Below are 72,089 nucleotides of genomic sequence, written 5' to 3'. Positions count from 1 at the left end.
AGCGTTATACACCTTTTGAGAAACAGTTACTTGCATGTTATTGGGCTCTGGTGGATACCGAGCAATTGACTTTGGGACATGATATAGTTTTGCGACCTGAAATTCCTATCATGCAGTGGGTTATGAGTTCGCCGAAAACTCACCGAATTGGACACGCTCAAGAGGCGAGTGTGATTAAATGGAAATGGTATATACAAGACAGGGCACGTGTGGGACAAAAAGGAGTTGCATCTTTGCATGAGCAGGTGGCGCGGGCGCCATCGACTGAGACTGAGAGTGAATGTTCCGTACCTTTAGTACAGGAGTCTCCTGTTAAGTGGGGTAGACCTTTTGATGATTTGTCGGCGGAGGACAGAAACCATGTCTGGTTTACGGATGGTTCAGCAAGGTTCATAGGGACGAAACGGCATTGGAAGGCGGTGTCCTATAATCCGATCACACAAAAATTGCTGAGCACAACTGGTGAGGGTAAGAGCAGTCAATTTGCTGAACTCTATGCTGTTTATCAAGTTCTGAAACAAGAGTTACCTGGCACATGTCATATTTTCACCGATTCTTGGTCTACTGCCAATGGACTGGCAGTTTGGTTACCGACTTGGCATTCCCATAGTTGGAAAATCCATTCAAAAGAACTGTGGGGAAAAGAATTATGGCAGGAGATTTGGGAAATGCTCCCACAGAGTACTGTTACAATCTTCCATGTGGATGCTCATACCCCGATAGACTCTCTTGACAAATTCTTTCATAACATTGCAGATGAGAAATCTAAAATTGCTGAGGCAGTGGTGGACAGGCAAGATTCTGATATTGCGGGATTGGCGAAATGGGCCCACCAGAAAGCGGGACACTTTGGAGAGAAAGCCACTAGCAGGTGGGCTGCTGATCGAGGAATTTATATTCCCCTAGATTTAATCAAAAATGTTATTCTACATTGTCCCATTTGTCAGCATATCAGGCAGCGCAAAGTGCCCCAAACTGTTAAAGGTCATTTACATCGCGGGAAATTGCCCGCTCAAATTTGGCAGATTGATTACATCGGTCCACTTCCTATGAGTAGGAATTGTCAATATGTTTGCACTATTGTTGATACATACAGTGGCCTGTTGGTGGCCCTTCCCTGTAAGCAAGCTACCCAATTGAATACTATTAAAACATTGGAATTGATTATGATGTATTATGGTGTGCCATTCCAAATTCAATCTGATAATGCATCCCATTTTCGTGGAAGATTGGTACAGGAATTCTGTGTGGAAAACAATATTGAATGGGTGTTTCATATACCATATTATCCACAGGCCTCGGGTCTTGTGGAGAGGTTGAATGGACTGCTGAAAGATCAGTTACGTAAATTAACAGATGACAAGTATAAGAATTGGCGAGACTTTTTGCCTCAAGCGCTATTGATTTTGAATAACCGTCCTTTTCTAAATGCTGAATCCCCACTTATGCGTTTGTTTCCTCCGAATGTTGATGCTAAGCCCAATGAAATCAGAGAGACTGTGATGTACTGGGAGATTACTCCCGGAGCTTTGGCTCCATGTAGAGCGACCCCAGGGTCGGCAGGTTTAGACTTGCATGCCATGGATAACACCGTTATAAAAAGTAAGGATCGAGTCATCATTGAAACTGATGTTGGTTTTCATATACCAACTGGGAATTTCGGATTAATCGCCCCTAGATCGGGGCTGGCTGTAAAAGGCATTCAGGTGCTTGGAGGAATCATTGATAGTGATTATCAGGGAGAGATTAAGGTGCTCCTGCTGAATAGCAGTGAGGTTGACTTACTGATACATCGAACTGACCGAGTGGCTCAATTGCTAATAATGCCTGTTTTCAGTGGTGAGATCACAAAAGGCACTGCCCCAACGTTGCTAACTGTACGAGGCCAGAAAGGTTTTGGCTCCACAGATAATCCTGGGGCCAGAGTTTGGGTGCAGTCGCCTAAGAATCCCCCTGAACAAGCAGAAGTCATTGCAACCGGTCAAGACAACACCATTTTAGTTATGAGACCAGGGAAAGATAGCTGGGAAGCAGTCCCGGCTGACAAATGTTACTTACGAGAATGAATAATGCCTGTATTTGATTCTCTTTCAGATCATTCTTTGGACTGTTGCTGCAGGATGTGTCGGCGTTGGACTCCTTTTGGGCTGGTACGACGAGAGAGGAGGGATCCCATCAACCCGGGCTGAGTTGAGAACCCGAGTGTCGCGTTCCTTCGCTGCGTGGGATTCGTCGTCGAACTTTTGGACTACGTTAGCCAAACGAGTGACTAAAGCCCCTCATTTCTGCTTGACACCGATGAGATCGGTGACTGACATTCTAGCGACTTGTTTAGTTGCTGTCCCTGCTTCATTGGAGACTTTGACTCATATTTTTAATATATCGAATGCTCGCCCCAATGTTCTTCTGGGCGATTTTGCTACCCATGAGTATTGCCCCTTGTGTACTGTACTGTCAGACCCGATACCCCCCATCCAGTCCCAAATAGTTACCTATAATATCACACAGGGTGATTTGTGTTTTTTCCTTACTTGTGATCCTAGTGCGATTTCTGAATGTATGCGTTTAAGATTGAAAGGTGCCACTTCATTCACCGCTCATGAACGAACTTTGTGCCTTCAAAGGACACCGAAAACATGTACTTCTGTTCAGAATGACATGACTTGCAAGAGTATGGTAGTTACTCCCAGTCATTATCGCACGATGTTACTACCTGCCGGATGGCTTTTCTCATGTGGTAATACTTCCTGGCCATATATCCCCGCAAATATTTCTGGAGGCCCTTGTGCCATTACTAGACTGAGCTTGTTAATGTTTTCATCACATCCGAATGCCAACTCTCGTGTGATTCGAGATACAGTGAGGTTACAGGAGGATTGTGACTCATCTTTGCATTTATATTCCAAGTCTGAATACCTTAGCCTGGCTGTTTCAATTGTTGGTGTTCCTGCTTTGGCAGTTTATAATGCCAAATCTATTGGGAAAATGGCCTGCTGGATGGTAAAATCCATTAATCATACTTCTACAGTCCTGTCTGACATGCTATTAGACGCCCAGGGTGAACGTAGAGCTATCTTGCAAAATCGAGCGGCCATTGATTATCTTTTGCTTAAACATGGACACGATTGTTCTGATTTTGAGGGTCTTTGTTGTTTTAACTTGTCTTATCATACAAAATCCATTCAAGCTCACATTGATAAACTACATGACTTGACAGAAGAAGTTAGAAAACACATTGACCAGGGCTGGTTTGACTGGCTCTTTAATTGGTTACCTGATTTGCATATGTTACGTCAGATATTAGGAGGTATTCTGGTTACTATCGGCATTTTGATTTCTATCTGTTGCTTTATTCAGTGTATTCCTTCACTACTTCAATTCTGCACACCTGGTACTAGACATAGATCAGTTAGTCTTGTTTCATATTATTCTTCCACAGATATTAGTTCTGTTTAATGAATGTATAATAGACTGAAGTCAAGGGTGAAATGTTCTGCTCGATTTTCCCGGCCTTCTTGTGTTGAAAAGTGATTGAATGTGACTTCAGTCTCTTACCATTCAAGTCTAAGGGTTAGAGTAGTAAATGGAGCCTATTTACTAGGCACTTCGACATGATCCTGTGCTCTTCCCCATAGATCAGGGCTTGCACACATAGCCTAGGGGATAGATTCGTTAGTATTAGGGATAACCTGTCCTGTAGTGAGGGTATTTCATGGAGCCGTGCTGAATTCAGGCCTGGTAGGCCTCAAACGGGAGAGACTCCATCTTTCTTTCTGCTCCGGCAGCTTGGGATGCTTCTAGGTCAAATGTAATGTTTTAGTTATGAGGTGTTATTCGCTTGGAGAGAACCGGTTCAGGCCGGCCCTTATCGAAGGATTGTATTTTTCTTCATGCCGAAGACACTACATCAGGCCGGCCGGCTGGGAACGTGTCCTTGGTACGGGGAGGTACAAGAATTTGGTGGGCGGCAGGTTACGGGCCGGAATTTTCCATGAGGAAACGCACCTCTATATTAGTGAAAGTCTGAGACAGTTACATGTTCAGTCCGTAGGCGGCATCTAGCCGTTAGCAGTAAAGCTACTACTTATTCCAGGGAAGACAGACGCCATCTTGAAGGCGGAGAAGAACCGAGAGACAGATACTCTCCTAGCAGAATATCCAGAGAGGAGAGAGTAGCCGATAAGGAAGAGGTCCCAGTGACTCGGAGAAGGGTGAAGAGAACAGCGCAGTGGTGCAGACATGTATCCGTGACTGCGGAGGTGTGACTTCCAGGCGAGCCGAGGCACAGACGAGAAGGGAACCTAGATGACCACTGAGTGCAGGCTACACACTACTAAGGTGATGTCGACCCTTTCTTATTAGAGTACACAACTTAATCTTTCACTTCTCTTTGCAGGTTATGTGTTATATTGTAATGTTATGTGATTGCGTATGTAATGAGTAATAAAGTATCCAGTTTGTAGTGAACCAACATGTGCTGCGTGTTCTTGTATGAGAGGGTAGCCTATTCTTCTAGTCAGCTGCGGCTACATGAACAGATGTTAACCCTGATCAGGTAAGTGGTAACTGAATAAGGGAAAGAGGAGCCCCTCGAACCGGAGAACAGGCTATGCTCGAACTGGCAGTCCTTGTGTGATCTGCTGAATAGTGAGACTGATTCCCTTTTTGTATGTTATGGTGATCATAGGATGAACTGTCGTATGAGACTGCCGTCTGGGTAGAGAGGTCTGGATTCGTATGGGATCGCGAGGCCGCCATTTGTGATACTGTCGTATGGGCAGAGAGGTCTGGATTCGTATGGGATCGCGAGGCCGCCGATTGTGCTGAGACTGCCGTCTGGGTAGAGAGGTCTGGATTCGTATGGGATCGCGAGGCCGCCACTTGTGATACTGTCGTATGGGCAGAGAGGTCTGGATTCGTATGGGATCGCGAGGCCGCCGATTGTGCTGAGACTGCCGTCTGGGTAGAGAGGTCTGGATTCGTATGGGATCGCGAGGCCGCCATTTGTGATACTGTCGTATGGGCAGAGAGGTCTGGATTCGTATGGGATCGCGAGGCCGCCGATTGTGCTGAGACTGCCGTCTGGGTAGAGAGGTCTGGATTCGTATGGGATCGCGAGGCCGCCATTTGTGATACTGTCGTATGGGTAGAGAGGTCTGGATTCGTATGGGATCGCGAGGCCGCCGATTGTGCTGAGACTGCCGTCTGGGTAGAGAGGTCTGGATTCGTATGGGATCGCGAGGCCGCCACTTGTGATACTGTCGTATGGGCAGAGAGGTCTGGATTCGTATGGGATCGCGAGGCCGCCACTTGTGCTGAGACTGCCGTCTGGGTAGAGAGGTCTGGATTCGTATGGGATCGCGAGGCCGCCACTTGTTATACTGTTGTATGGGCAGAGAGGTCTGGATTCGTATGGGATCGCGAGGCCGCCACTTGTGATACTGTCGTATGGGCAGAGAGGTCTGGATTCGTATGGGATCGCGAGGCCGCCACTTGTGATACTGTCGTATGGGCAGAGAGGTCTGGATTCGTATGGGATCGCGAGGCCGCCGATTGTGCTGAGACTGCCGTCTGGGTAGAGAGGTCTGGATTCGTATGGGATCGCGAGGCCGCCACTTGTGATACTGTCGTATGGGCAGAGAGGTCTGGATTCGTATGGGATCGCGAGGCCGCCACTTGTGATACTGTCGTATGGGCAGAGAGGTCTGGATCCGTATGGGATCGCGAGGCCGCCGATTATAAGAGGTCTTGGTATGTATAGTAGGAATTCCCTGTCCTTAGGTGGTAAGATATATGTGGTTACCTATTGTAGATAGGCCCTAGGGAGAGGGAGGGGGTAACGTTCTGGCTGGGTTAGTGAGGCTCTGATGAGCGGGTTCTATCTGATCCGAAAACCCAAGCAGAACACTCATCTAATCTTTTGATATTAGAAGTAAGTTGCCCAAACAATCCTAAGTTACTACTTATTCATTTTTATAACTCAGGGGATAGTGACTTCATAAACCAACATTAGAACCTATTGAATTCTTTCTTAGCAAAGAATAGGATGAATCAATCCACATTTTATCATATAGTACTTATTGGCGATTTTAATATACATTTATGTGACCGACATTGTTATATTTCTGACCATTTGGCCCATACAAATTCAGACACCCCTCACTTTGAGCATTCCTCTCAGGGCGAAGGCCTAGAGGCTCATTTGTCTGAAGCTGATCTTTCTGAACCTGTTTTTAGTAATCGAGCTGATCGTTGTCCCACATTTAAGGCCAGTGAGACTATCATTGACTATATTTTTTTGTCTCCAAAATTGCTAGATAAGGTAGTATTCTATAATGCTATATTATCGCCTTTTAGCGACCATAATCCTGTTATATTGGAAGTAGCTAACAGTTGTGGGTTCTTAGGAAATGGTGGGGAAGAATCAGGTGCTACTAGTATGGTAACTTGCGATCAAGGAAAGAGGCTTAAGTGGTCTAAAGTGTTGCCTGCTACTTTTTTTACTGACTTATGCTTAAAAACCAGTGAGCACATTGAAACATGCATTGATCCCTCAAACCCCAAGGATATCGTACTTGGGGCTTTTGATGGTATCTGCAGACAGATCGCAGCAGATCTGATTATTAATAATAAAATGAAAGCTCAGCGGAAAGAAAAATGGTTTGATGAAAAGTGTTCACAAGCCCATCGCGCTTTAATTTTAGCCCTGAAAAATACCCCTCGAGATAGGATATTGATAGCGAGGCTACAAAAACAATACAAATTAGCAGTCCACAGGCGGAAATTGGCAGAAGCCTGGAATGCTCTCCTATCTGTTGATATTTTAAAGGATAGCTCCAGGTTTTGGTCTATCGTTAACACTCCACTATTTTCAGGCCTGGAAAATGATAATCAGGATAGTAACATCACAGAAGCACAGTGGCTGTCCCACTTTGAAAGAATCTATGGTTCTGATGAAGTAACTGATATTTACTCCAAAATCCCACCTCAGCAAGGTATAGTACCTCTTATTTTTGACATTGAGAACATTGAAAAGGCAATAAAAAATACCTCTAGTAATAAAGCACCCGGTCCAGATCATGTCCCAGCAGATATTTATAAGTATAATCCCAAATTTTGGGCAAAGATACTGGTCAATGTTTTTAATGCTGTAGGATTGATTGGGTTCCCCGCATCTTGGTCTCACTCGATTATAATTCCAGTTTTTAAAAATGGTCTGAGGAGTGAACCAAGGTGTTATAGACCAATATCTTTGATTGACTCGGTGGTTAAAATATTAGGTAAAGTGATACTAGAGAAGATTACAGAATGGGCTGATGAAAATAAAATAATATCTAACTTACAGTATGGCTTTCGACAAGGACAAAGCACTATGGACCAATGTCTGAATCTTTACCTATTAGTCAGCAAATATGCCATGGCGAAAGAGGGTTCGCTGAAGATGGCTTTTATGGACTTGACCTCAGCTTTTGACCTGGTCAACAGGTCAAAGCTGTGGAGTATTCTCTTGGAAATGGGCTTGGATCCGGGCCTTGTTTATTTTTTGGCTGACATTCACCGTGATCTCACTGCATCAATTAGACTCTCACAGGATGGCAAATGCTCTAAATCTTTTAAATCTAGGAGAGGTGTACGTCGGGGGTGCATAATGGCGCTACTGCTTTTCACATTATATATTAATGCCCTGGACAAAACCTTGGTTAAGGCAAGCCCGGATATTCCGCGTGTAGGAGACTGTTTAATTCCAGTCCTCCTATACGCGGATGACGCTGTACTACTGGCCCGGACTGCGGTAGGTTTACAGCGACTTTTGGATGCTTTTGGAGCTTTCATGTTGTCTCTGGATCTGATAGTAAACATAGAAAAATCACATATCCTGTCTACTGGTCGCAGAGTCACTAAAGCTAAAAGTTTCTACTGCAATGGGGGATTAGTGTCTTCGGTACCCTCATTTACATATTTAGGGGTAGTATTTGACGAAAGAAGTTCTTGGGTACCCCAGCAAAAAACTAAAAAAAATGCAGTAACTAGATCGACTTGTGCTTTACTAGGTTTCGCTCAGCGCTTGGGGGCAAGACCTATGGAGGCTATTATTAAGATATATAGATCTAAGTGTGTGGCTATAGCGACCTATGGCTCATCCATATGGGGATTTAATCATCAGGCAGAGTTACAGATACTTGAAAATAGATTCCTGCGTAATTTACTCTTGGTACCGCAATCTACCCCTTTTTTTTCCATACATCAGGAATTGGGTTTGGGTTTCCTTTCTGATACTTTGAGCGCAGCACCGTTACTTTGCTGGCTCAAAGTATGGCTTAACCCAGAATTAACCCTGAATCAATGGATATTGCGGGACTGTGTAAAATTGAACAAAGCATGTAACATCAAGTGGCTAGTTTATGTCAAATCTATGTTTTCAAAAATAGGGCGGAAGGAATTATTTGATTTTCCTGAGAGGATTAAGAAGGAAGATTTGATATGTGTAAAAAATAATGTTATTAACATGTTGATGTTGGAACGGGAAGAACATGAGCTTCAGAAACCTTTAGTCAGGGCCCACTTTTTGGTTAAAACGACGTTTCTGAAAGAGCCGTACCTGATAAATGTTACTAAGCCGTTCCATCGCTGGCTTTTGACTAGGTTTCGTTTTAATTTGATTCATTTCATTCTGGGGGATTATGCGGGGTGGGGTAAACCAGAAGATGCAGGACCGTGCTCTTGTGATAATCATTCTACCCAAGACACTATACATTTTTTATTGTTCTGCAAACTCTATAACGATATTCGGAAGAAGTTTTTGGCCCCTTTATTAAAAAGAAAGGGTTTCCTACAGGCCAAACCTGCATTACTTTACTTGCAAATGTTAAGTAACACGTGGGATATTTTTAACATTGCTTCCTTTTTAGTTGCTGCTGCTAGGATTAGGTGGAAAATTACAAGACATAATAAATAAAACAAACAATACATAAAATTAATGTTATACTATAGCTTATGTACTCTTATGAATTGAACAACTTTATTTGTAAAACTGATCCCCTTGAGAAGTACTTTTAATATTGTTAGTCTCATTGCTGCTATTATATGGAATGTGGAATTATTATAATAATTTTATATTTTTATGAATTCTTGTCTTATTGTTATGTAATAAGTCTTTGTAAGAAATTTGGTTATGTGATTGATTATGATATTGCTATTTTATTGCTGTATTTATTTATGAGTGTAGTTGAAGTTTTGTACTTTTATGATTTTAATTAATCGAATAAAGTGGATTGATTGATTGATTGATAGTCAGCAGGCTACTTCTGCTTATACTGCCCATTGCCGCTGTCAATTACAGTAACAGCAAACTGATAAGTCACACTCCAACAAGTGTTACAATTCTGACAATTTCAGGACCCCAAAGTTAAAAGAATGACTTTGGCAGCAGTTGTTAGTCACTTTTAATGTATATTGAATTAATAAACAACAGTTCTTGTACTCATCTCTGAATTTAAAAAACTCTGCTCCACCATATGGCAGACTGTCATAGGTACCGGTGCTGCCAATTAAGTGCCGGTGCTGAGCACCAGAAACCACGGGCTCAAATTAAGCACCGGTTTGGCCGGACTACCGTCATGCAGACTGATAGCAGTGCCTACCACTCCCTTCATGCCTATCATCCCCCTAACCCCACCCCCAAGACTCGGCCTGGAAACAAAATTAAATGATAAACCGGAGTTTCTTATCATTTTATTTTTATTTTTTTAACGCTGATGGCGGGGGAGGAAACACTCCTTCGCCAAAGCGGAGGAGCTGCCGCTGCTCAAGGGACAGACCCTATGATGACACCATCCACCGAACCACACTAAGCAGAGATTATATACACCACAGACTGTGAACGTGTGGTTGAGGGCCTCCGAGACACTATCCCTTTGACTCTGGTAGTGAGCCCTTAGTGGTTCATTCTCCCCCTTCTTTTGATTGACAACAAATATCGCTTGGAAGCTGAATGCACCCCTGCTTCTATCTCCCTCCATTTGTTTGGTTTGAACGGACAAAGCAAGTAACCATAAACAGCAGGTACAACAGGACCCACGTGAGCAGGGTTCCCTCGAAAACGTAAATTAGGCCATGCTGCCAAAATACAACCACATGCCCGTCTCCAGTTGTCTGAATATGAGCGTTATTTCCTTTTGTGTTCATGTTTTACTTTTCAAAGTCATGCTCATGGTTAATAGATCTGTGTTAAACCTGGACTAATTACATGTTAGCATTTATACTGCCTTAAAAAGCAGGTGACTTGTATATCGACATGTGAGAATGAAAGGGTTAAGCAACAAAATCCAACTCACAGAACGTCACCCTTGAGCAAAATAAATTATGAATATGATTTTGTCTGACATTTTATCTGGTAGTTAATTAATTCTAAATCCCATTATATCTCAGTCCGCCCTCTACTTAACCTCAGGGCAGGATGGCGCAGGACAGGAACGATCACTCATCATAATCAATACAAATAAAGAGAGGAGTGCAGCATAGGGAAGTAGATATCTGCACATGTGCAGAAGATGAATGGTCATTTTATTGGCAGCAGAAATTCATACCCCCCCCCCCCCTTCCTTCTGCTGTGCATAGAATGCTCACAAACACTTCTTCAGTGATGGACTGGGAGCTGGCAGCAGCCCTGGGAATGTGCTCATACTAGCCCCATATTGTACAGAGCGAGTATAGAGACTAGACTGATTTCAACTGCCTTTAGAAGTCGCTGGAGGGTGGGGGGGGGGTCAAATTAAGCACTGGTGTCCCCAGGACAATTGTGCCTGTTCCCTCGTGTCTGTTTGCCATGCTCCATAGCTGATGATCCCTCAGTCCATTTACTCCTAAAAGCAGATCCCTGGACCTCAGCCTACCAGGGGTGTTCCCTGTTTCTAATATGGCCAGCACTGGACTCCTTGTTGTGAACATACTTTAGCTTCCCATCACAACAATTCCAACCCATCTTCACAGCGTGTTTTATAATAGGTGGGAACTTCACTGGTCCTGTCTTGAAGAGCTGCGAGGGCGCAGGGCAGTTTGACGTGTTGAAACATATAACTGAGAATTTATGCAAATTAATACAAAAAAATGGACACTGGACAAGTCGGAAACTGCGAGCAGGGACCTCTGCCTCTCTTTGTTCCCCAGCTTTTGAGAACCATAGTTCACGTATGAAGTCAGACAGTTTTTGAGTTATATTTATGAACTTGACACAGCTAAATGCAAAAAAAAAAAAACACAGGCACGCGACTCTTCATGATACAGACACAGGTTAATCTTGAGCGCCATGTGATTACTGAAAAGTCTAGGGGTCTGATTTAGAGTTTGCCAGATGGGTTGCCCCCTCATACAGAGATTCTCGCCTGCCTTATTACAAGTGTATTATATTCATTGTATATATTACAAGTGCATTATATTCGATGGCACTTGTAATAAGGCGGATACCTTTTTACAAGTACCATTGAATATCTTGTAATAAGGCAGGCGAGAATCCCACCCAGTGGTTAAGTTGTAAAAAACATAAGTGCCGGGCTCGTCAGGAGGCGGCTTGCACCAGCCCATTTCTCCTGTTAGTGCCGTCTAAAACAGGACCAAATACTAACCATGAAAGTAGGGAGAGGATGTGGTGTAATGGCCAGAGCTGCCGACTACAGAGCGGGGGAGCCAGGTTCGAGTCTCAGCATCAGCTCAAAATCCTGTGATTCTGGGCAAATCCCATCGGGCCAGATGTATCAACCTTTTTTCTCATTCACAACTGTTTGCGTACGTGAAAGAACCTTTTGGGACGTATCATCCCAAAAGGCATTCGCAAAATAGGGAATCGCAAAAATTGTGATTCCCTATTTTGCGGATGCATTTACGCAAATTGAAATGCACAAAGCCCCAAAAATGTGCGACCTGCCCTTAAGGAATCGCAAATTACCACCAACTTCAAGTTGGTGGTAATATGCGAATTCCATGAAATATTCACTTTTTTTGCATTTTTCAAGGTGCCATGTGGTGTACAGGCATGTATGTGCGCTACATGTGCACACATGCATATTCCAGCGGTGCAACAGGGTGAGCATTTGGGTAGTCGCAAATTGTGCATGCAATTCCCATTCATTCCAATGGGCCTCTAGGCCTATAGGAAAGAATGGGAAGCCATTCCTTATTTGCAACTCGCAATTTGCGAATCGCAAATAAGGAATATGTAGGAATCACAATTATTATTGCGCAACATAAATACATTGTATTTTGCGATTCCATAATAGCGAATCGGTAAAATTCGCTATTATGGAATCGCAAAATCCAATATTGGTACATCTAGTCCTTAATCTCTCCCTGCCTACCATAAATGAATGTGTCATTAGCTGGTGCTGTTGAAAAGCGCCAGTGTTGATGAAAAAGTGCTGGTGCTGAGCATCGGAAACCACCGGCTCAAATTGAGCACTGTACCCACCATGTTGTGCCAGAATAACCCATCCACCAAACTCTACATTAGGCGCTTAGATGTGGAGAGTGAAGGGGAAATGTGGAGAAACGGCTGGGCATGGAAAGAGAAGATGTGATCAGTTGGAGGGAAAGATGAAGACATATTTGCAAGCGCCATCCAGGTCTGCTGCATTTCCAAAGGAGACTGAAGAGCTGGCCTTTTGACCAACACCTGTCAGTGGCTGCTTGTATGGCCGCCTTATTTACCTGCCTGGAGTGTCAGTGAACCTTAGGGGTGAAGGATGCTCTTACATAAATCAAAGAAGAAGGCTGTAGGTGGAGAATGATAAATGAGAGATGGTGTATAAGAAGTAACAGGAATAACAACATGAATAAGGGTATCTCACTTATTTTTATTGGTAGTAGTAGTAGCAGCATAGTGCTATAATTGTTATTAGCATTGGTAGTAAAAGTAGTAAAACGGTAGTATTGTTATTAATTACTGCTATTAGTAGTATTATTATTTGTATTATTATTATTATTATTATGTGTTATTATTTGAACCCTGGTGGAAGATCCATGTTGAGTACAACAGATGATACCGATGAGGTCAATCGCCTTTAAGAACCTAACTGATATAAATTCTTTTTTTAGGTAATTAAAACCCTTGCAGTGACCATTAATAAAACATGGCACACACTGGTCAGGCAGGGAGTTGCCCTATATGGTGATTTCCCTATACACAGAGCCTTCTGAAGCCGGATGCCCCCCCACCCTCGGACCAGTCAGTGGTGTCCAGAGTAAAGAAGCAGAACATGGACAGGGTTAATGCAGCTTCGCGTTAGTGCTTAACTTGTTAAAAAATGAGTGCCAGGGCCCTTGTTAGGAGGCCACTGCAGCCTGCACCACCCATTGCCCTCCAGCGATGCTAATGACGGAACCGGCACGACACAACTACTAACCATCACACTCCTTTAAGTGTGACAATTCAGACTCTTGAAGGCCTCCAAAGCTGGGTGGCAGATATTAGTTGTTTTTATGTATATTAGAATAATAAATAGCTGCTATTGTGCTCATCTCCAAATTACAAAAGCAGCGCTGCCATGTGGCAGACTCATATAAGTGGTACTGTTGACAATTAAGTGCCAGTGCTGAGCCCCAGAAACCACCGGCACAAATTAAGCACTGCTTTACTTTTAAGAGGCACCACGGTACAACATTCCACTATATATTGTTACAATTCTTCACTTTTTCCTCATTATGTTTGTCCCACAGTGCCCAGGGTGCTGTTTACAGTGGAGTGATTTCGATTGTGTAAACGCACAAGCATCAGTAATGGTTTAGGCCTTATATAATCCACTTTGTTGCTAATAATCTCAATGTGTTTTTGCCTGCACTAATTAAAGACACATCAGGTTCTGCAGGCACGAATACAGGTACAGGGCAGGGTGACAAGGTTCACTTGTATCACCTGACTTAAACACACTGCCTAATTCACGAAACCAATTTTAGTCGTAAAGGTACTTTTATGATTGAAAATAGCTGGATTCACAGCTGCTAACAAATTCACAAACGTAGCCTAGCAGTCTGTTGTAACTTACTTTGCCAGAGAATCATGACTCACGGGGATTGTACGTGATGTCATGATTCTCTCATGGTGATAGTAGAACACGAAGTAGGAAAGAAGAGGAAAGGCAGTTGAAGGGAATAGAGCTGTGCTTACTGTGCTACATGTGGGTGGATTAAAGAAGATGTTAACTTCAATTGACTCCAGACGTTCTTCTTAACACTGGCGACGAGGATTGGATACGAACCTATGCATGCAAATCTCTTAACACAATCTAAATTAATTTGCTCCCAATCCAGTATCACTCTACACTGGCATAATCTTATGCAGGAGAAAATATCTCGCCACAGCGGGAAGTGAGTGTTAAAAGGCATAGTTTGTGATCATTCACATAATCCTTTCAAACCCTTCTCACCCTGGAAATTACAAAATTACTAGGGATGGGCATAATTTGCATAAATCCGTGGAGCATAATCACGCAAAATTACCCCACATTTCCACAAGATTACTCGAAATTATGCAAAAAGCATAATTTTGCATTTAGCAGTATTTTGTTTGTTCAAAAATGCCCCAGTGTCCAAAAGGGGTGCAAGGATGCATTTTGCACTGAAAAGTAGCCGCTCCCATTCACTAAATGGGAGCGTGCCAGAGGCAAGCCCGTCTGCGCCCGTCCGCGTCCGGATTGCGGCCAGTGCCAGCCATGCTACCTGTGGCTTTTCTCCAGCCAGAACTGTTTGGTCCAGGGAGCAGCTACTTGCTATTTCCAAATTAGGTTGTACTAGGCCTATATGTTTGGATCTCGCTCTGGTGGGGGATAAGAGGCTTGGCCATCATGAGCTACACTGTAAAACTTGCACATTCAAATTGGATATGACGCATCTGCAAGGAAGTGGGCATATCGATAATCCTGCGGTGGTGTTGACTACAGTACACAAATCTAATTCCAGGCTCACTATCAGGGCATGTCTCATCAACTGCAGATCACTCCCTAAACATGCGAATGATATTTGGCTCACTCTAAAGACTAACGCCTGGGATGTCATGTTTCTCACTGAAACATGGCTGAGAGAGCGCTCGAACCCTGACTTATCACTGGCCATTCCTGCGGGATACAGAATAACCAAGGCTGACAGGGTGGGTAATAGATTAGGCGGCGGCCTTGCCGTGATTATGAGAGAAGAGTATGAAAAATAGGGGATTGATTCAATAAGGGTATCAGAGGCCAGAATCGATAGACTATTATGAACATATATTTACCTCTGAACCCATCAATTACAAGAAATATTTGATCATCAGTCCTTTTTATTTGGCTGAGAGAACCAATATCATTTTGCTTATTTTCACAATTTTCTATATACAGGGTAAACTCTACAACAATAGGCTCCTATATTTTTTCGCTATTCACACAAGTATCCTGTACATAATATTTACATTTATTTACACAGACATATACAAAAAACAAATAATAAGACGTTATGTAGCTAAGTTGTACACCGTTAGTTTTTCATAAGAGAAAAGTCCAATATTCTATAACCTTGGGACCTTAAGCTGATTATTCCTCAAGATAGGCTATATATAAAAACCAGCCTAGCAGAGATCCTGAAAAACAGGAACAGTGGAAACAACTCCCTTTTTGTTTTCCCTCCCCTAAATAAAAGGAACCTAATTAAGATAAGGTTACCCCTTGCCTGAACATCGCAAACTTTGTTACTGACTCTGCTCAGGACCAACAAAATCAAAATATCTTGAGGAATAATCAGCTTAAGGTCCCAAGGTTATAGAATATTGGACTTTTCTCTTATGAAAAACTAACGGTGTACAACTTAGCTACATAACGTCTTATTATTTGTTTTTTGTATATGTCTGTGTAAATAAATGTAAATATTATGTACAGGATACTTGTGTGAATAGCGAAAAAATATAGGAGCCTATTGTTGTAGAGTTTACCCTGTATATAGAAAATTGTGAAAATAAGCAAAATGATATTGGTTCTCTCAGCCAAATAAAAAGGACTGATGATCAAATATTTCTTGTAATTGATGGGTTCAGAGGTAAATATATGTTCATAATAGTGATTATGAGAGAAGGCTGGGAGATCTCGCACAAGAGAGTTGAAAATACCGGGCTGATTGAGGCCATGTCCTTCTGTATTAAATTCTCTACGTTCTCCTGTATGGCCGGACTTCTGGCTTAAGACCCCCGAATGCGCTGACTGCCCATTGGCAGAAGCTGTATGACACTATTGCTGATCTCTCACTGAGACATACTAACCTCACAGTCCTCTGTGATTTTAACGTCCATATGGACAACAAGAACTTCCCCTTAGCAGTTCAACTGGCTGACACCCTTAAAGGGTTAAACCTGTTTCAAAAGGTATTACTACCCACTCATGTGTCTGGCCGCACGCTTGATCTACTCTTCACTAATGACCACACACTACAGGTAGAGGATCGCTCACCTGTGACTTGGTCGGATCACTGGCTAGTCCCTTTTAAACTAACTTGGACTGCCTGTAATAACCAGGTCAGATCAACATTTGAGGACAGGAGAAATTGGAGGAAGATCTCACCTGAAACTATGGGTTGCGAGTTACAAAATACTCCCCCTAAGCTTACAGGTGATTTGAGCCATGATGCTTCAGTCTTCAATGGTTGGGTCAATTCAGCCCTTAACAAAATAGCCCCAATCAGGACCATGAAATTGGCCAGGAGTAAACCTTCGGCCCCTTGGTTTACTACTGAGCTCTGCATGGAGAAAAGCCTATGTAAGAGGCTGGAGCGTGCCTGGCGAAAAAACTATGAGCCAATGGCCAAGTGTGCATACAAAGCAGCACAGAGGAAATTTCACAGCCGAAAACGTAAGCTCATCAGGGACTACGTCGCAAAGCTGATTACGTCCTCTGATAACTCCGCAAAAGAGGTTTTTAAGATAGACCAGGGTTTTATTAAACCACAAGTCCTGAACACTACTATCCCCCACTCAATGGCTCTCTGTGAAGATTTGGCCACTTTTTTCCAGAACAAAATTTTAGCTATCTATTCCTCCTTTCCATCTTTGGGACTATCTGATTTGTCAACACATACGCCACATTACCTGGGCTTGGGGTCTGCTTTCCATCCTTTCTGCCCGGAAGCGTCCCTGGTGGAATTGAATAAAACAAAACCAGGCTCACCGTTGGACCCCTGCCCGGCCAGATTTTTTAAGTTATTATCCCCCTGGTTTAACCCTATATTGAACTCTATTTGGAACTCCTCGTTAGAGACTGGGGTCTACCCAACCAGCTGGAAAAAAGCATATGTCCAGCCAATCCTCAAGAAAGAGGACGCTGACCCAGCAGAGCTAAAAAAAATGTAGGCCGATTTCTCTTCTCCCAGTGCCGGCCAAAATTCTTGAAAAGGAAGTTCGGAGACAACTTTCGGACTTCCAGGAGTCGAATAACCATCTGCACGACTCCCAGTCAGGATTTAGATTGGGCTATAGCACGGAGACAGCGCTGTTTGAAGTTGCAGAGTTGATTCGTGAAACTTTAGATCAGGGCAGCTGCGCAATGCTGGTGCTGTTGGACTTGTCCGCAGCCTTTGATACGGTGTCACACAGGATTCTCCTAAATAGGATCGAACATCTAGGAGTGACGGGAAGTGTCTTGGCATGATTCCACTAATTTCCTTTGGATCGCTCACAACAAGTGATTCTTCACCCCCATGTTTTCAGTTCCAGCCCGCTCATGTGTGGGGTCCCTCAGGGCTCGGCTTTGAGCCCAACGCTTTTTAATGTTTATCTTACTCCCCTTGCGGCAATTGTTGAGCAATGTGGGATGAAAGTTGTCTCGTATGCCGACGATACGCAACTGGTGTTCTCTTTTAGGGAACACAACGAGACAGCGTTCGCCAATTTTAAGCAGTGTCTTCTAAATATCTCGTCGTGGATGATGGATAGCTGCTTAAAATTAAATACTGACAAAACAAAGGTCCTGTTCTTTAATCAATCCACTCCCCCTCGGTCGGTACTCTGGTGGCCGACTGAGCTAAACCCGCCTCTGTTGCCAGTTGCCTCTGTCAGGAATCTAGGGTTTAAGTTTGACTCTCAACTTACTGGCAAGGCGTAGATTGCTCATGTCACCTCACTGTGTTTCTGGAAGCTGAAGGCTCTGCGGAGATTCCTTCACTTCCTGCCTATGGACTGTAGGAAGACAGTGGAGCATGCATTAGTCACCTCTCAACTCGACTATACTAACAGCCTTTACCTTGGTCTCCCTGTGTATTTGCTCAGGAGGTTACAGATTATTCAGAACGCGGCAGCCAGGCTTATCAGGAATGTGCCACTGCAACATCACATTATTCCCCATTTGCGCAGTTTACAGTGGCTGCCTGTAAAAAGAAGAATAGAGTACAAGGCACTGACCTTGGCCATAGGATAGAGCAGTTAGAGATACTGGTCCCCAATATCTGAAGCTGAGACTTCAGAAATACAGCCAGACCAGAGTACTCATTTCAAATGATCAGAATCTATTGGGGACCCCCCGTTTTGCAAAGGCCAGGATCAGTGGTCGTGCTTTCTCGGTGAAAACCGCCACATTATGGAATTCTATGCCTGAGCATCTGAGGAAGACCAACTCAGAAACTATGTTTAGGAAAGCTTTAAAAACATAGCTTTTCGGCCTGCCCTAGAGTTCATTTTCTGCTTATTCGCCAGAGGTTGGACGCACTGCTAGCGGCGGGACACTTCCGTTGAGGTAGCCGCGCGCTCTACAAGCTTCAATAAAAATAAATATGCACTTGGAGTAGGATTTTTCTCCATCTTAATTGCAGCACTTAGAACTATTTTCTTAGCACAAAATGAGCCCTCGCATTCAAAATGAAATTGTAGATACATTTTGCACCAAGAAAATAGAGCTGAATGCAACAGAACATAAACAGCAGCATGAGCAGTCACTCGCACACATTAAATGTGCTCTCGCAGCAGGGCCCGACTGGGAACCAAAACCGGCCCTGGCAAAGTCCGCAGCCGCCCCACCCCCTCCCCTGGGGGGTTGGAGGTGCGCCAAGCTGTTTGACTCGGCCGGTTGCGGACAATTTTGTTACAGGGCCGATATTGCAGCTATGCTGCAAAAACAGCTCTGAAACAAAAACGGCCCCCGGGGGCCCAAAATCGGCCCCCACCCTAGCGGCCCACGAGGAAACGCCCAGTGCCCGCTACGGCCAGTCTGGCCCTGTTTCGCAGTAGGATTTAGTTCCCAAAATGACTCTTAATTATGTAAGCAGGCGTCACTGCATTAATAGCAGTAATTCCACATAACACAGAGTTATGGAAATTACTCCGATTACGCCGACATACAATTCCAATTTAGGGAAGCACCTAAAAAAATATGATGTTCACAAGACAGCCCGAGGAGTACGCGTGGTGTAGTTTTACAGGAATACCCTTGGAAAGTTTTGTGAATAGCCAAAAGTATTACATTTGCATCACTGTAGGCCTTTTTTGTATTTATTTTATTATCTAGTTGACAATCCATCGATAATACAAGGCTAAAATCACAATTTTATTATGCTAAAAATATTATGAATCGATAGTACATCACAATAACTAAAACATTTATAAATTCATTATCAATCTACACTTCGCTAATAAATTTGTACAACTTTAAAAACAATCTAATAGTTTTAGTCTCAAGCACCACGCAGCATGCGTGTATCTGGAACTACCGAACATCTCGCACGGACTAGTGTCAAATTTACAAACTCTTAGAGCGTTCTGGTACTTCCTTACACTCAATAGTGGTTTAATTCTATTTTTTTTTTAAAGCATTACAAGAAAAGAGAACACGGGATTCAGTTTCGTATGGCTGCCTGCAAACTGGCCATGGCTTCCTCGTTGGGTTCTCTAACGTAAGTGATTCTAGCAGAAGAACGCCCAACCGGAGCATAGGATAAAGAGCTCCGGCAAACGATGGGCGTGGGTGCATGTTATCCATGAATTCATCATAGTTCTAATCCCATTCCTCGGTTAAAAACCCATTTGTCAGTCTGCTCATAGTGGATGTGTAATGCAATTTCTCTAAACAGCTAGGCCACAACCAACCAGCCTTTTGTCATTTCACAGAGTGAATTTGGCCTAGACCAATATTCGGCCAGGCCAAGCTCCATAAGTGAGGTATTTCAGCCTGAGAATCTTAGATAACTGAATTCTAGCTATGACATCCTGGAGGCCCACCCAATGGACAGGTAATTCCTCTATGGTCCAAATCCTTAACCGGCATGGAATTGGCCTCAGCCGAGCATAATTGCGAATGGGCTTCAGGGCCAAGTCGAATGGTAACGGCATCAACGGTAGACTCTGTGGGAGCTTCAATGAAGATCTTATAAAAATAGTTCCAGCACTCCTGAGTCGGTCCAGGTTGCAATGCCCCACAGTTCAGAACCTTAGAGGGCCGCACTTACTGCCTGGGCTCTATATATTTCCAGGGCTGATAAGATTGGGCTAAGTGAGGTATGGTTTGCGAACCTAGATAATGATGCAGATCTGTTCTTTAATAAAGCTGTGCTTTTCAGTGTTTGACCAGTCCAGAAGTGTGAATCGGCCATCCAGACACCAAAAGAATTACATTCCTTTACCTTCTCCCGAGTGGTTTTATCCAGAATAATTTTTGCCCTGAGATTCTTTTATGTGGGTTGCATGCCATGAGTTTGGGTTTTGGTGTGTTTATCTCCAGCCCTTTACCACTACAAAATAGGGCAAACTTCTGAATTAGTGTTTGGAGCCCCTGCTCTGTTTTGGACATCAGAAGGGAGTCATCAGCTGAGAGCAGAGCTGGCACCTTTCTCCCAGCCAATATCAGAGAGTTGTTTTCACACTTCAGTAAAAAGTCAGCACAGCCATTTATAAAAAGCAAGAAGGGGAAAGAAGAGCAAGGACACACCCCCTTGCTCACTTTAATTCTCTCATTTATCTCCCCCTTTTGTACCCACCAAATCTAAGCAGAGTCATCGGTAGGCAACTGCCTACCGATGGTAGCCCAGGCTCTTTGAGACCTTGCCACATTCTCCCCTTCTGTGTAGTGTCAAATATTGCCCTAAAGTTGACAAATGCCATGTGGAGATCCCCCCTATAAATATCAACCATCCTCCATTTAAGTAACAAAAATGGAAGACCTGGTCGACTGTACCAGTACTAGACGGAAACCCGGCCTGGAGATTGCTTAAGATGTTAGTCTCAGCTATCGCACTAGGCATATGGACTTACATTCACATCTTTACTTAAGTAATTGGGCCAGTACTCTTTTGAGACATCAAAGGATCCGAGAGAGCGATAAGTACATATCTTAGGGGCATCGAACTGAGGACGCGGTAGGGCAGATTAACAAAGCTGCTTGGGCTCCTAAATCTATGCCCAGATGTGAGTCGGTTTGTGTTACTTTTTTAACAGAACCCCCATATTGTGTCTGTTATTGTCATTCACATTTTTCTTTTGCCCACTACAGCATATGGCATTGCGCAATTGGTCAACCCTCGTCAGCAATTTGCCACTATAAGTGATGCCATTCTTCCCTTTCACAAGGAGCACATGTACACACAAAATAGTTCCCTTCAGTGCTGTGGACTACTATGGCAAAGTGCACCCAATGATCTGTGTGTCTGGGGATATGCAGGGCCGTCTTAACAGCATTGTAGTCCCCTGGGCAAAGTAGCAGCCCTGCCTACACAACCACCTACAATGGCCCGGCCCGGCCCCTCCCTGAACACGCTGGCTCAGAACCAGCAGCTGAAAAATAAAACGGTATTTAAATATTATTTTATCTTTCAGCTGCTGGCTCTGAGCAAGTACTCTGTGTATAGATTAGCATTGGGCTGCTATGCTGGTGGGGCCCCCGGTCAACTGCCCAGCGTACCTATGCGTTAAGACGGCACTGGGGATATGGTGTGGCAGCATAGCCCATTGTGCTAACACAGGGCCCAACTCTTAACAAAAGGTGAAGGCACTATTTATTGGCCATTAAATTATTCAATTGTTGAACTTGTTGTCTGGCTGATCTTGATTTTCTTTCACTAATACATTTTCTGTTTTGTGTTGAAAAGGTTGTCGAAGTCCCTCTGGACAGAATTGAAACTGGGCAAGAGAGCTGAACCTTACCCCCCACCCCCCCCCCCACCCACCTCATACACACATAGAGTTAGCATTTTCTACCATGTGCATAGTAATTGGTAGTATAACTACACACTTGTGCCAACATGATTTAAATGCATATGGAGTTTACATGCTCATATCTCAGTTTATCTCTTGGTCAAAGCATGCAGTGATGGAGCAGAGTATACATTTGTTTCCTCTGGTGGGCTGCTGAGTTTGGAGATGAAATTGGTCTTCTCCAGTTGGGCTCCATTTTATTTCAGGCACCTGCTCCCAGCCAGGACACAATTGAGACAAAAGAAAGTACTGAACAAATTGTAAGTGAGACAGTGTTTAATTTGAGCCGGTGGTTTCAGGCGGGGCCCAAGTGCACTCATTTGTATGACTGGAACTTGCTTTTCCTCATCAGACTTTGACCCAGAGCAAGCAAAAGGTGTTAAAACAAAAGGAAGAATGCAGGAGGAAGAGAAAGATAGAAACACAGTGACAAAGGAAGGATGAGAAAGAACCTATAAAAGGCCAGGCAGTGTATGGGGTGCAAGAAAAAGGTATTTGTTGGAATCAAGACTACGCATCCTTGGCATTCTAAACCCTGACATGGGATTCTGAGTAAACCTTGGGGCACCGACACTTACTGCTTTACTGAATAAGCCCTGATGTAAGATATTTGCAATTGGGTGACTGTAAGTCTAGGGGTGGCCAAAGAGCCTCCAATACCCCAGCAGCACCCTGGCAGGCTGCGGCTTCATACGGCTTAGCTGAACATGGATGGTGGAGCACACACTGAATTTGTGTTGGTACGCTGCACCAGACAGTTCAAAGGGGACAGCCAGGAACCCAGTTCCATCATAAGAACTCCTTCTGCAACTGGACTCCAACGCATTCCCACTCTGTGCCAGCAATGGACCATGCATTCCCCTTCCGCGCAGTCACCTCTATACTTAATCTTGGGATCTGCGCTTTAAGTTAGAAAGGACATGGAAGGATCCATAGTCCCCATATAAGAGTCCCAGGGATGGGTAGGGGGTCAACCAACAATATGCATTCTATGCAAAACTCAACCAAGAATATGGGCTCCTTCCTTTGCCCCACGTTCCTATCATTGCCATTTTACCCGCACTTATATACAATGCAGAGAAATCTGAAACATACATGAATGAAAACTGGTTTTCAACAAAAAGTTTTAGCGAGAGAAATTATAGTCAGTGGGCTTGCTGCTCATAAAACAGAAAAAGTGCCTCAACAACAGCTACCTGAGCATGAGGTCAGAGGTTCACCGAGAATGAATACTTATCACCATGACAACAAAAATAGCCTTATGTACGACATGATGTAGGAGCTGAAACCTCCTGGAATGATGCAGGAGATGAGAGATGTGATCAAAGTGGGCATCTGTGTGTGAGTGTGTGTGTGTCTGTGTGTGTGTGTGTCTGTGGGTGTGTGTCTGTGTGTGTGTGTCTGTGTTTGTGCATGTGTCCTCTCGTGTGTGTGTGTACATCAATATTGACAAAGTGAAAAAAGCTTAGCAGACTATTTCAGCTTGACACGTTACCGGAGTTTCACAATTTTCCAGGGATAACATCCATATTTCAACTGTGACAGACTAGTGCTTACAACATTTACTTTTGTACAAAGAAAATTGACACTTTGGTCAGAATCTTGGCATAAACAGCACTGAAAAAAGAGGTAATGACATGTCATCTCAGGAAGTTTCTTGCTTCCTCTATGTTTGCCCAAAGTAGAGAGTGCTGGAGACACAGAAGCAGGAACCATAACAAAGAGGCAGGAAGTTCAAACCACCATGATATTCATGCTCTCTTTTAAGTAACATCTCAAGCCTTAAATGCATGGGGGCGTTTGGTTACTATTGTTATAAGGGGAGTGTTCGCACAGTCTGGACTCCAGCCAGGGATGTGAGTTCTGTTCAACAGGTCGGACGAGTGCCCCAGTGCACAAATCCAGAGTTAAGGACAGGCCCAGAAAAGCCAAATAAACAATGCTGTATGAAGCAGAAACTTGGAGCACACCACCGAGTGCAGAAAGCACGTCAAGCACGCCTAATGCTCTACTAAGCCAAACCTAGCAGGCCGCAGGAGAGTGGCGTTGGCCAAACTTCAGAGGCTAGCGGCGGAGTTGGGATTGTCCTTCCTCAATTTTTAGATCTACTATCTAGCAGCACAGCTTCAATGGCTGATGCAGTGGGTAGTGCGCAGACTCGCCCCACGAGAAGAATTGGGCCCCTATGTCCGCGATCTTAGTGCGCGAGTTAGAGTCCTGCTGAGACTTCGCAGTCCCAGTGCTGGAAACACCACATAATTTTGAGTGCGGCGCAGATGCTGGAACAGAAGCCTGCAGAGGACACGAACAAAGCAGCCGTACTCCCTGGACATCCCACTGAGATTCCTAGAGGAGCTACCGCACGGGGGGATTGGCGTGAATTGGAGGACCGGGTGGACGTGGGTGCGTCGACGGTTGGGAGCCTTTTTGAGGATAAACTACTGCTTGAGGAGTTTCTTGAGAGGTTTTAACTCTCTCAGGGTCACTTCCTCCTACAAGGAGCTGTCACCACAATTATTCGTAGGCACTGGGGGATGGGCATGACCGAACCGCCTCCTGCCGGAAGCTGTCAAAACGTGATCACATCATGAGGGACTTTTAAAGCAGTTTTCGGCCTATATAGGTGACTGCAAATGAATATTCTGCTACCTCTAGACACCCTTAGAGCCCGATGGGAGGAAGTCTTGGGAGTTTCCATCACCGAGAAGGACTAGGAGACCATTGGATAGAGTACCCAAGGTGTCCAGAAACGCTCATTTCAAGTTAATCAATTGTATGTACTACACAGAGCGTATCTCACACCGGGGAGGATTAACAGACACTTTGCAGTAGACAGTACAAAATGTCCTAGATGTGGTGCGGGGGCTGAGTTTTCTCACATGTTTTGGAGCTGTCCGGGGTTAGTAGATTATTGGAGCTTATTCCAAGACTGCTGGCCGAGATCACTGAGGGGGAGGTCCCGTGCACTCCTAGCCACTGTCTTCTGTATTGGTTCCGAGACCTGGCTTTTATCCTGGCCAACAGAGCAATAACCAGGAACTGGAAGGCTCCAGGAGGGCCTGGGGTGGAGGTTTGTAAAAAGGAACTGATAAGATGGGCGGGCTATGAGAGTGCCGTGAGGATCCGAGAGGCCAAGCGAGGACATTGCTCCCTGGAAGTAGCTAGGGCTTGGGAGACATTAGTAGATACCTTGCAGCACCCTGAACCCTCATCACCAGAGGAGATGCCAAGTACCCCCTAACCATGACTCCATCATTGGCAGCTAGACTTCCCCAGATAAGCTGTACATAGGAGGTGGATGAAGAGAGACCTCTTGGGGGTCTGGTATAGCGAACGGGCACATGCAGACACACTTACACAAGGAGATTGTCATAAGTACCATTACTGGTACCTGGAGTAAACTGGGGAATGACCCGGGGATGCAGGAGGGAAGTTAAAAGAGGTGGGAACGTTTTTCCATTGATGTTGTGCTCAGGTGAGAAGTTTGGAATAGGGGGAAGCGCCACTGATTACGGTAAAATGGCTACGAGAACAAATAGTACACCACTACTCATTTGCTTACCACTGTTTTGTTGTGCTAGCATATTCATGTATATTGTTATACTGCCTAGTAGGAATGTACGATGACACAGAGCAGGGTACTGCACATTGATGTACAAGATGTTATGAAACTGCAATAAACGTTGTTATAAAAGATAAAAATACTAAGCCAAATTTAGCAGTACCAGCACCACCACACAATGACCATCTGTTGCGGAAGTGTATCCTTCTATTGCACATGCAGCACCCCAAAAGCAGTAGAAGGAGACTTTAAGAGCACTTAGAAATAACAAACAAGCATTGGAAATGTCAATAGGTTTCGCCTCAGCTAAATTTATTAGTTTTTTTAATGGGTTTTTAGACATCTTGCACCTTTGGGTTGTGTTTGCACTGTATAAACCTTTGGGGGGAAAAAAGCAACAAGAAAGAGGAGGATGGGAAACAAAGGCTGCGGGCAACAAGATTAAAACTAACATCAGAGAGCTAAGGGCCAGATTAAAAATAACGGAGGTGGGAGTGGTTTGTAAAAAAACAATGGAGTGCGGGAGGAGGGCGGGATGGGTTTTAAAAGACTAATAATGAGCCGGAGGGATTTAAAAATAACGGAGATCGGGGAGGGTGGGGTGTTTCATTACAAACAACTGAGAGCAGGAGGAAGGGGTGGGTTTTAAAAAAACAACTGAGAACGGGAAGAGGTCGGGGTGACTGAAAGGGCCCAAAAAGATTTTTTAAAAAGAGTACCTGCTGGAGCCTACAGTGGAAGCACACTGGCCACAGGAAGCAGTACTTGGTCCAGACTCTACATCCACAGCAGGGCGAAGACTCGAAGCCCAGGAGGTAGACAGAGGTGAGGAGAAGGTGCTTAACAAAAGGAAGCAAGGAAACAAGTGTGACATGGGAGGCAGCCAATTGAAAGTAAAGGTAATTAATGGGCGGGCTCTAAGCCCCTTTAATGATTTTTTTTAAATACAAGGGAAAACCTAAAAAACAACTGTCATCCCACCAAAACCACCAAAATGCTAATAAAAAAACAGAAGCCCTTAAGTAACATTATAAATTGTGGAAGCCATGCCTTGACTGTACATAGCATACTTCCACTGTGATAGTATTACTCTTTCGATAGTTAAACTAGCTCAAAGGCTCCAAGATCCTTTTGAGTTTCTGGAAGATGCTGGTCATGATGCTGTGTTAAAAAAAAAGTGCAGACCCAATGATTGGCCAGTGAGTAACAAACCTAAAACGTTGAAACCAGTATCATGAACATGGTTGACAACACCCGCCCATGTCATCCTCAGCTGAAATGCAATTCCCTGGGCACAGTGCAGTACAGCATGGATACTGATTTAGAGAATACCAGGCATGCTTCACACCATTCTTCATCTTCCTACTTGGTGTTAAGAGGCTAAAGGAACAGCAAGAAGTGCAAGGCTTATAGAGCCCAGATTACTTTGTGCCACAACCTTCATGATATCTGATAGACACCTGAGGTAACAAGGGCAGTAAAACAAATAGGAGGGATCTGCTCCAACCAAATGTGCAGATGTGCTGTTTAAACTTTCCAACAAAAAGTAAGAGACAGAGACAATCTATTCCAACCATCTCACAGAAATGAGGAGCTAGAAGAGAAGTATTTAAACCATCCGAAACGAAGGAGGGGCTAGAAGACCGCTGTTTAAGCTAGCCATCACAAAGAAACCATACAACACAAAGGAGGGGCTAGAAGACCGCTGTTTAAGCTAGCCATCACAAAGAAACCATACAACACAAAGGAGGGGCTAGAAGACCGCTGTTTAAGCTAGCTATCACGAAGAAACCATCCAACACAAAGGAGGAGCTAGAAGAGCAGTATTTAAACCATCCAAAACAAAGGAGGGGCTAGAAGACCGCTGTTTAAGCTAGCCATCACAAAGAAACCATCCAACACAAAGGGGGAGCTAGAAGCATGCTGTTCAAACCATCCAACACAGGGAAGGAGCTAGAAGCATGCTGTTCAAACCGTCCAAAGCAAAGAAGGAGCTAGAAGCATGCTGTGGATGACATCATGCTTTGAAATGTCATTGCTCGAATTGAGTTATACTTATGTAATGTTTTGCGCTCCTTTGTCAGTTGCTGCACAAGAACTTTAATTGTGTTTGGATGAATTTTATTGTTCTCTGTAATTGACCCATAACTGTCTTTGCCAATACGAGTTTGAGCCGATAAAGACACTTGAATAATGGTAATTGCAATGTGATGTGAAAGACATCTCTGGCTTCACCTCTTGCACTCTTCTCCTTCCTCTCTAGCAATCTAGTGTTTTTCATACCAGGTTCATGTTAGTTCTTAGGTGCCCTAGATCAGGGCACAGCGCTGGGAGTTTAAGGAGCAAATGATGTAGGTTGTGTACGGATGTTTTTTTATTTTTTTATTTTTTTTTAGTTTTATATAGTGCGAACTAGACCCGAGTCGGGTATCAGAGCTCTTTACATGAGTACCAGTTTCGTTACAGATGGACACATTCATTTTTGTTAGGCACGGGGAGATTAAGTGATTTGCCCAAAATCACAGGATGTTGAGCTTCGTCGCCGAGACTCAAACTCGGTTCTCCAGCTTCGAGGTCGACCGCTCTAGCCGTAAGGCTACATCCTCTATGCTTGCCGCATCAATTGCAGGACTGTTCTGTAAAAACACTTGCGTGAATAGCACTTTACTTGAAACTTGTAGCTATGATTTATTTGTCTTGTCATGATTTCTATTTTATGTGTTTATTTAATTCCCTTCTCATTTGATAATTTGTAGCACCCTGCTGTGTTCCATATAAGATGTTTGCATGTTTCATTGTATTCTCAAAAGTAAAGTATTAAAAATACTAACCGGATATTGCTATTGACTGTTACACATCATACACCGAAACATGTAGCAAACACACAGTAGCTCAAAATGGCGGTCTGTATAAACAAGCACGTTGCAGAAAGAATTAATAAACACAGTTGCGTCATAAAGAATAACATAGAAGTACTGTGTCACAGCTGGCCTGATGAACTCTAAAGCCAACTACTGCTGTAAACACTTTACCAAAGGTGGTCAAAAAATCTCCCCAAATGGTTAGTCAAGGGATTGCCCAGAGCATGAGGTTCAATCTAACACAGTTCCCACTTTTTTCTACATAAGGTCTGATGCATGGACACATATGAGTGTGAGTAGAGTGGTCTCTACTTCATGAACACCTTCATGGCCAGTTTGCTCTTGGGGTAGAGTTGTTGAGTTAACATTTGGATCACAGTATCCATGATCTTGCACTTGCTCCTAAAAGATCGCCTTTTACCGTTGGGGCAATATCGCAAAGCCTCATGCTCTTTGTCTATCTTTTTTTGTGTGACAAATGGAGCCTTACCAACACATCAAATGCATCAAAACACCCATACAAACACATAAACTATTCCCACTGTGCCTTCTCTTTCAGTATGATGAAGACATCACTGCTGAGGCCACTGGCGTAACAAAACTTGAGCCAGCTACACTAGCCTATGTATGGAAACAAAGTGTTTAAATGCAGCACGGCCTACACGAGAAATGTTTTGGTGTCGTACATGCATGGTAATCGTGTAGTTGTGCATATACATGGGTGTAGGAGAAAGGCTGAGAATAGATACAGAAGCACAAATGGATACTTAGCAACATGGAGTGGTCTGTATCAAACAACATAAACCACAGTGAAGACGGAACAGAGGAAAACTGTGTAGAGGAGAAGTTTGCTATACTTGGCAGTTGCCATCTTCCAGCAAATATCTTTATGCTCTTTTGTGCCCACCCAGAAGTGGCAGGGAGCAACGTATAGGACATAGCAATATACATCTGCTATTATACATGATGTAGGAAGGTAGGATCATTCTGCATGGTTACCCCCACTGTTTGCCTGGTGCTAAGCTGTTTTTGACTAGTCTGACTGGGATACTGCTAATCAGGACCCCAGTCTCTCTGCTTTCTCCCTTAAATGGTTATGTTCAGTACTTATGTACATCCCAGATTGGATACTGAGTTACCCGTATAAGTTCCTAGTATATAGTACTAAGGTACCCAGGGCATAGGTACCCCAGAGGTCCCCCATAGGCTGAAGCATGCATTATGCTACCAATGGGAGACCATTCAAAATGGAACTATCGGCCTGCCATTGCAGCCTGTGTAAGATGGTGCTAGCAACTCTTACTAAAGATATAGGTTACTACATGTAAGGTCACTGCACTTAACCTGTTAACCGCGGCATAAATTCCGCCGCTGTGCGGGTGATTTATTGCGCGGGCAAGGCCGCATCGGCCAACGGATGTGCACAGCACTACCGAGGTAGTGCTCGCGATGGCCGTTGGCCAACGCGCGCACGCGAGGGACTAAAACCTATAAGTCACCCCTATAGCAGGCCTTTGCAATCCTGAAGGCAGGGTTCTTGGTTCTAAGTGTGACCAGGACACCCCAACAGCCTACGGAGCCCATTCTCCGGGGTTGTAAGTGAAGCAGCCATATACCATATGGAGGGGCACCACGTAATTATGCGATGACCATCTTGAAACTGGCTGCAAAGAATCCTTTCATGCTTGGTATCAAAAATGTTGGAATCATACCCCCAATTTCAAGCACTGGAAGAGCCCTCCGTTAGGCTCTCCATGTCCCCTGTACCAGTCTTCCAGACCCAGACAGCACAAAATGGTTGCTGCCGACCACAGACACGATTCTTCCCTCCTGCTGCTGAGCCAAGCTCAAGCAGGGGAAGGCAGAACAATAGGCATCCTGTCACAGGGAGGTGTGGCCACCTCCCAGACAGGATTTAGTTTATTGGGCAGGGTGGGCGCGCTTGCCAGCACCACTCAGTCTGCATGAGGGGCACATATGGTGTCCCCATACATAGTCCACTTCAAACCAGTCCTGGGAGCAGTTGGCTCCCGCTCTGGTGCTAAACTGGACAAAGGACATGGGAGTAACCTCCCCACTGTCCAGACCCTCCCCTGGGAGGGTCCCCTGAATCATCACAACTCTTTCCCAAGGCTACTCAAGGGCTTACGTGTGGATGGATCCCTAGATTCGTCACGGAACAAGATTCAGATCAGACACCACTTCTTATTCTACCGTCTGGGCACTCTGAACTTCGCTGGACTTCCTTTGGGCTCGTCTTCACCACCTTTCCAGTCTGCTGCATCGTCTGTGCCTGTGCACCATACATGAACTTTCCAAGGCATGTGGGCATCAAAGACACCTGAAAGAATCTCCCTTGAAGTGAAGGAGTCACTTCCCTGCATTTGCAGGTACCGCAATTAAGTCGACTGTTCTGCTGATCCTTAGCTCCGCCGGACTCTGAAAGATTCTGCAACACAGCTGGTGGTTCTCCGCAGCTCCTCAGGCCTGCCCTGTCCTCTCACCAAGTAGCCCAGTATCCTTTGTGGGGGCTGCAATAACTGAACCCCTGTGCACCGCATCAACTTGCAGTTGCAAAGGCTTGTTGGCTTCCTTCCAAGAAGATCTTCGTGCTCCAAGTAGCCCCAACCTAGAGCACCTCCAGTGACCAGAATCTTCAGCCACACCGCATCATGTGTGTAAAGATTGCCAATACTCTTGTAGATTGAATCCAAATCCAAATTTAATATTTCCAGGTTGAATTCAAACAGCATCCCCAGCTGACACAGCCCACCATCTGTGTCATTAACATTCCAGATCCCACATATGTAATTGATGACCTATATACATTCCAAATCATCATCAAATCCTTACATATCTTTCCCCTTTAACATTTCAAACTAAGAAATAACAAAAAAAAACATCTAATATTCTATTAAGACTGAACTTTACACACATCACACATACAAAACATCTAATATTCTATTAAGACTGAACTTTACACACATCACACATACTTCTTGTGGTACCATTTTCTAAAATTACCACATTACGCTTGACTTCCCTTACTTTGCAAGGATCAGAATACTTACTCTGACCCTTGTGAACAAATCTTCTTAACTTAACAACCACCAAATCTCCAGGTTTAACGGAACAACGTTTCACACTGTTCCTTCTGTTATAGTATTCCATGTTCTTCACTTGTGATCTTAACACATTCTTTAAAATCTCTGCTCTGTCTACTCTCACATTAGTTGCCCCCTTGTTTAACCACATTGGACACTCTTTCACTCCAGGATTCCTTCCTTTCAAAGAGACGAAAGGAGAAACCCCCGTTGTTGAATGAGGACTAGTCCTATGTGTCCATATTATTCTTCTCAATTCCCTCTTCCATGGAAGATGATTAGCAAGAGACAACTGAATGTTACTCATCACTAAGCGGTTTACTCTCTCTACAACCCCATTAGCTTGAGGTCTGAAAAGTGCCACCTTATCATGTTGCACTCCCATACCAGATAGATACTCCTTCATTTCCCTAGACACAAATTGTGCTCCATTGTCCGATACAATTCTCTTTGGCACACCTCCCTCTACAAAAACTTCTTCTAAGAATTCAATGATATGTGAACTCTTTACTTCTCCCATATCTTTGAACACAAACCACTTGGTGTGAATATCCACCAGGATTATAATAAATCTGCTCCTTGAACCCAATTTTGCTATGGGTCCCAAAATATCTATGGCCAATTCCTCCCAAGGTTTCTCTGGAAAACTTACAATCTCCAACGGAGGTTCTTTAACTTGTTTAGTCTTATCACTGTTAGCACAAATCGAGCAATTTTTTACTTTCTCCTCCACATCCCGATCCATACCTGGCCACCAGTACAATTGTCTAATTTTCCTCTTAACAACACCACGTCCCAAATGACCCTCATGGACGATGTTAAGAATCCTACTTCTGATGCCCACTGGAGGTATTAATTGATTCCTTCTCATTAATTTCCCATCGATTATGCTCAATTCCTCCCTGACTCTGAAATACTCCTTTAATCCAGAATTCATTTCATCTTCACTACTCCACCCATGTACAACCTTTTCCTCAATGACATCCATTCCCTGATCTACACTCCTGGCTGCCATCCATTCCTCCGGCATTACAGCCATCTCACCATTAAAAAAATATCTACCACTAGATATTTCCCCAATTTCATTATCTCCACCATCTTCAGGAGCCCTTGATAAAAAATCCGCAATCACGTTTTTTAATCCTTTCATAAACTCTATTTCAAAATTGTAGTCCATTACTGACGGTAACCATCTTGATATACGTGGCGTTACATTCCCTTCCAGTCCTCTGCCCCCTTTAAAAATGTATGTCAATGGCTTGTGATCCGTCCTTAACCTGAACGGAATACCCCACACATAGAACCTGAATCTGTTGATGCCCCAACAACAAGACAAAGCTTCTCTTTCAATCACCGAATAATTACACTCTGCTCCTTGCAGTCTCCTAGAAGCAAATCCAATTACGTTCTCAACCCCATCCTTAACCTGTGACAGCACTGCTCTGATCCCAACCTTGCTAGCATCAGTTGTCACATACGTCCTTGCACTAACATCAAAATGTCCAAGTGTTGGAGCATGACTAATACATCCTTTTATACATAAGAACGCTTCTTCACATTCATTAGACCAGACAAACTCAACTCCTTTCTTTAACAACTTCCTTAATGGTTCTACAATTTCTGTAAATCCCTTTACAAATTTGGCACAGTATTCCGCCAAACTCAAAAACGACTTCAATTCGTCCTTGGTACACGGTCTCCCTGCCTTTTCAATAGCACTGACAATGCTTTTCTTTGTAGTTATCCCTTTGGCGTTTATAGTATGCCCAAGATAATGTACTTCACTTTTCCTAATCTGACATTTCTCTTTCTTTATTGTCATCCCATGTTTGCGTAACCACAACATTACTTCCTCAAACAACACATCGTGTGCAGAATTGTTTTTACCAATGATTAATATATCATCTTGGAAACATAACACTTGATTAAGATTTCCAAATATATTATCCATTATTCTCTGAAACACTGCAGAGGCGGAGGCCAGGCCAAAAGGCATTCTTTTGGAACGAAAAGCCCCCAACGGCGTCACAAAAGAAGTCAAGTGCCTTGACTCTTCATGCAAATCTACCTGATGATAAGCGGACGACATGTCCAGGACACTGAAAATCGTCCCACCACCATTCATCGTCATCATTTCTGATATATTCGGAAGCGGATGTCTATCTACCCAAATCGCCTTGTTTAGATCGCGAAGATCAATGCACATGCGAATTTTGCCTTCCGGTTTGGGTGCTACGACAATTGGTGCCAACCACTCAGAAGCCTCGATGGGTTCAATAATTCCCTGTTCCAACAATTTGTCTAGCTCCACTTTCAAGAGATCCTTCATGGCATTAGGTACATTTCTCACCCTATGCACTACAGGTTTCGCTCCGCTCTTTAGTATTATTTTATGTGAAAATCCTTTCAACAAACCCAGTTTTTCAGAAAATACATCTGGATATTTATCAATAAGATCTTCATTTAGAGCAACATCAATCTCCTTTACCTCCCCTTGAACTGACAACATTACAGGCTCAGGAGCATTGGGAATGATGATTATGCCCAAGTCACGCTGGTGACGCCAACCTAATAAGTTAGAACCATAATCACTAACGTATACCCTGCCATATACTTTTTCTCCCTTGAAATCGATAGTTAGCCAACTCATACCCAAAATCTCGATCCTTTTTCCAGCATACCCTACAGCTTTAATATCAGGTTTGGATAACGAATTAACATTCCAAGACAATTCAAATACTTTCTTTGATATTAAAGTAAATAGGCTTCCAGAATCTGCCAACACTCGTATCGGAACACCCTCAAGGAGAACTTGACAATGAGGTTTCTCTAAATTATCAGTACTTTCTAGTTTCACCCCATCAGGTTTCTGACTAAGTTTCTGACTAATTGCACACGTCTCATTTAGTACCTGAGCATCCACCATAGAAATAACCTCTACAGTGGAGATCAGTTCACCACCTTCATCACATGGATCTGTCATATGTGGTCCCACCTCTTGAATTCTTTTATAATCTATTTTAGTCTTACACATTTTTGCAAGATGCCCCCTCTTACCACATTTCCTGCAAATGGAATTTCTTACAGCACATCTGCTACTAGACGCAATATGTCCAGGAGCACCACAACGATAACACCTTATTTCTCTCCACTCTTGGCTAGATTGTTTAACCTGCCCATCATGTTTTACCTTGGATTCCGATCCTACTTTTTGGTTGTTTTTCTCCTTATTTTGTACCACCCCTACTTCTGCCACCAAGCTTTCCTTAATTTCTCCACTGGAACCATCAATTTCTTTAAGCCATACTGCAGTATGTTCCATCCCTTTAGCAATTTTAATAGTTTCATCTAAGTTAGGATCTTTCATCAGCAATCTTTCCTTAATTCTCTTGTTATTAGTGCATCTGACTATCTGATCTCTAAACAGAAAATCAGTCAACTGCTTAAAGCGACACGACAAGGATAGACCTCTTAAAGTAGCTACATACGATGCTATATCTTCATCTTGTTTTTGCGCCCTAGAAAAAAATTTATGGCGTTCTAATACTAGATTTGTTTTAGTGGTGAATTGAATCTCGAGCATTTGCATAGATATATCATACAGATTGTTTGGTTGCCCATCACCTATGCCCAATGATACTTCAGGTAAGTCCTCATATATGCGTCTGCCTTCTATTCCCAGATGGTGTAGGAGTATTGCCTGACGTCTGAGGGGTCTGTAGCGATCACCACCTATTGCTAAAAGATAAGTCACAAAAAGTTTTTTCCACTGCTTCCAAGGTACAGGTGGTTCACCAGGAGATGATAAGAAAGGTGGAGGTGAAGACATTGTTTGATCACCCATGATCAGTCAAGCACTAAATGTAAATAAACATAGATTTTCCTGTTTTCCTTTTGGCTACTATTACCCTTTATAATTGGTTTTTTCCTTTCTTTGCAAGGCTTGTTTGTGTAAGAAAATTTTGTAAGGTCTATCACTAAATGTAAATAAACCAATTTTTCCTGTTTTCCTTTTGGCTACTTTTACCCTTTATAATTGGTTTCTCCTTTCCTTGCAAGGCTTGTTTGTGTAAGAAAGTTTGTAAGGACTTTTCCTCTAATTATCCCCTTGACAACGTGTCACTTCCTGGGTTTGCCTTGAAGGTCCCTTCCTTTAATTTCCTTCGGTTCCGGAATTGAGCTTGATGTCAGGTACGTGTCTTTGCCAATTATTCATAAAGCATGTGTTTCGTGGGCGTAGCTTTAATAGTTCATCGGCATTACTGAGGAGGCAGCAACTCATTCATGTACGTGTTGATAACTCTTTATTGGCAATATTTAAACGGAATTCTTCATACATGTACGTGTTAGACGGACCTCATTATTTCCAAATAAATCAATTGACACAGACGCGTCTTTATCTTCACGCGCTCCTCTTCTCATAAATGTAGTTGTAGAAGACGCGTACTAATTCCAGCACATTCACGTGGTGGCAAGCACTCTCTATTCCTTACGACATCTGCTAACGAACACGAGCTGCTCACACGCGCTGCTCACACGCGCTGCTCACACGCGCATGTTTGTTTCACGCGGTGGCATTCACGCGCTAGCAAGCACTTTCCATACGCTGGTAGTAGCTCAGGAACACGCGCTGCTCACACGGTGGCATTCACGCGCTAGCAAGCACTTTCCATACGCTGGTAGTAGCTCAGGAACACGCGCTGCTCACACGCGCTGATCCGTTTCAATTCGTATGAAAACAGTCACTAAGAGTTTTTTATATATAAATGCCAATGAAATCACTCGCAAATACTCTAAAGTTTCACTTGTCTCCGTTTGTTTCAGCTTCTTGAGTTCGTCTTTTTCTTTCCTTTTCCTTTTTTTTTTTTTTATATGTTCTCCAGGGTGAGGATGCAGATACTGTCCCCTGCACAGTTGAGTCTTGAGTTCTTGGTATCTTTTTTTTTCTGATGATATTTAGTTCTTCAACTCGTCGCCAATATAAAGATTGCCAATACTCTTGTAGATTGAATCCAAATCCAAATTTAATATTTCCAGGTTGAATTCAAACAGCATCCCCAGCTGACACAGCCCACCATCTGTGTCATCAACATTCCAGATCCCACATATGTCATTGATGACCTATATACATTCCAAATCATCATCAAATCCTTACATAGTGCATCGTGGCCTGCATCTTTTGGTGAGCTGCTTGAGGTCCTCTCACGAATCCAGTGCCTTCAGCCTGTGGGTACATTTGAGGGTCACCTTTTCTTCTCTTGCTTGGGGTCTGCCCTGATTCCCCGGCTTGTGGTGATTCCCCTGGACCTTGCTGGTCCCGACATTACATCTTCTTCGACTTCTGCGTGGGGTGTATTTGCCAAGGCTTGTTGGTGCTCCTGCCAGACACCGACCCCTCAGCACTCGACATCCGACGTGGACAGCTCGAACGTGGCTCCTGGTTATCCTCGGCATTGCCTAGTCCTCACAGCTGCAGAGTCAAGGTCCTGGTCAACTCTCCTGCAGCTCCCGACATCGGTGGGCATTCGGCTTCCAGATCTCTTGGTCACTACTGAGTGACATAGACTCTGTCCCCTCTGCTTGCAGATACCTCTCAACTAGATTCCAACTGACACTTTCTCCTCCTTCAGCAGCGGCACTTTCCTGAAGTCCTCGAGTGGGTTCGGCGGCGGTTTCTGACACCACTTCACAACTATGCACCTGTCTTCCCTGGTGTAGGTAACGTGGGTGCTAGGGTATCTACGGGTGGGGTTGCTCTCTAATCCTCTGTCTTCCACAGGGTTTCTTCAGGGTTCACTAGGAAGGGTCCTTAATCTTTAAAACTCCAACCGCGACTTACACGTTGATTTATACAGATCACACGGTCGTGTTCTCACACTGCACACACTCTCCGTGCGGTTCTTAGTCACTCACCTCGGGTGGTTCCTTGGGTTCCCAGCCCTTCTACGTCCTCGCGGCATTGTCTTGACTCGAGTCGTGGTTCTTATACCACTTTCTTAGTATATGGTTTGGTTCCCCCCTGGGGCCCACTGGTTATTACGTTCTATTTACTTGATTTGTTTGCAAAATATTTTGTGCATTGTGCATATCTCTTGGTAGAGATATTTCTATGTGTTAGAGAGTATTATATAATAAATAAATATTTTTATAAAACCTTGTGTGGTTCTTTTCCACTTTATCAATACATATAAAAATGTGTTCTGGTAAAACAAGCTGCTTTACACTCCTTCTGGACTAAGCCTGAAGGCTGCTGTCCACAGCTACCACTTAGAGAGCTTTCTAAGGTTGTCTAAGACCTCTTAAATCGCCATAAGGGCTGTCTAGACTGGTGGAGGGTGTCCACCTACATAAGTGTACATCATATACCAGGCCAGCTTCTCACACATGATTTGAGGAGGTCACCAAGAAACCACCCATAGGAATGGGCATCATACAACCAACCTTAGTAAATGCTCTGACAAGTCCACCCTGATGCTCTGAGAGGTCCACTCAGGAGCAGCAAGGAATAAACCATTATATTGATCAGCCACAGCACATGCTCATTATTCAACCAGCCATGGTATCTTTTCTAGATTCTCTAGAGTACGGCTCAGGAAATAGACTTTCTAAACCCCCTGGCACTAACGACTTTGTCAATGTGCCAAGATAGAAAGCCAGTTGGAATGTAACCACCCCGCAACCCACTGAGCAGGTCTTCAGGGAAATGTGTTTCAGTAACAATCAATCTTATGAAATATCACAGGGATAGTTAGTGTAATTTAAGCCCTCTTTCACGATAGAAAGGCACACTCAAGAACACTAGGAAACAATGAATACATTTTAAAGCTTTATTTTAAAATTAAATTCCTATCCTACTGCACACAATACGAGCTGTAACTATAATAAAAACAAACAAAATAATAGTTGCAACATTTATTAGTAATGTGAACAGCAGAACATATGCCAGCATGTTGACTATTTAGCTTTATATAAATCCCACCATTATATCTTTGACTTCTTAAGGAAAATTCAGCACCAAAAGAAAACCCTAATTTGAGTTTCAAAGATGGTTCACACTCTCATACTTTCTTCGAATAATGAATTTATTGTTCAAAATAGTAGCATAGTCAGTTATTCTCCTCTGTGCTGGGGGGAAGGGTGATAAGCCACCAGCAAGGGAAGGCTGAATGTGCTTTCTGCTAACTTTGAGTAAAAGCAAATGAAGCAATTCTGCATTGTGTGTCTTGTCCATGTCTTCTGGCACGAAGGTCCCCTCAAGCTCCTCACACTCTGTTCCAAACTTATATACCATTATCCGACTACTGTTGAACCTCTTAGAATAATCAATTAGCACAAAGGACGCTGGTGCCATTTTACTTATTTTCAGTCTGTGCAAACTTGCTCTTTTAATTATAATAATAAACAAGAATCAATTATTAGTTTTCATGAAACCTTGTTCACAACTCAGCGAAAATTATTTTAGAAAAGAGAAGGCGGTTCAGATTAAATGCTGTGAACCTGTTTGAGCAGACTTGATTAGCACATTGCAAAGAAAAAATTAGATAAACATGCATTCTCTATATGTGTGGCTTATAGCACCTGCTTTGCATAACAGGTAAGTTAACCGGTTAATACCAGACTGATTACTTCAGAGCAGTGACTGGTCTCTGAACACATACAGCCCATTTCTTCCCCCAGCTTATCTGAATTGCCCGCAGGTTAGCTCCTTCACGCGAACGCCAAGTTGTTGGTGAGGGTTAGGGGGTGGAGCATTGGGTGGGGAAGATCCAAAGGGAGGGGGGCGGGAAAGGGAGTGGAAGGAAAGAGCTTGAGGAGTTGTTGAGCACAAGGGCTGCAGCCTGTAGTATAACATTATTAAAATATGTTTAAGTCGAATTCAGATCAGAGGGAGACTGCTGTATGACTTTAACGCAGACAGCTCTCTGCACCCCTTTGAAAGCTGTCACCCTGTGTGTAGGCCCAGCTCGTCCTGGCTAAAGGCCAGCCTGATGTGTCCAATGTGTCTACCTGTTAGTAGAAGTGGTATAAAAAAAGGTACTAATTTACTGTGCTGCAGATGATTGGTTGAGTTCCAGGCTTGGCTGGGAAGCAGGTCCTTGCACTATAGGCTTGGCCATGGAAGCTGCACAAGTTGTTCCATTACCACCTCTGAATGTGGGAGAATTCCCAGTGTTGCCCACCATTCATTAACATCATCAACAACAGCCTCCCAGAATTGGACTGGGACTGAAAATAGACCCAGGCACCAAAATAAAAGTGCCCCCCTTATTGAATTAGATAGCTACAAATGTGGCACGTTTGCAAACTGGGGCAGTTTGAACTTGTAAAAAGAAGCTGTATATGTGTTTTCCAAGGTATAGAAGACTGCATGCATTTGAGTTTGCTGAAGGCAGTATTTGTTTTAAAATCAGAGAAATCAACAGCAAAAACCAGGCTTACAGACCATAAAGCAATCCCACAAACAGCCAATAAACGGTCCACACAGACCAGCCATTCGGCCACTTACGGATTGTGTACAGGCCAGTCTGACCCTGCAGAGCCACATGTGTGTCCTTAAGAGCCTGAAATGCCCAGCAAGATGTCTGATTTGCACCCCGGCTTCTGACCACGGAACATAGCGTGAATGAGAAACAATATGCCCAAAGGGATAGAGACTCTAAGGGGCAGATTTACAATTTTTTCACATAGCACACTGCAGCAGCCGCAAATGCTGCGCTGCGCTACATGAAAAGGAGAGAGGAGGAGAGCGCCCGATTTACTAAAACAAGGCACTCTCCTCCCCACTCACTAGCACCAGCGATGAAATTAGCTGCTGTGTGCCACGGAGACACCTTTGCGCCATGGTGCAAGGGTGTCTCCGTGAGTCTAGCATAGGGTTTGTGCTGGAAGGAACCCTTCCTGTACAAAATACTATGCACAAACTCACTTTAACCATTTTCCCACTTTGTATGTGTGCTGTAAAGTGCAGCACAAATGCAAAGTCGGAAAAGGAAGGTGAAATTAAAGCACTTCTCCTTCCTTGCGCCTGCTTCAAAAGGGCACAGTGAACTCGCGCTAAACCCAATATACTTTATTTAGTAAATTGGGTTTAGTGTGACAAACTTCGGGTGGTTGCATGGGAACTCCCATGCACCAACCTTGGTACTCACCCATGGCACAAAGTAATGAGGAGCAGCGCTATGTGCTGCTTTGCATTACTTTTCCGTTATTTCCACCGATAAACAAGTTTAGTGCTGGAAAGTAAAATGGCAGCGATTTGCTTCACTTTTGTGACACAAACACGGTGCAAAATCTTAGTAAAGCTCCCCCTTCGAATCCCACAATAGCTCGCTTTTCTAGCCATCCAATGTTACTGGTTCATTCGCACATAGTCTGCTTCTTGTTTTTTTGCATTCATTTGGTAGGTATGAATAATTTGGGGGCCGATGGATTTCTGTCTTCATATTAGCATTTGCTTTGCTCATGTAGGTACTTTCTGAAACACTGAAACAAAGTACCTGATGTCAACAACACAAATACAATGCAGTGATAAATAGTTTTGCTTCTAAATGAATCTTTGTTGCCTCTCTGCTACAACTTGTGGTAAATCAATGAGTGCTAAACCTTTCTCTGTGTGTCCCGCCCTACCCCTGTTCCACCCACCATCTTCGTCTGTTTTTCTCAAGTGTCTTTGCCAAGCTTGGCTGCAGGGAGAACACCACACCCGACTCCCACATACAATTCTCTCATTGTAACCATATGGGGAGTGTGCGAAATATGCTTCTGCTGCTGTATATCTTTTTTTAATCTATATTTCTTTAGGATCTAATTGAAAGCATGTTGTGGACGGAAATGGTTTTACAAAAGGAGTTGTGGTTTCTTTCCCAGCAGGGCAAAGATGTGTACATTCCTGCTAAATTTGCACATTACGCAAAGGAAGTTCTTTGGTATCAGAACACTGGGCAGTCCCTTTACCATCAGACCCGGCGGTATACCATCTAATGAAGGGTCCCACTAAAAATGTGATGAGGAGACCCTACATTTTCACATGAGCTGGCTGCCTCACATGTTCTGATCAAAGGCATTGGGCTGAGAATCACCCCTTGCACTTTAGCAACTACATGGTCTTAAGTTAGGCCTCCCCTTTTTTAACAATACTGACATTAGACATTAGAGAGAGCTGCACACTCATGTAAAAGAAGATGGTTCATATTTCTTTTTCTGCAGGAAGTAGATGGCGGCCAACAAATTATACACCAATGTCATTTTTGCTCTACCTTTGCAGACTCTTTCCAGTGAAATTCTGTTATTTTTCAAATGCTAGATTTGGAATACCAAGTGCAAATACACAGGCTCCAGTACGTGTATTCCTGTGTTTGGAGTAAATTACCACCTTTTACGGGGTTCATAAAGAGACCCCGGAGAGCTCAAGGACATCTATGAAAGCAGTCGATATCCTAGAGTGCCACAACTTTGCAACTTTTTCTCCTGCTGATTTTCTACTACCTACAAAATTTGGAATAATAAATGAAACACTTCATTACTTATCCTTAACCCTTCCCCTCTCCAGCACTATCCTCTGTCCCTTCCACTGTTACTACTAAACCGTACACTTACGTTCGAGGAGATCTCCGCACTCCACAAAGATAGGAGAGGCTGAAGCATCGACCTCCACAGGTAGGTATGTGAACAGATTTTCTAGTATGTTAGTAGTACTACTGTAGTACTACTAAATGTACTACAAAATGCAGTTTGTGAATAGGTGCCTGTGTATGTTGCCTTTTCTTGTGACATGTGGAGGGATATTACACTGCCCTCTCTGTTGTTTCTGGTTGTAACTGAAGAATGAGTCAGTTTTTCCTCTCTTATTTCTCTCAAAAAATCTTCTTGTTCATCATTATCATCATTTTAGATTTTGCACAATGCTCAAAACATGGACAACCAAGTGCTTTTTTCAAAGAAAAGATAGCATCTCTTACATCAGAGGAAAAAGGCTTAATCACACATTGTGGGGATATTAGTGTCCACGATGATCTTTTATGTGGGAATGTGTAGGAAACAGTGACTCCTCTCTATGTCTCCATTTTAGCTGACTGTATTGTCTTTATCTTTCTTCTTTTATCTGTGCTGGCGATTTCTATTTTCACTCTGTGGTCAAATAGAGTAAGTCATCAGTTTTCTGCTGCAGTCAGCTACCCCAGTTTTAGAGAGCTGGTTGTGAGTTTCTCTAGGGGGGGGGGGATGAGTCCCAATAGGGCCACCATTAACACTTGTGTCACAGAAGTTGAGTTGTGTGATATTAATGTGTAGGTTCCCTGAGGAGAATAGCGATTGTGTCGTTGTTGCAGTTATTTGCCTTGGTTAGTAGAGTGATGTCTGCTGATAGGAGTTTCCATTGTGGGATTTGTGGGTGGGGTTAGAGGATTAGGTCTTGAGATGACTCTCCGCACTCACATAAGGGAGGCCTGTGGTATGTGTGCTATGAAACTATGGGCCTCTGCTCCAAGGAGACTATTGCTCATGTCTGTGCCTCTTTGTACTCTTGACCGTCTTTTTTAGGAGACTGAAATCTTCTAGCTGTGAGATTTCAGTGGGGGATGAAAGGGTAACCCAAAAGAGGAACTGTAGAGGAATATAGCAAGTTACAACGCATGCTAATATATCACGTACTATTACAACGCAGTCATCACAATGACCGCGTTGTTAGTACCCAATACCTTTACATCGCAAGTCATTACAACGACTTGCTGTAGGGGGCGCGCTGGATTTAGTAATAGCATTGATTACTATTCCTACGCCAGTTTGCGCAACAGCAGGGAAGGTGTTGGATTTTATATCCAATACCGTTGCGCCCCCTACAGCAAGTCATTGTAATGACTTGTAATGTAAAGGTATTGTGTACTAACAACGTGGTCGTTGTAACAACCGCGTTGTAATAGCATTGCTTTTTTTAACAGCGTTGTAAACGCTGTTCGCCTGTAGAGGAATAGCATAAGACTGTGAAGATACTGCTGTTCATGGAAACGCCAACCACTCAGGGTCCTCACTCGGCCCATGTCTTTTGTATAACTGGGTGTCACGCAGCCTAGGTACAATTTCAGAGACCTTGAATCAGATTCTGCCAGGTGCTTCATATTTTGCCTTATGCTGCTCCCTGGCCATGTCCTGAGGGCTCTAAGTGGAGTTTGTGTTCTCAGAGGGATGCGTTCCTCTGCAGCGTAGGATAGAACTTGCTTTCTTGTTGGTGGTGTGAACAATGTGTGGGACCTTTCAACGAGCCTTCTCCAGTCCCTGAGATTCGCTAAAAACTTTCACGAGCCCTGCCATGAATCTGGACGCCATTTTGTTTGATTATTTGGTGTAGTGAAGCAAGGCCTTCACAAGCAGTATAAAGCTATTAACTTTGACAAACAGCACAAGTCTATTCTGTTACATTTCATGTGATACGAAGTGGCAGAAAGTGGCATAATAGCACAACATAATAAAAGCCTGCATGGCGACTGTGTTCAGTTTTAAAATTGACCTTTTCGCCTTCATGGCACAGAATCCGCAGAGCCTGTTTAAGAATAAGATGTCATAACTAATATACCAACACTTCCGGGATTTTGTTGAGTAAAATCTGTTAAATTCAGGGATTGGTGATGTTTAAGGAAACCAAGGAAAACATCATATGTTTTCAATTTCCAGTTTTAACAAAGCATGCCAGGTTTGACAAAAACAAATACAACTCGTAATTGGACATCTTGTCTTCCAGAGGCCTTTTTTGGTTTCAAATCTCAGAGGTAGATTTCTCTAAATTGGCTAAAAAACAAATACGTTGGCGCCTAGGGGTCCTGCCCCTGTGGTGGATGGAGACACGGTGCATGTATGTTATGTAGGGCTACTCCCCATGTGACAAGAGGTCCTGAAAATATATGCACTGAGTTTCATAAGCAACAGTGGGTCTGACCGATATGCCTTTCACAACAAAATCGTGTTATCAAAGTGAAATTTCCCAGAGACAGGGAACAGTTTGATCATCTTTCGATATATTATTTTGTGAAGGGGGAAATGATACATCTGTAATATAGAGGACAACTAGGTGTTTGCAAAACCCTGCACCACAAACGATAATTGAAAGTCAGGTGCAGGGCAACACCACTGTCTGCCCAGCCCAGCCTGAGCTGCTCTAAGGCAATCTGTGAAGATGTTGCACCCACGAACATTTCGGTGAGAATCTTCTTCCTTTTAATGAGCATAGATTAGACTGGCAGGCACGCAGGATTACCAGCAACAGACTCCTGCACAGTTTAAACCTAAACATCCCACAGAACCTTTTACCATTCCAAAAACCTACTACATTACTGTTAAAGCAAATTCTAACACATCCTTCCCTCTTAGAAAAACCTAAGAAAATAACAATTTGTATTTACATAAAATAGAAGATGAAACCAACTATACATGAAATTCTGTGTTAAAACACAGCCACTCAATTCCAGAGGAACAGAAATTCTCCTGCAAGACAAATGCTTCAACTACTTCCCAAATGATGAGGAAGAAGGTATTCCTAAACGTTCCCTGGAAAACTCCACTTATCTTGCACCAGGTATAATTTACCCGTGTTCCAACATATACCATCCTCCAATCTCACCGCATGATCATACACTTTCCCTACTTTCGGTTGGCTCAGAAAAGTGAGATCCCTCTCCCACACTTCCATATGTAGGTAGCTAAATACCGGTCGGTAACGGCCGAAATTCGGTAAATATCCCGTTACCGACCGGTATTTAGTCAATTGAGATGTAGGAGGCCAAAAAGAAGGTTTCGGTAAATATAAATCGATAAATACCGATTCATATTTACCGAATTCTAAATTACCGATTCATATTTACCGGATACATATTTTCCGATTCGGTAAATATGAAGTGGTAAAACGAGAAAAGAGATGTAGGTAAATTCGGTATTTAAGAAATCCATGAAATTCGGTATTTAAGAGTCGGTAATTAACACGGATCGAAAGCAGGTGGTAATCAGCAACAGTGCATATAAGCAATCCCAAAATGCAACAGCGTGGACACCATGGCTGCTCTGATTGTGATTGCAAGGCGGCTACGTCTACAGGCAGCAGGTCTGAGGATTTGGAGACGGGAGGAACGCATTTACAGACAGCGCATCACACTCTTTCAACAGACTGAGGCTGAGATACATGAAAGGTACAGGCTACACCCACAAACCATCATGGACCTGATAAGGGACCTGCACCCACTCCTGGACCAGCCAACAACAAGGGCGCATGCCATACCACCACATGTGCAGGTTCTCTGTAGCCTACATCTACTTGCATCTGGCAGTTACCAGGGGGTGATAGCTGCGGTAGGCGGGGTATCCCAGAGTTGCCTGTCCCGTTTCTTCAGGAAGTTCCTGGATGCCATGATGCAGAGAATGCAACACTACATCAGCTTCCCAAACACACAGGCTGAACTGCAGAAAACCAAGACAGACTTTTACCAGATGGCACAGTTCCCGCATGTCATAGGCTGTATTGATGGCACACACATTCCAATCTGCCCACCAGCAGCCACTGAGCACATCTACAGGAACAGAAAGCCCACCCACTCCATAAATGTGCAGGTAATCTGCGATGCAAGCAACATAATCACTGATATCGTGGCAAAGTTTCCTGGGAGCACCCACGACTCCTACATCTTCCAGAACAGTGGGATCTACACACGCCTGGTTGCCGGAAAATTTGGAGAAGGATACCTGCTAGGTAATACACTGTGACGCTCCCTAATACTGATTGCAAATGATTGTGTATTGAGGCATGTGACTAATGCTACTCTCTTACTCACCTAGGCGATAGTGCATATGCCGTGCGGTCATTCAGCCTCACTCCCTACCTACACCCATCAACCCTGAGTGAAAGACGATATAATGTGGCACACAAATCAACACGCAACGTTGTGGAGCGCACGTTTGGACTATTGAAAAGCAGGTTCCGCTGCCTCCACAAAAGCAGAGGCGCACGCCAGTACACACCCATCATCTGCTGCAAGATCAGTGCCACTTGTGCAATGCTGCACAACCTTGCCACGAAGAGAGGTACAGAGGTGGAAATAACTGATTGTGAGGACAATGATGATGAGTCTGCACAGCCAGAGGCCGACGCAGCAGGAGTGGCAACAGCAACAGATGGAAGAGAGAGACGGGCAGAGATCACATGCAACTATTTCTGATTAAGTAAGGGGACACAGCCAGTAGTTGGATGCCATGACGTAGTTTAATCATGCGGCACTACGCCACAACACAAAGGAAAACCTGTGCCATCAATAATGTGCAATCACTATTTGTGAGTCAAGGGTTACTTCACCCAATTGTCTCATGCTATTGTGTGCAGCATTCGTGTCTGCGCCCATGCACTCCAGTGCGGGATGCCATTGGGTGTGCGTCCTCACTGGCTGTGGGACCAGTGCCAGCCCCATGGCGCCTGCTGCTCCTCCGTGTGTCTGGGACAGGGGGGGTAATGCTGCTCCTGCTGGTGGTTTCTTCGCTGTCCCCAGCATCCACAGCACCAGTTGTGGCAGACTGGCTGGTGAGCAGCACTTTTAGTGCACTGGTGACCCTCACCATCCCCCTTGACACGTCAGTGCTGCAGTACGCAAGGCCCTCCTGCATTGCCACCGAGAGCCTGCAGAGCAGCGAAGTGGCAGTTGCCAGCCGGTTCACTGCCCTTGTGTGATGGTCTCTCCTCTGACGTTCCCGGCGCCATGCTGCCCTGTCCTCATCAAGCTTCGAGCACAGCAGCATGACGGACTGGGACATGTCCCGCATGCCCGCAGCCATCTCACCCATTCCCTCAGCCATAGCGCTGATGCCCCTGTCAATATTTACAAAAGTATCATTGAGGCCCCGCATTTGGCGCTGTACCGACATCATTGCCTTTGTTTGTAGGCGCTGTATTTTGACCATGGTGGCCTCAAGCCCTGAGAAGACTCCATGGCTCTCACCTTGTGGAGGTGGACTTTGCATCCGAGCCCTGCGGCGACGTCTGGCACCTGTGTGTGCTTCCTCAGAGGCGGAGGGCACACTGGCATGGCTAACATCCAGGGGCACAGTGGACGTTTCCGCCCCCCTCGAGTCTTCAGATGAGGATTCCGATACATTCAACCTGGCAGCAGCACGCCTCCTCGACCTGGGCAATGCAGGTGGTGATGATGGCGGTGACTCCAGCAGGAGTGGCGATGCTGGCTGGGGTGGCGATGCTGGCTGTGGTGGTGAGGCAGGCTGTGGTGGTGAGGCTGGCTGTGGTGCTGATCCCTGCCCAGAACTTGTGGTGGCCTTCTCAGAGCTGTCCTTCCGGTGTGCCCTCTCTCCCTTCTCATGTGCAGTTCTGTGCAAAGTATCGCCTGTGGACAGAAATGCAACATCAGCTAAGTGTACCTGAAGCACAGCATTGCTAGCATCACAATACATTTCTGAAACACTCTCTCAGTGTCCTCTGCCTGCTTCTCGCTAATGTGTGTAACATGCCTTGTTGTTCTGTGCTATTCGTCTCATGTTTGGGGTTTCAGGGACTACATCTCCCATAATGCATTGCTAGTATGCACTAACACTGTACTGGAGTGGGATTCTCATTGCCCATTTGGGGAGTTGGAATAGGGGTAGGGGGGGCCACATTGCTGTGCATGCGTCTTACCTTGTTTGGTGGCGGCTCTGGCAGAGCTGTCTGCATCCCCAATGCCCACGACACTCTCGGGCTCAATTGTTGTCTCCACCAGCTCCTCAAGTTCTGTCAGGGCAGGTGCCCTGTTCCTTCCCCCTCCTGTCCGGCTGGCCTCTTTCTGCAGTTCCCCCATCTTCCTCTTTGTGACGATACGTAGGTCGTACCACCGCTTCTTCAGCACGTCTATGTCCCGGGGGGTCACTCCAATTGCATTGACCTGCGCCTGGATTCCCAGCCAGATCTTCCTTTTCTCCGACTCAGGCACTTGCAGGGACTGCTTCCTAAACAGCTTCTGGTGCTGCTTGACCACCTCCTCCACTAGTACCTGCAGTTCCTTTGGGCTGATTTTTTGTTTTCTCCTCCATTCCCCTCCATCTCTCTCTGTCTCCTGGCTGGACATTGTCAGTTTGAGGTTCACAATCAGGCACTGGCTCCCTTGCTCTGCTCTGCACTACCAGCCTCTCCAGAATCTGTTGATTGTGTGCACCTGCCTGGGTGTGGCCACTTCCTGGTTGGGTGGGGTTGGCCTTGCACAGGATTGGCTGATTCATCAAGTGATCTATATTTGAATTACCAATTCGGTAAACTCCGATTCGGTATTTACCGATTCGGTAAATACCACCTCGGTATTTACCGATTCGGTAAATACCGATTCATGATTCCGGCCGGTATTGTGGATTCGGTATTCATTTACCGAATTTTACCGATTCGGTAAATTTTACCGAATGTTTACCTACATACTATTTACCGATTCATAAATACAGATTCGGTAAAATTCGGTATTTATGAATCGGTAAATAGTATGTTACCTACATACAGTGTCTCTTGATTCTCACCACATCTCCTTTCTTTGCATTCAAACAACGATCATTCTTTCCAGTATAATTCCTTTGAGCTTCTTTCCCCCTTTTCTTTACATACAACAACACAGTCTTAAATGGCAACTTCTTTTTCATCCATTGTCTATTCATCTTTGACCCCGGTAACTTTCCTTTCAACAAAACCAATGGTGAAACTTTGGTGTCAACATTGGGTGTCATATGGATTGTGCACAAATTTTTTTTATCTTGTGCATCCTTTCCAATCCACTAGCAAACGACAACGATTTTCTTTGATGGCATGATTACACCATTACACCAAACCATTACTCTTAGGATGGTACAAAGAAATAGTTGCATGTTTTATAGCAACTTCTTTTTGAAACGTTTTCAAATTTAATTGAAACTAATTGTGACCCATGTTCAGTAACCAACTCATCTGCTAACCCACCCTGGAAAAACAAGTTTTCCAATGCCTCTTTCAACTTGCTAGACGTGACAGAATTCATGAAAGCCAATTCCGACCATCTAGAATAAGAATAAAAAATTACTAAACTATACTTGACTTGATTTCCCACATCAAGGGGACCAATATTATCCACTGCTAGTTTAGACTGAACCTTATCAGGCACTGGTATTGACTTATGGGGCATGATACAGTAACTTGAGAATTACCACTGGCCACACAAAATCTACACTGCCTTGGATAGTGATCCACAGCTCTGTCTATGCCTGGCCACCAGAACAAGTCTCTTACTCTGCTTTTCTTAACTCACATCCGAATATGCCCCACATAGGCTAAACTTGCCACTTATGCTCTTACAGTATCAGGTACCACTAAATTGTCGCCATTGAACAGCAACCCATGCGTCACTAATAATTCTGAGGCGACTAGCCAAAAAGCATCCACGCCTGCATCTACAATTCCTGACTTAGGCCACATCTATTAAATGACTTCCTTCAAAACCGGATCCTGCTCAATGGCCCTAGACCATTCCTGTTCTGAAATTGCATCCTTGTTAATGACAGAACCAACTTAAAAAAATTGTCAAATCTTCTATCCGTTCTTTGATGGATAAAAAGCCAAAAACGACATTGTCATTCTTACCTATAATCATCAATTTGAGTGCATTCATAATGTCGTTTCTTCTCCAAATCTCCTTCAATGTGGGGAGAGAGGGGACGCAAATCTTAGCTCTTGATTGAGGGGTTTGATAGTTTCTACCAAATTGGGAAAGTCAATAAGGCCCTTGCAAGTGCTCCCTGGCAATTAATCTATTCCTTTACCCCTGTCCTTGCAGAAATTCTGTTTGCAAAATGCCCTTTCTGGAGGCTTCAGTGTTATTTGAAGAAGGGAATGTGCTGGAGTGTTTACTGAAAGCTTTATCAAAGGAGCATCCACACAGTCACCCTATGAAAGCTACCTCTCTCTATGTAGTGAGCCAGAAGTGAGTTGTTCATTTTATTCAACAAGGTCTTTGCCTCTTTCCATAGATGGAGGAAACAAATGACTCATTGATCCCAACCTCTCCAAATAGCTCCTCAGCACAGTGCTCAGACAGCAAGATGCTCGTCAACCGTATGAAAGACCGGAATGGGCAAAAGCTTACACCGGCCTGTTTACTTTTGCTTATCCGCAGGATTTTTCTTGGAATTTTCCAGTCCTGCTTATAAAGGGTTCAAGTGGAATTCAGCATCTACTAAAGAGTTTCTACTTTTGTGCAAAGATATTTACCTCTGAGTTTACATCACACTCCCCTTTTCATAGACTTTAATGATTACAAATCCAAGCGCTTGGTCAGGCCTACACATGTCTCTGTGGGGAAAAGGGCAAGCAATAAAGATAGTGGTAGCACCTAGATTCAATGATATCTTTGGGTCGCCTCCGTTACCATTTTTGAGACCTTTATTAGAACTCATAAGCATAATAATTAAAGACAGCATCTGGGGTGCTCAATGCCCACAAGTAAAGATGTCTAAATTACAAGCTCCAACATCTGGAGGACTCTGATATACTCACATGGAACCAAGCATGTCACCTAACACACCTGGCATATTTATTCACAAAGCTGGAAATGGCAAAATGGGTGATTTAAGAAAAAAATCTGGGAAGGGGAGTGTATCGCCCACAGACAGTATACAGTAGCACATTATCATCAATTAACCATCTGAACCAAGTATTGAAAGAAACTGAACAAACATGAATCATTTCACTGTGGAGTCATCATTGGAGGACAGTTAGCAAACCACAGAGCGGCGAATGTTTCTGAATTCTGACTGAACTCATGGACTCAAAATACTCAATTGTTATTGAAATACTGTAATGAGCATATGTATTTGGTAACGGTCCCAATGATAACTGAAGAAAATAATGTAAGTTATAAGTTACCAAATAAAAAGAGTTAAAAAAAAAAACATGAATCATTACCCACAAATAGTTATAGTGCAACGGCCTGCTACACTCACAAGCCATAATCTGGAACAATACCACACTGACAATAGAATATCAAATCATAAACTGCATGCGTGCGTTGGGCATGGGGCGGCCTCCGCAGGTGGGCTGGCCTTACAGCACTATATACACCTTCTGTATTACTGGCAGATAACCCTATGTGTCCCCCATTACAGGATAGCGGTTCCATAGGGCGCGCAGGAGCACTAGGCATATAAGGTTTTGTTGACTTATACCCGGACGAAGAGTTTCTACCCTCATTCGACAGAACTGACACACACACGCCCACTCCATTAGAAACTTTTATGTACTATCAAATCAGAGCTACCTGCCGCACACTACATGACATATTTCCTGCTCCCCCTCCTATCTCTATGACATTGAAATATATTCACACATCTGTGTCACCTAGAAAACCTATCACTCTGCTTTACGCACTCGCGCTGGCTGCCTCCCTGGTGGACATCGCAGGGCTCGGATGGCCTGGAAGAGAGACCTGGGTTCGGACATATCAGATGCACAGTGGAACTACTGTTGTGGACAAACTGAGAGGCTTTCCCCCAATTACAGACTCAGTCTAATACACTTTAACTATTTACATAAAACATATTGCACTCCATCGCCGCTCCACAGAATTGGACTGGTTACCGACTCACACTGCCTGCGCTGTCGCGAGCCAAGTGCTACATTCTTGCACCTGGCATGGACCTGCCCTGCGGTGGCGAGCTTTTGGACTGTGATCTGTGGCACAGTGAGTGCCATCATAGAGAACCCATTCCCACTTGATCCTATAGTATGTCTCCTTGGGTATGTAAGGACGCTCCAGACGGATACCGCTACCGCAGAGTGGCGATACACTGGGGGAAAAAACTGGTACCTACCAGCCAGGCCCAGCTGACAGACCTCTCCTACTGTCAGGAGGATTTAGCAGCATACTGGGACATCATGCCACTAACAACCCGACCTAAGGATATTTGGGAGCCCTTTGTCACCTACCTTAGACAAAGAGTCACTGACAAGACGGACGCTCCGACTTCTAACTCACCTAGTCTAATAAATGCTTCACCGTGACAATCCCCTGCTAGGTCAGGACGCCTTTGTCACTACTAATGATATGTACCATATGGCCGGATAAGAAAGCTGGTTGATGCAATACTGGATCCACATTTTTGCTACCTGTGCTTTGTGTGAGACACATTTGTTACACTCTGTGCCTTATTGTGTAACGGTACACTGAGATGATGTACCACGAATGACACTGTTGGGGTTTTTTTTTTCCTGGCCTGTGTTTCATCTTTGAAATCAGAAAATAAAATTACAACAAAAAAAACTTAAAAACTGTAATGAATGGTCTGTCAAGGGAACCAAAATACTTGGTCATTGTACTGTAATCTATTGTAACCTTTACATAGCGCGTACTACCGCTATGTGGGGCGCTCAAGTCCTTGCCTATATGTGCCACACGCTACATTGAATAGGGTGGTTGGTTGGAAGAATGTTATCTTTGTTTTGATCCATGTAAGAAATGTTTTCATGATGTGTGTGATGACCACGGAGGTGCCGGTATTATGTATGGATGTAGTGTAATGGAAGAAGAAGTGTGCGAGACAGGCACACAGTTTATGGTCTTCAGTAAGCTGGCAACTTTCAACAGGTCTGCAGGTTCTTTTTTCACATTTATTGTGTCCATAGTCCACTCAGCTGGTTACTTCAATGAATTGTCCATTCTGAGATATTTTGTTTAAAGTTTATGGTCCTGAGTAGGCATAGTTAAAGGGAGAAGTGCTGAGAAATGTGATGGGATGGAGCTTGTCAAATCCCAAATCTGACTGTCATTGTGAGATGCCATGAAGTGGCTGTGATATGTAGTAAGTCAAGAGCTGCAGTGGTGAACTGAACTACAGTCCTCTGTTGACCAGTGGTATGTGGCAGACTCTTCAGTTCTTCTCTGACTGTTCAGTTAGTGATGGGCTATTTATTGCTGTGGACTGGTATAGTAGTGGGTGACGAACATGACCCTTAGCGGTTTTGTCTTATGTGAGTCTAACAGGGGTGAGCAGTAAAGGCAATTATTAGGCAGCCTGTGTGAACTACAATTGACTGTCTGACTGCTGAGCTTTATGGCATTAGTTTTAGTGTGGGTTAGATAGTGCATTGTGATTGCATAATATAATGCTTACTACCACTGATGAGGCATTGGCGTGCTTTGCACTGGGCAGCACGCTGCTCCAGGTCCCAGGGTGAGTGTGTGTTTTTTAGTTATTAATTATTATTGGGATTATTCTTTAAGGGAGACATTCCATGCCGTTTCTACAGTTTCTATGTAGTAGAGGGCATTAGTAGGATTTGATGTGATCTTTAGAGGGAGAGTTGTATATGGAAATGTCATGCATTGGCTGCTGGTATTAACATATGAGCTAAAGGAGATTATGTATTGTTTGGTTGCAGGGGTAAGAAAAGGAAAGCTTGTGATCTTTAACTAAGTGGTGGGCAACTTGCTGAGAAACAATTATACAATAATAGGGATTTAAGGACACATCATCTCTCCAGGCCAGGTTCAGGACTCCTCCTAGGACTAAATCCACTTTATTGTGTGTTTGAGATATTGTCTGAACTGTTCTGTGTCTTTTCCAATAAGAACAGTGGCGGTTAGATATAGGCATGTATTATTAGATGATAAGATTAAACTACAAACAGAATTCCACTTTGAAAAGATGTAAAAATTAAGGTATGTACAATTGAAACATTGTCTCTAATTGAAACTCGGCACAATGATCAATCCTTTTCCTGATTCTCCCAGTCACCCATACTTAACAAGCATTGGCAAATCAATAAGTCTTGCCTATTAGACCTTTTGGATTTGGCAATGTTTTTCAGCCATGCTATAGAGCATCGCGGCTTCTGATATGAGCAGCATGGATATAAAAAAAAGCATGATGATCACCGCCATGTCATTTTTTAGGCGAATACATGTATTCAACAAGCATGCGCATGCCTACAAAATGATGTGGCCATTCTTTTTTCTATTTATTTAATGATTTATTATTTAAAATGCATGCGAAAACACTTTAAAATATGTTTTTTTTAAATTATAAAGGTTGACTGGGTTGCAGGAGCGAGTTGGAGCGGGTGGTGGGGAGAAGAAATACAGCCGGTGGGGGGAAAAGTAACACACCAGGCAGGTATAGAAACAACAGAAGCGTTGCTTGAAAATTTAAACAAGGATTTGCAATGCAAATAGGTCTCGCATTTGTGAGTTAGAACTATTGATGTTGTAAATGGCAATGTTTTTTACCTACACGTTTTATTTTTGGAGTGAATGTATGTAGTGTGCAAAATCCCTTGGAAAAGTTCTGCACTTCGTAATAAATATATTGAAAAAGACTCAAAGTGTGGAATGTGTCAACAATTGCTTGGCACGTACCTCATGAGTGAAGTGTCGCCTCACATGCACACCGTGGTGCTTTACTAATGCGAAACTCATTAATAAAAGTAGTGCCTACAGACTAACCAACGCGATCGGGATCGGAACATGTGAATCCAAATCCCGGCTTCTCTTTCATTTTCTAGACTATTTGACACACTCTCCTGTGTCTTGGTTATCCCCCAAACACTGGGAGACAATGAAGTTTGACAAGGGGGCGGTGGGCAAGGGGGCTTCGGGGTACATGAAAATGTTTTCATTGCCTAGTTGTCAAAGGTCGCCCGGTGCTATTAGTTAAAAGTGTGCAGATTTCATTAGGATATTAAGAGTACTTTACTCGCATCTATGAGAAAATCAACATTAACTAAACAAAATGCCAGAATGCGTGTCAGTTTTCACAGTGTTTTAGACAGTACTGGTTGCTTAGTTTCATTGCATTAAGTTTTGTATTTACTCTTTTACACAGCATCCAAAGTAGGTTACCTAACCCCAAAGCACAAGTTGTTAAATGACCCATAGAAGGGTGTGTTTTACAGTTGAGCAAATGTGTCCAAATGTAATTTTGGTAGTGCCATGGAATGATCAGCCAAAGAGGTACTCGATAAGCAGGTATTTAACTACACGTTCAAAACGTACTGTATTGTGACTGTTGTTTGTTTGTACACAACCACCTCTCTGAATGTGCTTATTAACACAGAGCTCCATCTACCAGACAGTGCTCACAGAGGGGTGACTAAAGCACAGAACAAAATGTATTCATTTATCCTGAGTGTGAAGGCACCCGGAAGGCTTAGGTGCCCGCCCAGAGAGGCTAGGGACTCTGCCGTGCTCCTCTGCACCAGCAGGGCACAGCTCACATTCTGCTGCTTCTGCTAAGAATAGGTGAGGGGAATGAGGTTGGGGCACGAGTGAGTTGCCGGCAGATTTCCAGGTTATTGAAAGTGATGATTCTGACGCGAGACAATGGAGACTGACTTTGTCTGTTTGTCTGCACCACTATATTTCTCTACATCTACCAAGCTCATTGTCATGTATCCATTCATCTTTCTTTGTTAGAGGTGCACAAGCCAATATATTAATTAGCAGGTAGAGCCAGCTGGAAACGAGCCAAGTGTATAAGAGCCAGTGGGCGAGCCGTGAAAATGATCGCCATGTTAATCATACAGTAAACATGATGTAAATGTGTGATAATGTCTCTTCAGAATTCAAAAAGGTGCATTTCTTTAGCGCGTCACCTCAGTAAGATTATAGCACTGAATTGAGAGGAAGTTATTAAAAGTGCTCGTTTTAAGCATGAGTTAAAACACTGCCGCTCCTCCCGTCCGACAACAATGCCATTTGTGAACTAAGAGGTGTCAGTTGCCAGGCATACACCGAATGTTGCCCAGAGTCTTATTATATTTAGAGTAACATTAAAATCTAGTTCATTAAACACGAGAAGTTTTTGTACAGCACGCATCTTGAACTCGCATATTTCAAGGTGGCAATAATAAAGATGAAAACGGAAGTGCCGGCAGGCAAGAAAACACGAACGGGAGTGGGTGGCAGCGGGGGAGGGTGAGAAGTCACAGACTGAGGGAGGGGGCAGTGGGGTGGGGAGACAGGGAAGAAAATAGTGTTAGGAGTAAAGAGGCCAATAGCCGTGGTAGGATACAAATGATGAATGAGGAGGGACTAACAAGTCTCAAACCAATCGGAAGGCAGCATTTAAGACAAAAGCCAATGGGCAGAGAGTGAGCGGAGCTTCCACAAAGCTTCCACACTACAGTATATACTGCATGCCTCGCAAAGTGTTGGCAGCGCAATTCCGCTGCAATGCAAGGAGAGACCTAAAAGAAAACAGTGTTAGGAGTAAAGGGCCCAATAGCCGTGGAAGGATGCAAATGATCAATGAGGAGGGACTAACAAGCTTCAAACTAATCGGAAGGCAGCATTTAAGACAAAAGCCAATGGGCAGAGAGTGGGCGGAGCTTCCACGAAGCTTCCAAACTACAGTATATTCTGCATGCCTCGCAAAGCGAAGGAAGCACATTTGCGCTGCAACGCTAGGCGAGACCTAAAAAGAATGGATATACCTAAACGAAAACAATTTTGAACAAGGACCCATTTGACTAACCTGTGACAGGTTACTCAGTGCTAAAAATGGCGAAACCTTGATTGTCTAAGACAACTGTAGGATGCTCATCTTCCTCACTATAATTCTCTTTCTGTAGCTTTTTAAACCCTCTAAAACTCTTGATCACCTTGGCAATGTTTTTCAATGACTGCCATGATGGTTTTGAGAGTTAAGCGCTAATTGCTGAGATCTGTTTTCACATACAGGTTACGACATTGAATCAAGGCAGTACCAACTCAGTCTTTCCTCCTACAAAATGCATAAATACAGGTAAAGGGAGTATATTAACGCCCCTTTTCTTTTTATTTGTAGCTGAAAAGATATTTAGGGGCTTATTTACAAGCCCTTTGCGCCGCCAGTTCATCACTTTTAATATGGGAAAAAGCGGCGCACAGGACTTGTAAATAACCCCCTTAGCTCTTAAGGAAGGCCTTATCTTAAAAACACATAATGTAAGAAGAGGACTCTGTTAACCCAGCTGCCTCTTTCGCATTTTTCTCACCCTTAGATATGACCTTGTTGTGTGCTTTATTCCTCTTTGTGAGCACAGTGCTCTCGTCCACATGCAGGCATTGAAAGGAAATAAATCCACCAGCATCTGCGGGCTGGTCAGTGTTAGTCTAGAAAGGGTCGTTTTGAAAATCTTGGGATTGAAACAAATATAAATAGCTAATTTTTGGGAAAGTGCGTATATTGCAATGTGTACCTAAAAAGACATAAAATGAAAAATATAAGTCTTACTAGGCTAATTTGGTGTGTCAATTTCCGTACAATATCCAGACTCTCTACTTAGGGCCTAATTATGAGTAAACCTCTGTTTACACTTGGCGGAATTATGAGTTTGCTTTTATCTAAGGTGTCCGACAATTATCAAATCCGTTAAATAGCCCAACATTCATAAAATTTCAGCAGGTCAAACCTGCCAAAATGTAACAGGCGAAAACATATTGTATGTACCATATCATGCTAATTTTGGTGCGTTAAACACCAAAATCTGCCTGTTATTCCCCATGTACGCATAATAGTTGTTATTTATTGCACCCAATAAATAACGTAACCCAAGGTAAATAACACCTCAGTTCATAATCAGGCACTCAATCTCCTGCTTGGTCTCTGCTTTTACATAATGAATGCTCTTTTGATTCTTGAAAACCACTGGCACAATTATTACTAAATAATCACAGAGGGGGTGGTATGCACACCGTTGCTTTTCACTCTACATCCATGTTTAAACGATCATCAGAAGGTTGCGTGTGCACTGGGCATGTGCCTTGCCCTCTGGCACACTGTAATTAAACCATGCTGTGGGGAGCGTAAATTACGCTCCACATGCAGTCGCACTGCATGAAAGGATATTTAATCCTGTTTATAAAAATAACCCAAATTTATCATGTACATCAATGTTATTGCAATTCCAAATATCTCACAAATATAAACAGTCCGTGTGTTCACTACTAAAATGTGACCGCCTTAAAGGTATTAACCACTGTTCTTAGGAGCATGCTGTGTCACCGTACGTGTGGGCATTGGGTTCTAATAAAGAAATGCTGTCTTGAACGAATGTTGCGTTTTGATCGTGTTCTTGAAGAGGTCTGGATGGGCACATCTTGAACATGGGAAGCATTCAAAATGCACGACAGCGTATATGTGGATTAACAAGAAAAAGCATAAAGAATTTGGAAAACAATGTGGAGTAAAATGGATTCTAATGGAGAAAACTTAATGTGGATTTATAGTATAAAGACATAGGTTCGTATTTGTTATCCAGACATCAATTTAAATATTATGTTCTTTCCAAATAGGCACTTTACAGCTGTTATCCTATAAGGAAAAAAAAAAACATCTTGGTGCGCAACCATGGATGCTTTTCAGTACTAACACAAACCAAACCTATGGGCCTTGCCAATGCCTTACTTAGCTCTTTGATGCAACGGTCTCAGGTTTTGAATTTTACACCTTTTCTTATTAGGGTCTTTCACACTGTTTTATTTGGAAGAAATAGGCCTTTTCTTTTTAGGTTGAGCCCAGACAGCACAAGCTCTCTGGTTGCAATAGAACTAGTTTGAGCTTAGAACTTATAGGAAATGCAGAACACCCATTCCTTCCCATTGTCTTGCACTTTTTTGTCACTCTATTTTGTTTCCTTTCTATTTGATGGTGGTCCTTGTCCATCATGTGTTTGTCTCTCCCCGGGAGCACTGCCTCTAACATCCCCTTCACTGGCTGACTTGTGTCCTTCCCAGTGGTTAATTTGTAAACAAATAAGTGCCGGGACTCTCATCAGGATGCAGCTTGCAGCTGCCCATTTCTCCTTTTAGCGCTGCCTAAAACAGAACCAACTACTAATCATGAAAGTGGGGAGAGGATGTGGCGTAATGGCCAGAGCTGTTGACTACAGAGCTGGGGAGCCAGGTTCGAGTCTCGACGTTGATTCAACATCCTGTGATTCTGGGCAAATCACTTAGACCCCACGTAAATGTATGGGTCTTTTACTGGTGCTCATGAAAAGCGCTGGTCCTTCCACTGCTCACTTTAGGGAACTACTTATTTCTTTTGATTAATGAATTCCATCAGAATCCATGTGTGTTTCAGCTCTCTCCTTCTTGTGTTTCTCCCCCCTCTAAATACCCTTTCCCTATTCTCTGTGTTTGCTGTCTCTCTCTCGCTTTCTCTCTCTTTCTGTCCTGCCTGCTCGCTCTTTCGCTTGTGTACTTCTCCCTCTCAATTTCCTCCCCAGCCCTCAACACAAGTGTTTTTGCACATTTACACTTTATTCTATTTTTGATTGCTCTATTTAAGTGGCACCTGACATCTTACATAGGTCAATAAAAATAAAATAAATTGGCGCTTGCGCCATTCTGTAGGAGCACGCAAGCATGATATGCGCTTCCAGAATAATGACTGCCAAAAGTGGTTGCGTCATCTCACCGTTCTTTTGCCAATACTTTTTTATTCTTTTTTTAGTGTGAATGATTTCAGATTGCAATGGTTTTTTAATTAATTCATTTTTGGAATTTTCCATGCCTTGAAAAAGTCCTATGTCAAATACGAAACATGTGTTGGTTGTTGTGCTGTTCTAACCACAAATTAATGAATAAGCCACACTGCAATCAATGAAATAGTGCTCATTTACACTGGAAGAAGAACAAAAAAAACTCTCAGTTTACTATTGTTATCTCATTTTTACCATTATCCTGTACCGCAGAGCTGATGTTATTCATTTACTAAATGTGTGCAACAAATTCATATATTAATTGTTCGAAAATGTTCTTCATGAGCAGTTCTGTTTTGCCCCTTCTGATACAGACTGTTTATCCTTATGTTTACCTATCTTACTTCATATCACTCAGTATGGATATGCAACTTTGATTACCCACTGCTACCATTGTATTAGTTCACTTCATAAATTAGAAAAAGGTTCTCAACACAACAAAAATTGATGTGTAACATAAGTTTCATGTTGTCATTATCTTTGGTCATGACATTATTTTGTATGGGAGTATATCTTTACATTTCTCAATTCAAGGCATTCAGGGGCTAGAGAGGAGTAACTCCTACATACATTCCAACACATATTTTCTGTGCCCGATGTCTTGATTTGTGCAATTGATCATGGGAGATGGTGAGGTACCTTGGGAACCTATTGAAATCCCCTCTTTCACCACACACATTGCTGTCTTTAGAGACTGCAGGGCACACATCAGCGTATGCAAGAAAGTTGCCACATGGGGACATTTTTGTCTCAGTTTTCTGAGTGTCTGTCAAATGGCAGGTCTCACCACACGACACATTACAGGCTGTTATGTGAGTGAGTCCATGGCTGTGGGCCAAGGCGGGAAGCTTCCCTCCAGGCTCGGGAGGGGAGGGAATGAAGACAAAAGTGTATTAGGAAAGTAAAACAAATAAATTGCTGTCATTAAAGGACTTAAAACATGAGGTTTTCATTTTGGTGAAATTTGGCAGGTCTGGTATTGTTCGAAACCCTAATCTGCATCCAAGAGGTTTTCTTAGGTTAACTACACTCAGCGTGCTGGCTTTGCCAAAAAGATGAACATTTACATTTTTTATTTTTAGCGAGCAGAGATAGATTCATACAGTAGCTACTTTAAGTAGAACAGAAAATTGTACAGATAGAAGACTTGTAAAAATAACACCAGTCTGATCTTGATCATAGACTACATACAATATGTGAAAAAATATGCAATTTGAAATGTAGCAATTTTTCTTACTTCCCCGGCCGTATTTTAAATAATCAAATGCATTCCTCATTAATTAAGGTACCTTGAAAAATAAGTGCATTAGTGCATCAGAAGTGTAAATTAAAGAGGAATACATTTTGTAGAACCAAGTTTAAGACATCTTTTCACTAACTCAGTTCTGTCTGATTTGTTTCCGAGCCATTGAACATCGTCTATTATATGTGCAAATAGGCTCAGGGATAATTTACATGTCCAATCACATTCTTAGTACATTGCAGTGTGTTAAAAAGAAAGTGGGTTTGTGCGTCAAAAGTGCAATATAAAGTGCAAAACAAAATAGATCCAGATTCCGGACATCTTTTTTAATAGCTCTACACCAGCACCTGTAGTCAATTGCCAAGTTCAAGCACATTGATGGTATAAGCTAAGATGCCACATTATAAAATATTGATAGAGAAAACTAAAAGGTCATCCCTTTGTAGCAAAGTACAGAGCTTTAAATAACCTATCTTATTTCACGTAATGCCATATGGTTTAAACCTTTTAAGTCCCCCCACACGCTTTGCATATGCCTCCTCAAAATTCATGGTGCCAAGCATGTTACTCATCCAGCACTGGACTTTTGTAATCTTCTCTTTCTTCCAGGTCTGGAGGATAAAGGAGCGTCAATCATCAAAGCTCTAGATGTAAAGCATTGTTTACCCTTTACTAATTGTTGGCTCCTTTTTGAAACCCTAGACTTGCTTCTGGAAATATTGGACACTCGAAGGTCTGACCAATAGCCTCAAACAATCCCTTCCAGAATTTAAAAATATGTGTGCATGAATAGAACATATCAGGCCAACCTCCTGCACCTTGTTGATGACAACGAAAACAATTATCTGATACTGCTGCACGCATTTCATGGAGAGATTCCGGAGCATAGTAAGCCATCCAGCTGGACAGGAATGACATTCGTTTAAAATTTGCAGCGTGTAGGGATTTATTTCCTATCTCGGCAAACGACTGCCAATCACTTTCTGACAGATGACATTGTGTTTTCTCTAATACCCTGGAAAGAAAATGAGTTAGGTAGACCTGCGAGGAAAGATCATTGCAGTCTCTAACAATTTCCTATTCATAACAACGTGCTCTTGACCAGAGCCCTTCTAATCGGTGTGACTCCTGGCTCTCAGTCTGAATATTAACCTGTAAAAAAATACTTAATCTGGCTGAAGCTTAAAAACAATTATTGCATTGTGTGCACTCCTTGCTAGTAGTTCTTACCAAGAGATAGATTTTTCCTGCTAGATAAAATCAGTGAAGGTTTTAAAACCCATGGAGTTTCAGAATCTGACTTCACTATCTGCTAAAGAAAGCCCAGAGAACCTACCCTCCTGTAGCAATAATACAATTCCATTGAAAAGTGACTTCTAGAGTTTTCTTAAAATGCTCATTCGCCCAATTGTGTCCCATAATAACTAATATCTGGTCCTTTTTGGCAGTTTCACTATTTTGATAAAATCTGGTAGGCTAATTTCTGATTCCTGAATCATCTTAATAAAAAACAAAGATGATCACATGCTCTAAATTCATTTAAATACTTAGATAAAACATCCATTAAAGTGTCCTGATAGTAACCTTGCATATGGGGAAGTGCCAGCCTACCTGTGATTTCTGAAGTTGTAGAACCCCCCACTTAACCCTGGATGATTTCTTATTCCAGATAAAACTCCTTAATACGGAGTATATATCCTGAAAATAACTGTTGGGGATTTTTATTGGAACACTGGGGAAGAGAAATACCATTAGTGGTAACACCAACATTTAAATCATCGAGATACGCCCTATTATCGTCAAGGGGAGCAGTGACCACCCCTTGAACAACCCTTCTATCTTTTGTAAAAATAATTCATAGTTCAGGTTAAATAGGCTGGAAACATTGTTTGTCAGTGATATCTCCAGATATCTTATTGGGATATACAAGCTTGCATGTCCCAGTAATGATTCTCTAAGGACTGCGGTTGTTACATTAAAAAGCAATACTTCTGTTTTACTTTGTTTTATCTTGTATACTCCTATGTTTGTGAAATCTGTTATCATCTTCATTCCTCCGCTGATATTGTCCTCATCAGGCTGTAATTATAAAATAATATAATCTGCGAATAATTTAAGCCTAGTCATCACTTCTATGGGTGCCCTTATATTAACTTTATGGAGTTGTTCGTGGGGGGTTAAATAAAAAAAGTAAATCAAACAGGAGATAGAGGACACCCTTACGGTGTACCCCTTTTAGTTGCAATTGAACCAGCCATCTTAGATTTACCATCAAATTAGCCTGTGCCCTGTGGTATACGTTTAAAGCATTGCAATAAACTGGGAAGGAAAACCAAATTGTTGGAGACTGTAAAACAAAGCATCCCAATTCACAAGATCGAATGCTTTTTCGGCATCGATCATCATAACTAATGCCTTTATACGATTCACAGAGAAGTAATCTATTGCCATGATTAAAAACTAGGTATTAGATGACATTAATTGTCATGCCAAAAAGCCACACTTATCTTCATGAATTAGCTGTTGAGCTGCAGTCATTATGTGGGACGCTCAGAAGTTATTGTCGGTATTAAGCAGACTAATCGGTCTGTATGAGTGGACCGAGTTCGGTTTCTTATCTTTTTTCAAGAAAGAGACTATTGTTGATTCCTGGAAGATGGGAGGGATCTCTCCCCCTTCTTTAATATAGTTAAAGAGTTCCACTAAAAATACATACGTTCCCCTAGAGAATATCTTACAAACTCAGTTGGAAATCTATCATTCCCGCATGCCTTAACATTTGGCATTTTCTTGAGCGCCTCATGAATTTCAATGGGCGTTATAGGTTTCAACAATTTCTGGGAAAGAGAATTGGGGAGTTTAATGAAGGCATAATACTGTTCTATGCTAGTCATTGTCTCTGTATATTGTGTTTGATAGATGTCACTATAATACTGGAAAAACACGTGGGTGACTTCTTGCTGGTCTGTTTCCAATTTTCCAGTGGAGGGATTCTCTACAGATTTTAATGTCACCTTTTCACTTTGAATTCTAGTAGACCAGGCCAAGAACTTGCCTATATGCTGATTTTCTTCATACATTTTTTGTTGACAAGTTTTGGATAAATTCATCTCTTCCAGCATATAAAAATCTCTGAGGGTTTGTCTTGCAGTCACTATTGATCCTTTATCCGGCTCAATTCCAGAATTTCTCTCCCTTGCTTATATAGCATTGTCTAATGCTGCCTGCAGGCATGTTATTTGCTGAATACGCTCTTTAGTTTGGTTTCTTTAAAAGCAATAATTCTCCTTCCCCGTAATGTTGCTTTAAAAGCCACCCATATTATAAACAACAAAGCCATTTTGCTGTTGATGGAGAAAAACTTCAAAATAATCTCAGTCGTTTCTGTGACTCACTGGGAATTTGAAAGCAGAGATCTGTCTATCTACCATCTAGGTCTATCCCTATTAAATGAACCCATATCCATTACTACTCAGACCAGAAAATGATCCGAGAAAGAATTGGCCCTGATATCGGTCTGCCCCCTTCTCAATGATTTGTAGACTAAGAAAAAATCTATTTGTGAGGAGGTTTTTAAATCGCTGTGAAAAACAAGTGTAATTTTGACATCTGGGTGATCTTCTCCCCAAGGATCTATCAACGATAGCTAGACTTTAAAACTTCTATTATGTGAGACTAACATTTACCATGGGGTGATACAATGAAGAATTAAATTGTATATGTTTTTATTCATACAACAAATGTAAGGAGACTCTCACGTGCCCCTCATTACTTTGCTAGGCATAGATTCCAAGAGGTTTTCTAAAGTTTTAGATAACTGATTAGACGTGTACCCCTGGCATAGCTGGATAAGATCAACAGTGGCTTCTTCTAAGATGAGGCTAGACAACTGAATGTCAAATCATGAAATGAATTGTAGATATTGCCACACAAGATGAATTGCCTCTTATGTCACTGTGTGTCAATACCAAAAAGATATTCAGACATGTGACTTGGGACTTTTTTATGAGCAATCTTATTCATAATGTTTTTCAGCCGTTGTGTTAATTTGGTACAGGTCAACTCTATGGGGCTCATTATGATGGCGTACGGACATTAGTCCGTCCGCCACCATAACGGAGATGGGACCGACCGCCAGACATGCAGCGGTCCCACCAGCCCAATTAGGATGCGTCCGCCATACTGGCGGGCCCATCCTGGCCTTTTACCATTGCTGACGGTGCTGCTGGCTGCAGCACCGCCCGCAATGGTAAAAGGGCATGCACAGCATTTCCCTGCACCACGTGACAGTTACCACGCGGTGCCTGCCACTTGGTGCAGGGAACTGCAGGGGGGTACAATGGGTACCCCCCAAGTGCACCCCCCACCTGCCCGGGGGCCCGCAACGGGCCCCCAAAGTCAAACCCCATCAGCCGTTCCATGGCGGCATCACCGCCATGGAAGGTCCAGTATACCACCCACATCATAATATAGCTGGCGGTGCCTGCTAGGCACCGCCACCATATTACTGGCCCAGCTCCGCCCGGCCGGCAATCGGAGCGATTGCCGACCCACGGCAAAGCGGTGGACGGACTTTGCGTCCGCCGCGATACCCACCACCATGATAATATGGCGGGGGTATTTCTTGTTACGATGGCGTAACGGTCACCACCACTGGCTCAGCGGTGGTGATCGTTACGCCATCGTAATGAGCCCCTAAGTTACCAGTAGTGTCAGCGCATTTTGATGTGCACAGAGGAACCAGACTGTGATTTCTTTTGTCTGACATCCTGTTCTCTCTGTATATCAAATACCTTATAGTAGCACTGCTAGAAGAACAAGCACAGACAATGCTAATCGATCTTGCTTGCCTTTACATAGAAGTAAGAAGTATTTGCATTGCCAATGCTTGTTTATAGTAGTCGGTCAAGATCAATGCTGTGTCTTCCACAATGCTGCAGTTTTTCTAGTGGACACTAAGTGGCACTGAACAGCAGCAATCTGGTGTTGTTAAAACATGTCTCTGCTTGCAAATCTGCATTTGGATCAGGAAGAATGACAAAGTTACCAATGGCGAAACCAAACGCTCCTGTGGGCAGGTCAAACACAGAAATGGAGGAAAGAAACAAATCGGAGCAAGACAACAGAGATTGAAATGAAAGTCAACCAATCTTGATCAAGGATTGGCTCTGTGGTGTATGGCATATGATGCTGTCTCCCAACGGACATCTGGAGATGTCTGTAGTGAGACCGCAAAAAGGTTTGCACATTTTTCTTTCATCATATAGCAGGAAGATTAATCCAAATGATAAATTAAAGAAACCCTGTTTATGCAGATTTTAGAAACTTTCTATAATGTGCAGGCTATGTGTTCGAACCTGAGAAACTCGCATTTACCAAAGATTGTTTTTTTCCTTCAGAATCTCCCTGTAGTAATCCACTAAAATTAGATTAAGAAACATGATTCACTATTAAACATATTTGTGTGACAATTTTATATAAAATGTAATGACCAAGCTAGCTAGGATTTAACTTAAAGTTGGATGGTTCCCCTTTCATATTGTATTACTATTGGACAGTGGCACTTAAATGTGCCTTTAGTTATGACTTGATGGGGATAGATAATTTAAAAGAATGTATGGACTTGTAATCATTTCTGTGAATACATTCAGTATTGTTTCAAAGGAAAGTACTATTTTTTATGGCTTTCTCTCCAGTTGTGTGTCTCATTTCTTGGGTTGAGATTTTAAGTTGTTGCTTGGACTTTTCAGGTAAATGTTGGCTCAGATCACATGTATGTCTGCAACATAATATTTTTAAAATGTCATTGTTTTGTGATTAAACAAAGGGTTTTTACCAGGTGAGTATCAATGCAAACATTGATTTATTTATAGGAGCGCATAAAGAGTGCATACAATACCCAGGTGGTAACAGAGCACTGTACAATACACTTAACAACAGGTTACAAAGAGAAATCTTCCAACGTCAAAATAGGGTGAACATGTCAGATACTCTTTATAAAGTACTAAGTGAGGGGCAGGTGTACTCACATTGCTCTCGCACTAGGTGAGGGAACCACTGAGTATCAGAGACAGTATTCTACCAGAGATACTCCTGCCGTTGATTTATCAGATCAGAGTTAATATACACATGGGAACTTGAAGCATGTAGTTTGTTCACCATAAAAGGAGAAGTAGGATCTATCTTTGACGGACAAGCTGTAAGGTCAATTAATTAGGAATCTTTCAGTGAGGAGATATTTTACACTCTTCCTGAAGGCAACAGATGCGGGATTGGCATGTACGTCCAGTAGAAGTGAATACCATATTCTGGGAGAATTTCCAGAGAAGGTGCATGAGTAGGTTTTTCTTAATTGAATCTATGTGGTTCCAGAAGTAGAGTCAGCAGTGAGCAGGGAGCAACTTCCTCCAAACAGGGTGTGAGGGGAGATTAGGAAATACCCATGCGACGCCCCCTTACTTACCTACTTCGTCTGTGCCTCTTCCCCTACAAATAGTCAGGAAGGAGAAGGAGGACACAGGCTGGAGGTAGCTGTTAATGGAATGTGAGTTTGCTTGGAGATGATGAGGTTAAACTGTGTAGGGAAGTGGGGGGGCGTGGTTTGGACGCCGGGGAAGATGGCGGCTTAGCGCACTGCTCCTCCCGTGGTCGTGTAATCCGAAGCAGCTGACGGAGTCAAATGCGAGTCATGCGAGCGGAAAACGACTGATATGGCGATCGGAGTGCGGTGCCCGACTCTGGTCCGAATTTGAGACGCCTGGGCAGTCGCGTTGGAGAGTTATCGCTGAATCCCCTGGAGGCGGCTGCAGAGCGAGACATGTGGACGTGAGACCCTGTCGATCGGAAAGCGGAGGCTAACGTTAAAGATATCGCTGCAACGAGTAAGGTCCGCCGTGGAAGGACGGGAGATACACATGAGGTAATACGCGTATGAGGACACTTCCAGGTTGGGCCGCGGTGGAGTTCCCCGTCAGGAGAGACAACGCGGACGCGCAAGATGGCGGCGATGGGAGTCCCTGAGTCCCGGTCTCGGTGAGCGACTCGACGGTTGTATGAGGAAGGTCAGTGGGGGACACGCTGCTGGATCGAGGCTGGCGTACATACACACGAACGGGGAACGCTTCTGGAGATGTGGCTCTCACCGCCATGGGCTGGGTCAGCAGTGAATTATTGATGGACTGAGGCTCGGATAAACACAAAATGGCGGCGGCGAAGACGGCTGAGTTCCCCGGAGCACCAGCGAATTCCTGAAAGCAGATGGAATATTGTGCTCGAACGAGGTCACTGGGGGCCACAGATGCAATTTGGATGCGAACTGGATGAACTGGATGAAAACTGGTTAGTTGAATTGCGGCGACCTCGATGGAGGAAGTAAGGTTGCGCGTAACGCATACGAGTGCATAGAAGCGCAAGTGCATAAGAAGTGCACAAGGAAGCAAGTCAGCCGCGTTGGAGTGGTGTGAATGGCCATAAATGATCACAATGAAGCTTAAGGTCCCTAACGAAGGCAATGAACCTGAATGAGACGGTGGAAAGAGGATTGGAAGATGTATGCAGATTTAAGAAGCACGGAAAAATGTTAAACTCTAATGAAGGATGTGAGTACTGAGGATGCTGGGGGCTTCCTGATTACATTACATATACACCAACAGTGTAGCTGATGACTGAGTAACGCATGAAAGAAGAAGTCAGCTAAACAATAGTGAGTCTGACCTGGAGCTGTGACAACATTGAGGTACCCTAGCCGGGGTGACTGTCTTTGAGATTTGTAATTGTGCCTGATAGCCTCTAAGTGCGTTTCCAAGATGGGGGACAAAGAAGCAAACAAAGACACCAAGAATCTAAAAAGACTCAAGGCAGAACCACCCAGTCCGATCTCACCGGTCAAGGGTAAGAAGGATGTAACGGACACGATGGACATAATATTAAATAGATTAGAAGAGGTCAGAGAGATTGCGAAATCTACAAAAGAAGAAATCGTAGCAATTCGCAAAGATATTAGGGACACCAATGCCAGATTGACGGAGTCGGAATCGAGAATCAGCCGTCTTGAGGATATGGAATCCAAAACATGTAGCTCGTTGAAACAACTACATATTTCCACTGAGCAAATGTCACGGAAGCTGTCGGAATTGGAAGACAGAAATCGGAGGGGGAACCTACGCATTTTTGGGATTCCGGAAGGGTCAGAAGAAACGTATGGGTCCTGTGTCTCATTTCTAGAAACATGGTTCTCGCAGGCAACTAATCTTAGCTTCCATCACCCATTGGAATTTGACAGAGCGCATAGAGTTCCAGGCAGGATCTTGCCGGGTCAGAGAGGGCCGCGACCAATTGTTTGCAAACCATTGCGATACCAGCATGTGGAACAGATTCTATCATTTGTACGCAAAAATAACCATGTGCTCTGGAAATCTAATAAGGTGTTTATATCACAGGACTACAGTAAGGAAACTGTTGACACGAGGAAGGCTTTTCTTGCTTTGCGACCACAGTTGAAGTCGCTGGGTTACCAGTTTGGTTTTGTAGGTCCAGCAAAGTTCCGCGTCTTTATCAAAGGATCCCCGCAGGTTTTCACGGACCCGGTGAAACTCAGGCAATGTATGGAGGGAGGTGATGAGCTACGTATGGACACGTCAACGGTGGCTTCCACTCCATCATCTAAGTAGAACTCCCTGAATCCATAGCAGTCTATCATTCCACTGGTCATATGGGGCTATATAATGCTGGTCTCTGATATTTTGGTCTAGTGATGTTCTGTTGTAGTGGAGGAGTATATCCAAGGAATAGAGAGGGGGGGAATCTTCTCTTTTATGCTCTAGGATGACTTGTGCTCTGTTCGAGTGTTGGTTACTAGCCATGACTCGCTGTATATATCTATTACTTGCTCAGTGTTCTGCCCGAAGGTGCCTTTTGTTAGTATGGGTTAAGGTCAGGGAAAATGGGTGTTGCAGATTACTACTGTTAAATGGTTACTGATAACTCAGGATTCAGTGTTGCCTAAATAGGCTCGGTTACTTAATTGTGTTGTTTGGAGGTTGGGTCAATCTCCGGATTGCCTGCACGAATACGATTTGTGACCATGGGAGGAACACTAGTCTTTCCGTGTCACCATGCCTACTAGTTTAAATCGGGGTGGAGGGGTGGGAGAGGGTGTTTGGGTGGGTGAGGGGGAGGTGGGAGGATGGGAGAGGGAGAGTGGGGGGGATGTGTATTTCTTTTTTGTGTTATTTTGTATTTATGTTATTGTTTATGTTACCATCTACGTCATGTTCCAGCACGCGCCAGGTCCATTTTATTGCCAATGCCTATGTCGATTACACTATCGCGATCCTACCTATGCCTATGTCATTTCCCAATGTACCCCAGAATCAGTCTCTCCATATTGCCAGCATCAACGTTGGGGTGGTTGTCACGATCCTGATAATGCGTATGTCCAATCGCTATGCACTCCTGACCTAGGATTGTTCCCCTGTTGTTGCCCTTGCAGAATGTACAGGCTGTTTCCAATCCACCATGTTGGCCTTGAATAGTTATGTCATTATCTGCTATTGATACTTCTATAGGCGTGACGAGAGTGAATAACTTGAAATTGCTCTCTTTCAATGTCAAGGGCCTGAACCAGCCAGTCAAGCGCCAAAAGATTCTAGAATATTTACGTAGGCAAAAGGGTGACATTGTGATGCTGCAGGAAACTAAGCTTGAGGCCTCACAATTTCATACCCTTAGGAATAAATTCTTTGTTGAGGTCGCAGGGTCGGAGGCGATAGGGAAGAAAAATGGGGTCCTGACATTGATCGCGAAAAAGTCTAATGTGGATTTACTCTCCTTTGAGTCGGATTCAAAAGGGCGGTGGGTTACGACCAAGCTGTCGAAGGACGACACTGAATTTTATGTGACAAATGTTTATGCCCCTAATACCTGTGATCTAACGTTCTGGTCTGATCTGGCTAAACAACTAGAGAATATCCCGGATTCAGCCATTCACATTATGGCAGGGGACTTTAATCTCCCATTTGACCCGGTGTTGGACAGGGACTCTAGATGCTCCTTTCGTAGTAATAAATCTCATAAGGCCTTCACTAATCTGTGCACTCGATTCCAACTGGTAGATACATGGAGGTTACAGAACCCTGATGGAAGGGATTATACCTTTTACTCTCCACCACACGACTCATTCTCCAGGATAGATTATCTATTTATAACAAAGAATGGCATTCCCAGAATGGAGGAAACATCTATAGAGCCAAAGGTCTTATCCGACCACTCATGTATCTCCTTGTCCATTTCCAATGTTAAATCTTCTGTCAGACAATCAATCTGGAGGTTTAATGAGGAGGTCCTTGATAAAGAACAATATAGGGTGGAGATAGAGACCGCGATTGGTGACTACCTAGAGCATAATGGTAGGGGGGACACTTCGGATCTGATTCGGTGGGAGGCGCTAAAGAGTACAATAAGGGGAGTAGTTATTAAAATAAAATCTGTTATCAATAAGGAACACAATAAAGCTCTGGAGGTCTTGGAAAGAGAAATTGCAGCATTGGAAAAGAAGCACCTGTCAGATAGGAAAGAGGACACATTGAATAAACTAGCTAATAAAAAGTATGAATATAACAAAATAGTCAGTGAGAGAGCAGGGACTTGGTTGACTAAGAG

This window comes from Triturus cristatus, chromosome 6 (genome assembly GCF_964204655.1).
Source record: "Triturus cristatus chromosome 6, aTriCri1.1, whole genome shotgun sequence".
Taxonomy (NCBI): Eukaryota; Metazoa; Chordata; class Amphibia; order Caudata; family Salamandridae; genus Triturus; species Triturus cristatus.
This window is presented reverse-complemented; position numbering follows the sequence as displayed.